At 37.0% G+C, this 72,089-nt stretch overlaps 1 pseudogene; it reads left to right on the top strand.

The window, feature by feature from the left end:
- Positions 1-15,573: 15,573 nt before the first annotated feature.
- Positions 15,574-64,322, top strand: LOC149194945 (uncharacterized; annotated as a pseudogene).
- Positions 64,323-72,089: the final 7,767 nt, after the last annotated feature.

Here is a 72,089-nt window from a genome sequence, read left to right as displayed (position 1 = left end):
ATTTCCATGAGAGGTAGCGTAACTAACTAATTTCTCTTGATTTTTGAATAGTCCACTTAGGTGACCATTTCCATGAGAGGCAGTGACTAATTTCTCATGATTTTTGAATAGTCCACTTAGGTGACTATTTCCATGAGAAGTAGTTTCTCATGTGATTTTTGAATAGTCCACTTAGGTGACCATTTCCATGAGAGGTAGTGACTAATTTCTCATGATTTTTGAATAGTCCACTTAGCTGATGGGGGTGAAGAAGTGGGATTGAAACTAGTGAAATGAATCACATAGAGTTAATCATCACTTTTGGGGCTTGCACCCGGTAACATGACTTCTCGGAGGTCACCCATCTGGGATCGCCTCTGGCTCAAGCGTGCTTAAGTGTGGAGTTTTCCCCACAATCAAACCCACTTAACTATGGAAATTGAAATATTTTATTTAAAACCAACATTGACTTTTTTTTGTTATTACTATTTTTTTTAATTTGTTATTATAAGTATTATTTTATTATTTTTAATATAAAATTACATGACAATATCTCCCTTATTCTGAATGAAAGTGCTTTGATCCAATAAAAATAAAAATTTAACTAAAATTTATTTTATCAAATTCCCACCCAAAATTTCAAAACTTATAATAATTAAAACATATATATTTTAGAACCCGCCGTCGTCCATCAATAAACGTAGGATTTTCCAATATTTATTGGAGGCTAGTGCAAAGCACAGACACGAGAAGCTGTTTTTTTGTTGCGTGTCTGTATAGCAGGCAAATATTAAAAACATCATGCAGTGAGTTGACGATGAGTCCATTTTAAGCTTTGTGCTTAATATTGGTTTACATAGCATCCGCTGTAAAAGCGATATACACTCTGGACCCACAAAATTCTATGACTAATGGAACACACATTTTACCAAAAAGTAATGAATATCTTTAGCTGTAAAAGAAATATATGTCGTAGACTCAACAGTCTGATTATATGCTTTTTTTTATAAAAAGTAATGAGTCTATTTTTAACAGAAAAACATTTCATTTTAGAATGTGAGGCCTTCAAAGACAACAAGGAAAATTATGCAGATACGCTGACAGATAGCTCTTGGGATAATCTATTTAATGAGGGGTTTGTCGAGAAGATGGGAGCATTTATTGTGAAGCTTCACAAAAAAAGGGCAGAATACATCAAGCAAATGAAGAAGCAATCTGTCCCATAGGCTATCTTTAGCCTCGTGGACGTTAAAATAATTTCCTTCCTTCCTTCCTTAATACATGGTATTTAATATTTGTCTCCACAACTTTAGCAGTAAAAGCAATATATACAGTGGACAATTATGACTAATGCAATACACCTTTTACAACACACATGAGTCTAATTATGACTAATGCAATACAGGTTTTACAGTGCTACAAGGCTTTGACATATTGGTTCATGTTGATATTAACTGATAAGTATCACCTTTTATTTATAATATTAAGGCACATCTCATTGTTGTTAGAGTATTGCGATGAGAGAAATGAGGTTAGCTAGAGATGAATAGTTGGGATGGATTGTTTTTTTTTTTTTTTTTTTGACAGAAACGGTTATGCAGTATTTATATTCATCTTGGCTTGAATGCCGAAAATCTGATTACATTGAGGATGTCTATATCCTATTGCATCTCACTGTTAAGAATGAGAATGCAGCTGAAGCTTGAAGACTTCTTCCTTGATAAGGAATCTATAGATTCGATTTCAGAGATTTTTCCCCACTTGAAGATACAAACAAATTTATTTAAGAGCAAGTAGTAAAACATGGCAATAATTAGCTTATGGGATGGGTTCCCATGATTCTTCTTCGTCTTTCATCTTGACCCCGGCAGAGAGGAGGGCAGCTTTGTTGGCTTCAATGTCCGCCTCTTTATTATGAGTTCTCAGCGCATGGTAGTAATTCAACTTCTGAAAAGCGTTTTCCAAGCCCTTAATTCTGGATATCAGCGTTGCTAGTTTTAGATCCAAAGCCGGGGAATTGGAAACCATTGCGTTTATAATGATCTGGGAGTCACCTATAACATTAGCTTCATTTATATTTAAATCTTTGAGGATCTTGAGGCCTTGAAAGAGGGCCAAAGCCTCAGCTTGAATGCTGGATGAGTGTCCAAGCCCCCAAGCAAAGGAATGATTTTTTTCCCCAATTGGATTTACAACAACACCTCCTGCACCAGCTTTGCCCGGATTGCCCTTTGCTGCCCCATCAAAAAAGAGAGAGTGCCTTGAGTGCGATTTGAGCCAGTCTTGAAAGTCAGTTTCAGATTTCCTTATTTGCCAGTCTTTAAGAGGAGGGACGTTTCTAACTGCTGATTGAAATTGCAAGTCAAGGAATGATCCCCAAGCAATGTCCTGTTGGCTAAGATTAGAATCATCTTTTATATCAGTCAAGCACTCCTTTAAATGACATTTAATCTTGATTTCTAAGGCCTTGTGATTCTGATTAGTATTTTTGAAAATTCTTCTGTTTCGTTCTAGCCATATCTGCCAACAAATAACCTTTGGAAGGACAGCCCATGCAGTTTTGATTATCTGATTTTTAGGAGGTGGGCCAGGATATCTGATTGCCCAATTAGAAAAAAGATCAGCAGTGGAACAAGGAAGCAAAAAGTTGGGATCCAAATTGTGAATAAAGGAGAACCAGATCTGCTTAGAGAAGTTGCATTCAAGGATTAAATGGACTGCTGTCTCTGCATTTTCGTTGCACAACGAGCAGATGGAGGGACCATAGAACCCTTTCCTCTGCAATATGTCATACGTTAGGATTTTGCCATGGCAAAGAAGCCAGGCAAAGAAGTCGACTTTGGGCCATGAAGGAAAACGCCAGACACCCTGCCAAGGTGCTGGGTCGGGGGGGACGTATGGCCTCTCATTCAGCTTGGCATATCCCATGGAGACAGCGTAGCCTCTGGCATTCGGCCCCCAGCCTTTCGAATCTCTTTTCCTCATGTGCGTGGGCGCCAAGCCATGAAGGAGGTCAAGCAACGTGGACCATTCGTTGATCAGATGAGTCGGCACCTCAATACGTTTCCAACCTGCCCAAACAGAATCGCTCCAAAGAGAAATATCCCACAACGAACACAACCCCTCTCTATCCATCCAGCATCACAACGCTCTAATGGAGGCTTTGTCTTCAATTGGGTCCATATTCATGATTTTATCAGTCCAGATGTTGATCTTTTTGCCATTTCCTGGGATCCAGTAGGAGTGCGCATTGATTAAAGGAGTAGATTTAACATATAGTTTAAGGAAAGACGAGTTAGGCAAATGAATCACATTGTCTAAACAGCTAGAACGAGGACCTCTGAAATACTTTTTCCAGAGAGCCAATTGGGCCCAGCCAGGCTTGGGCGCAATGATCCTCCAGATAATCTTAGCTGCCATAGCCACATTCTGCTGACAGAGGTTTTTGAAATTCAAACCACCCTCCCACAGTGGCTTGGAGATGGTTTCCCAACTGATAAGGGGAATCTTGTTTTCATTCTGTTTTCCTCCCTTCCAAAAGAACCTCCGCATGAACTCTTCCATTTTTTTTAATATGATTGCCGGAGCGAGAAGCCCAGCAAATTGAAATAGAGGGAGGCTGGTAAGCACAGATTTAATTAGGACAGATTTGCCAGCAGTGTTGAGCCAGGAGTAACCCCAGGCTTGGATCCTAGTCTTGAATTTTTCAAGCTGAGGGAGCCAGTCTTTGCTTGCAGGTCTCTTATGAAAAACAGGAAGGCCCAAGTATTTGAAAGAGGTCCAAGAAGAGGAGGCTGCAAAACCCAAACATCTAGAAATAGCAGAGAGCAATCTAGGCGAAGTGTTCCAGCTGAAGATGTGACATTTGTTCTTATTTACAACGCTACCTGAGGCCTCACTGAATTCATCCAAAACTGCTTTAAATTTAGAGGTAGAGGAAAGAGAGGCAGTACCCAAAAGCAGAGTGTCATCCGCAAATAAGGCGTGATTTATGTTTTTGACCCCTCTTGCAATACACAATCCATTAATATCTTGATCTTGCATCTTTTTGTCTAACAGGAAGCTGAGAACAGAGGCTTGGATGAAAAATAGCAGAGGGGAAAGAGGACACCCCTGCCTAAGCCCTCTCGAAGCTTTGAAAAAATCAGTGGCTCTTCCATTTACAAGAGGAGCAATCCATGGCTCTGAGATGCATGCCCGGATCCATTTAATGAAGTTTGCTCCAAAACCAAACTTGCTCATGACTTTTAAAAGAAAGCTATGATTTACTCGATCAAAGGCATTTGCTAAATCGAGTTTAATCACCATACCTTGTTCTTTTCAAAGAAGACTTGAATGAATTGCCTCTTGAACAAGGGTGAAGTTGTCCACGATCTACCTTCCTTGGATGAAGCCTCCTTGATTCTCCGGAATTATTTTGGGAAGAATGTGCTTCAGTCTATTTGCAATTACTTTGGTGATTAACTTGTACCCAGTATTGCATAAGGAAATCAGACGGAATCTGCTGAAGTTGTTGGCGCCTTTTTCCTTGGGTATGAGGGCTAAGAAAGCGGAGTTTGTGCTGCCTCCTATTTTCTGAGTATTTTGAGACTTTTGAACCATTTTGAGAAGATCCTTTTCAACAATTGGCCAACAAACTTGGAGAAACCTAGCAGAGAAGCCATCCGGCCCAGGGGCCTTATCCGGATCCATATCAAAAAGGGCCTTTTTAACTTCATCTTTAGTGACTTTGGCCTCAAGGATCTCGTTCATACGAGGAGAAATTGCAGAAGGAATAATGTCTAACAGATTTGAGTATTGGTGCGGATCCTTATCTTCACTATACAAGTTTTGAAAGTGAGAAAAGGTTGCTTTCTTAACGTCTTCAAAATCCTTGTGAGTCTCCTTATCCTCCTTAATCTCAGAAATAGTGTTGAAGCATTTCCTGGCCTGGGCTTGTTTGTGGAAAAAAGCAGTGTTCCTGTCCCTTGCTTTGAGCCAGAGATTTCGAGATTTTAATCTCCAGTATTCTTCTTCAGCTAAGCAGGCCTTATGAAAGCACTGTTGCAGATGAGCCTCTTGATCTAACAACTCCTCTGTGACTATAGCATTCTCCATATGAGTTTGATGAGAGGCAAGAGAGGCTTTAATGGCTTTTCTTTCTGTATCAGGGTTGGACAGGGTTTTGACCCATCGTTTTAGAACTCCTTTTACCCTTCTAAGCTTTTCCTCCCAGATAAAGAAAGGAGATCCTTTGACAGGCTGACTCCAACATTCCTTGACTGTTTGCATGAAGTCTGGCTCCTTGACCCAGAGGGGACTAAATCTAAAGGGAATAGGACCCAGATCAAGATGGGCTAGGAGCTCTAGCTTTAAGGGCTTATGGTCCGAGATGCTGCTAGCAAGAATGTGCATTATGGGTTCTAAACCTAGTAACAGATAGGAGCTTTGAATGAAAAATCTATCTAATCTGGCAGCAATATGACCAGGACCCACTCTTTTGTTAGACCAAGAGTACTTACCAGAAGAAGGTTTGATGTCTAGCAAGTCCCAATGCTGCATAAGATCCTCTGCCCATTCCCTTGCCGGATCTCAGACTGCGTTGCCTACCCTTTGTTCAGACGAGTGAAGAGTGAGATTAAGGTCTCCAACAATAATTATATTTTCCAGGTTTATCAAGTCTGCTTGGTGCCTTATAGAATCCCAACAATCCTTTTTTTCCCCGACATTGACTGGAGAGTATACATTGAAAAGGCAAAAGATTTCCTTAGTATCCAGATTCTGCATTTTCAGCAGCAACCAGTGAGTATTACTAGCCTCAAAGATGACTGCAAATTTGCTGGCGTTCCATAGAGTGCCAATCCCTCCCGAGGCGCCCCGGGCAGAGATTGCTCTTGCTTCACTTTTAAACCAAAGTTTCTTGCTTGCTTGTAGGAAGACTATGTCTTCCAGCTTAGTCTCCTGGACGAGAAGTATGTCTGGAGTTTCTGTTCTTATTAAGCTTCTCATGGCTTCTTCCTTAACTTTACTCCCCATACCTCTACAATTCCAGGAGATGACCTTCATTATTTATGTTTCTGGTGGGCTCCCTTGGAGCCTTGGGGCTGATTTTTCAACATCCTAGGCTTTGAGGCTAGCAGTTTTTCCAGAGTTGGCTGGCTGCCCTGTAGCTTGTCTTTGTAAGTCTCCTGCTCTCTTTTTTCCCTGTCAGTTTTACGGCCTCTTGTAGATCTTCTTACCAAGGTTTGGGACTCTCCTATTTCTCCTTCCTCCTCTGACTCGTCCGTTTCCTGCTTTTCTTCCTTATCTTCTAAAGTCATACCTTTGGGATCTTCAGCACTTGTTCCTTTAAGGGAGGCTGAGGGAGTACCTTTGCTTGGAGAAACTGGTTTTTGGTTCTCGATCTCCTGAGTAGCTTCTGTCTCCTTTTGGACCACGACCTCTTGGGTGTCCTTTGGTTGCGAGCTAAGAGGATCGAACTTATTTTCTGGAGTAGGCTTGGGCGGGATCTGCTGAGCAGAGGCCTGGTGAGGTCCTTTGCCATTAGGGCCTCCCGGCTTCTATGTCTTGAGATAAGGTTTGGGGCGCTTGACTTGATTCCATCCGTCCTCCTTCCCCTGCACAACCTCATTGTTGGTCGGGCAGCCTCTGGCGAAGTGACCATAAACATGGCATTTCCGGCATTTGAAGGGCAGCTGCTCATAGTCCAGTTTCTGCAAGTGCGTCCAGCTTCCGACATTTATTTTGATGGCCTCTGGTAGCCCCACCTCCAGATCTACTTCTACACAGATCCTGGTGCAGTCATATTGGTCCTTATTGTTTTCTCGGTCTATAAATTTCCCCAGGGCATTTCCAATGTGCATCAAAGAGTCCCAATTCCAACAATGCACTAGGAGATTTGGAAGTCTAACCCACACCGGGACTGCTTTGGGCACATCTACTGCCGGATCGAAGTCCGGAGTCCATTTATTCAGATACAAACCCTGAGGGCCCATGAAGTAGGGGCCGTTTTGGAAGATCAGATCTTTGTCATCCTTTGAAGTGAATTCGAAGAGGAAGTATCCTCTCCCCAGAAAGTAAGAGGTAACACTTTCTTTGATCAACGGCGCCTAGTTTCTGTTGACCCAGCTCTCAGTGGATTTTGGGGACGGCCATAGCCTAGTGAACTGGCCGATGAGAGCCCGTTCGGCCAAAGACAATGCAATAGTTGGGATGAATTGTTATGTGGTCGGTCAAAATGGAATAATTGAGTTTTATATATAACTGTTATAGTTGCAAATTGTAAATATAGGGATGGTATAAGCTAATAGTTTTTTCTCTAAAGATATCTAGTTCGTTGTGTTCTTGCTATTTATTCTTCTTATTTATTTGTATGTGTGTTTGTTTTAAGTTGTTAAGAACCAAGAATTGGTACCATATTTGAATGGAGAAAGAGATATGTAATCAATCTGAGTTGAAAGAGTATGCAATAAATATTGATTATTGAACTGCTATGTTGAATCAAAATTTAAGCATGGATTCTGCATTTCAAGCCTGTGATGAAGAACTAATGTTGTAGCACCAGAGAGTTATGGGATTTTTTTTAATTTCACTTAAAAAATATTTGTGTTAGCCCTGATAAAAGATGCAATTGCCAAAGCGAGTTGGTGTTGAGAGCCACAGAGCTAAACTGCGTGAAGTTATAGTTGTTGCACGAAATGCAAACCAGGAACAAAAGAAAGGTGCTTTAACTAAAAGCTACAATAGGAATTAATGTAGAGAGTCGAGCATGGTTGCATAGGTTTTCACTGCAAGTTTATGGACAAGCATGAAGAGACATGTTTAACAAATACCGTGTTGCCATTTGAGAAAGAATAGCAACACATAGGAGTAAATTAAAGTTTGGAAAGTTTTAATATGGTTAATGGTAATCATAACACAAAACGATGTCTTCGTACGAGTCCAAAGTCTAGTGGACGAGAAAGGCCGTGATAGGCTGTGCATGGATCAACATCAATGCGGTTTTGATTAAAGGTAATAGTAGGACGAAGGGTGAGAACTTTCATTTTTTTTTAAAATGAGAATGGTATCAACGGTTTTTTATTTAAGAAATAACTAATGAAATGGATTTGATCGAAGTAAATTTGAGTTAGTAAATGCAAAGATTTCCCTTGTTATTGTAAAAGCATTTGAAGAGTTCAGATTAAAAACAAATTGGAAGCAGAAATGCGGTTGCAAGAGAGTTGGTGGAATTACAATCTCAGAAATGGGATGATTTTAGAAGATGAGGACAAAGTTATATTGAAGAGAAAGTTTAAGTTGACAAATCATATAATTGAAAATGATTCCTAGAAGTTACTACTAAGTACAACAAATAGTAATCATGTATTTTGGTAGATGGATTCCTTTTTATTTGGACATCAATAACTAATTAATTGTAGGAAAGATCAAAGTACAAGTACAAGAAGGACAAATAAGATGACTCCATGATAGAATAACGATGCAACATCAAAGTTAAAAAAGATGCAACACCAAATAGAGTGATGAAAGAATTTGATAATAGTGATAAAGATGCAACAACAAAGAACAAAGAGAATGATGAAAAAATATGATAAGAAGAGAATCATCATTAAGGGACTTTTGAGGTAAAAAATGAGCTTCAAAACAAAAAATATACTAACAAAATTAACTTTATAAAAACCAATAGGATTTAAGATAATAACGTCATTTCCGAGGAGTAAATATTTTGGAGGGAAAAGAAGAAAACTATATTTTTTAATTGTATTTTAAGTTTATCTCCTTATAGGTTTACTCAAATGTCAAATGTAGAAACCTGTTAGATGCGAAATTAAATTCCACATTCAACAAGTACCCACTTTGTATACTTATGAGTAGATCCACATCGAAAAAATTGAAAACACGTGAACACATGTTTTCACATATTTTCAATTTTTTTCGATGTGGGTCTAGTCAGAAGTATGTAGAGTGGGTACTTGTCGGATGATTCCACATCCAACAATAAAATTCCACATCCAACAAGTGTCTGCACGTGACATTTGAGTAAACCTATAAAGAGATAATTAAAAAATACAATTAAAAAAATAGTTTTCTTATTTTCTTTAAAAAATCATCTCTTATTTTATTATTTCAACTATTATTTTATTATTTTCCTTAGGAGGCCCATTTTAAACCTGAAAATTCCCCTAATGGCAACAATAAAGAAAGAGAAAATGATGCAGCAACATGGGAAAATAAAAGTGAAAGATGAAGACACAAAGAACAAATAAAGATGGAAAACAAGCAAGGGACAAAGATGGAAACTTGCAAGGGACGAAGAAGCAAAAGAAGCAAGGCAAGAATAATAATATTGTGTAGATGTAGATGAAAACAACATCCCTGAAAAGCGAATGTAGATGCAAATAAAACATCCCATTAAAGTTTAACAATCTTAATTTGAATTGAATTTACTTGGGTAAATGTTAACGTAACCCTAATGAAATATTTATACTCACAAATTCTATTATGTTGAAAAGTTTGTGGTACTCTTAAAACCACTTTGTAAAAACCTCTTTGCAAAGTAAGGTTTGTGGTCAAAATCACTAATTTTTGTGTCAGTGGAAATCACACAGTGTGAAGTGTTGTTAGTGGTAAGCGGAAAGCACCAGTAATGGTTGAGGGTAAGCCTATGCAAAAATAGACGAGTGTCCTGGTTATGGGTCAACCAAAGAAAACCCATGATGCTGATTTTTCATAATGTATGTGGAGTGAAATTATTTGTCTTTGTAGGTACATAAAAATATAAAGCAGTGATCATGGCAGTCAAAGATGAAGACTGAGTATTGACATCATAAGTACTTGTTAAGGGTGAACATGTTGGAGTAACTCCTACTTGTTATTCGAGAAATGTAGTTATAGATGAACCATACAGATGAACCGTTGTGAGGTTGCTTAAAACAAAATAATTGAGTTTGACATAACTATTACAATCACCTACAGTTATATAAAAGGTGAGTTGTAGACAAAATGTAATATAGGGATGGTATAATATAATATTTTCCCCTTTGGGATTTTTAGCTCTTTGTATTCTTATTTCTTAATCTTCATGTCTATTTGTATGTGTGTTTGTTCTAGGTTATTAAAGCCAACAATTGTCATCCATCCATGGCCATCTATCCTAACATAATACTAAGGTGCATTACATGTCAACATCTATGGACATCTTGGTTAACTCGCGCGATTTCCTTTCTCCATTAATTTGCAAAAGAGTCATTTGCATTATTTAAGATAAATCTGAATTGGCAATTCAAATTGCATCATTCAATTCTATGCAGATAGTGCAATTTTGTGCACACTACTTCCAATGTTGCGCTTTTTCATTATTCAAAACTTAAATAATTCATACATTGCCTTTTCATTTCCATTCGATCTTGTTTCAAATGCTTTGTCGAAATTGATGCTCGACAGTGGTAGAGAAGAGAAACTTAATAACTTCAATGGCGTACCATTATTCAACACTTAGTTTCTTTGCCCAAACTCAACGATTGAGGAAAAAGTAAGAAGCCAATGTCACCTCTCCCCAATGTCTTCTCTCTTTATAACTGCCTCTCGCACGATATATTGTGATTACTTTTTGGTTAATTAATATTGACTTTTAATTACAAAGTTGAAATTGTATAAGGATTTCTAAAGTTTATAAAAAAAATTCCACTAATTTTAAATTTTTAAACATTAAGATATAATTACTATTTAGAATTTTTTTTTTTTTTGGTTGTGGATAATGATATGATTATTTCCATCTAAATTTAAAAGTAATAGCCCAATTTTTTTTAGATGCCAATTAACCATTACATTAATTTACTATCTAATGTCGTTGTTCTCAATATAATATAAAAATAAAAACTATAGAAAAATTATCACATATCTCAATCCCTATCTTGACCGGGTTTAATTTTCTAAACCATTAGGTTTTTGTCATTAATTCATCTCAAGACACAAAGAAGTTGCATAATTGAGACACAATTTTATGAACCCTTAGATTATCTTTCATTAATCTATCTCAAGCCATAGGGTTGTTGCATAATCGAGACACAATTTGCTCTCTCCTATAATATACTTGACTGCATTTAATGCTCTAAGCCATTATGTTATGTTTCATTAATTATTTCAAGATTCACATAATTTGGTCTAAGAGAGAAGTGCCATGGAACTTCTTTAGATTAGAATCTTGTGTAAAATATTGAGGAGACATAAGCAGTGCATAGGATACAGGGCTTCAACTATGCATCTAAGACAATTTGTGAAGATGAGCTAGCTTGAGCTAGGACTTGGTTTATACTATCGTAGCCATCATACCAAACAGAGTTCTAACAAACAAGATACAAATATAATAAGTAATGTCGATGGATCAATATGAATTTGGAGCAAAGTTGATTTTCCATAACATATGTGTAGCATTTTCCATACAACTAAGATGACTACATCATCATTATCATCATATTTTGTTCAAGTAGAACTATTGCAACAATTTTCCTTGAATATGTTAGCTTTGAACAATAATAGAATTTATATGAACACTGTCAGCTCTCACCCTTTCCATTAAGACACCATGGGAGACAAGTTCACAAGAAAATACTACTAACTATAAAAAGTTGTTGACATTGAGCCTCTTGCAGCCTTTTCACATGGAAGATCTACATAGATCTCAATATATTGCAAGTTGTTCAATGGTTCCTCCATCTATAAACCAAAACTTTAAGTTAATGCAATGGAAACAAAGGAAACTAGCTTTAACACTCAAAAGAAGCTACATGGTGAGGTTTATATGATTGGATCACAAAAGAAGGAATTATTGACGACATTGATCTATGCTTTGTTGAGCTAAAGATACACCCTTCCTTTAAAGGTAGTCAAAATATTTATGTGGATGGAAAATATTTACATGGAAAAGATTAATCACCTAAAGTGTTGGTCGTTATTGAGATTTTGACATTGATGATTTTGTTAATCTACAAACCTCATAGCAAGTGTTTCCTAAGACATTGATGTCTTGTGAAAAGACATAGTAGACAAAGTCCATAGTATAACATGGTGAAACAACAAAAAATATATGCATTTATGGTCCAAGATAGACAATAATGATGAAGTGTTTATTCAAATATTGCACTTAGAGGTAACTATATGATAAAAATGCAAGGACTAAGCAAAATGTGCCCATTTCCTTCAAGGAACTGGAAAAAGACTCCAAAGGCACTCAAAAAGTTCTTCCAAGCACATGAAAGAATATACAGGTCTTCTTGGGGAACTCAAAAAGGTATATTTCTTATGTTGTTGGCTTTAAAGGACTAGTCCATTGTAAATGCTTCTCCTTAATTTAACTTTTATGTACCCTTTTCTTTTAGGGAACTGCAAAAAAACTCTAGAGTAAGTATCATTCATGGAGAAAGCAATAATCTATATATCTTTCATAGGCACTTAAATAAATGTATCATTTATGTTTTTTTCTTTAAATGGTCATTTCATTTTAAATATTTTTCCTTAATTCAACTTTTATCAAGTACTAACATCACAAGTTTTAGCCTATAAGATTGAATTAATTCATTTCTAGTTGAGTTTGTTAGGCTAGATTTATCTATTTTGTATGGTGTATGTTTTTCATATAATGTCCTTTCAAGGTTGTTGATGTTGTTAGATGGATGTCTTCTTCGTGAAAGGATTTATTAAAAGAAATCTTTACATGGCTTGAGTTAGCGAAGTAAAACAAATAATAACATAATTTAAAAGATGGAGTTGTGTTTGAAACATTCTTATATTACTGATATTTCTCAAGACTTTCATACGTATTTTGCTTTAATATGCAATTGTATCAAATTTTAGGGTGCTTGAAAATGGACTTTGTTAGGTTGTCTTGGGAACACTTTCCACTCCACTTAGCTACTATATCAGATTTTAGGGCCCCTTAAGAGAGTTTCCATACTTTATTTACACACTTCTTACTGTGTCAATTCCATGGGTGAATACTTGAGAATAGAATAATTAACTTCATGTCTAAAACATATTGTAGAGCAATTCTAGGTTGGCCTTGGTTGTAGTACAGAGCTAGGGCTTATCATTTACAAATCAACCTCTTTCCTTGTGTTCTAAATTTATATTTTAGAATCGATTGGCAAACAGAATTGACCTAACACATTGCTTCCTTCATGTGGATGGACTAAGATAAGATACACAAGTCTATTGATTCACTATAGGAGTATGATTTAAGTTGCAGTCAAATACAAATGCCCTCATGAAAAACTTAACGTATTTGGTAGTTGCACTAAGAATGGTTTTTTCATTGTTATTTTATTCAAAAGCCTCTTATAATTAGTCTAGAAAATTCATTCCTAAAGGGAGCTTATTTTTATCTAACCTGTTTCATGTTACAAAATTTGAACATTTGATGTTTTCATTCCCACCCTATCTATTATCCCATTGGGATGCTTCACCAAGTGCTAGGGTTCCTAGAAATTTTAATGAGAATGCATGAATAATCACATTTGGTTTCTCTTTTTGTTTAGGGGACATGGAGGAGGGGATATGTTGTTGATTGCATTGTACACGAGATTTATTGCAACAAAAGTGGGCATAAACTGCGGACTCTCTTATCATTTTTTTTGAAAGTGTTTCCTTTAACTCAAGAAATGAATTATAAATAGCATGAAGAATTTGGGTACTTAAAGAAACTTGCTTGCATAGGTGAAATGACCCTTAAAAGAAGAGCCAATGTGTTGCCTACTGAGATGTTCCCCTTGTAGGAAACAATACTAGGGAATTTATTGGAGGGATGAAACTTCCCTGCCCTATGCTTGGTAGGATGAATCCTCCAATTAAAGGAGGTGACTCTTAAATTTAGGTAGTGCTTGCTACCTATTGTGACCGCAATAGTAGCTCTTTTCTATATCAAATTTGGAATTGAAGGACACATAATTCAGTTCTTCAATGAGCTCGTCAATATATAAAATGGTTGATAGTTGAATAGTAAGTGGACATTAGAGACAAACTTAGGAGAATTAAAATCAAATGGATTGTGGGAAAACTATTGGGCTTTGGAGACAAGTTATTCATGATCACAAGCTAAGATAGGACCTGTAATAATAAAGAAGGCAGTGGCCTTTTCAAAGAATCCTACTTTTTAAATTAGTGATAGTCAGTAGAGAGCATAAACACACAAAATCACCTACACATTGAGCACCTTTCTCCTAGAATAAATGACACATAATATCGAGTATGAAGGTGGAGAAGATATTGAATAACATACATTGATTAGAAAATAATTAGAGGGTGGAAGTCCCATTCATTTTGATGCAGGAACATCACGATCAATAAATTCATTTTGACCGTAATGGTCATAAAATTCGTTTACTACAAGAAGTGGGTTTCCTGAATTATTTTAATTATTTAAAATACTTAGGAAATTTAATATTTAGCTGGAATTGTTATGTATTTGCATAAATTAGGAATTTGTTGTCATTGATATCCGGGAGATATTGTAGACAATTTTATTATTTAAGATATTTTCTAGATTTAGGACTCAAATCCACAATTAATGGATCAGAACTAATTTATCATTTGTATTAAAAAACAAGCTTGTATTTAAAATTCTTAGGGAGAGAGTGCATAGAGTCAAAGAGACACATAAAGGTTTTGTAAGTTTGGTTTGGTGTGTTTTCTAAATGAGGGACTGAATTAATTGAAGAAAATTTCCCCTCTTTTATTGTTATTGGACATTGGTATTATGTTTTGGCTAAGGTTTGCTTTCAATTTATGCTTTTATGGATCAAATGTGAAGCTATTGTTTCACTTTCAATTCCAGGGGCTCAACGAGAGCCACTGTATCCCAATTCCCTCCATAATTAAATCATTTGGCATTGAAAAGTCCTTTACCATATCGAATTCCTCTATGGTGAGGTAGTTCTTCGGCCTCAGGTTCATTCTGGAAATTTTCCAAACAGAAACAAATTTCATAAAGTTAAAATAAAGTTGAAACCTTTTAAAATTTGTTAACAACACACAATTCGAGGTGCAACCAGTAGTTGGCCCATTATGGTGAAGTTTTGTTAAGTTTTTGTTTAAATCGTTGACCCCTAAGTAAGTGACTTGGGTGGGACCCAGTCAGAGAACCCACTTCCATTTAAATTCATGCAACGCAAGTTGGTCTCGATCCTCAGTCGAGCCTTTTTAGTTTGAAATGTTTGTATAACTAGCTAGTCCCACCCCTGACTAGCTAGTAGAGAAGTCAACCTCGACCTAGTTGAGCAAACACAAAAGTTATCATTTCGGGACCTTCCAACCCTGACCTTGCTAAAATGTATAATGGTTAAGTCGATTGTATAAAAATTAATAAACATTGGGTTTTAAATTGTTTTAATTGATTTTTGAAAAGTGGGCTTGTTTATAATTGTGATTTGGAGGAAAATTACTAAGCAAGGGCATTTGGAAAGATAAAATTGACACCAATTGTGGTGTCAAAGTTTTTTTATTCTATTAAAAGGAAGAATGGCAGATTGTCGAGAAGAAAATAGAGGAGAAGCTTGAGGGAGACTAACAACAAATGTGACTTTGAAAGTTGAAGTAAGAAGACTTTGAGAGAGAGTGGTAGATATGGAGACTGCACAGAGGAGAGAAATTGACGCAGGAGATGTCAGTGATGCTGGAGAAGATTCTTCCAATGATAATGAAATAGAAGAATCAACAAATGTAAAGATGATGAAGATGTTTGTTGAAATGACTGCCATGCCAAAGATGGAAGTTCCACCATATGAAGGTAATTTAAATGTTGATGAACTGATAGATCAGATAAATGATCTTGGTAAATACTTTGATTATGAACGTGTTGAAGCAAATAAATGAGTTAAGTATGTCGTAACCATATTGAAATGCAATGCTTCACTCCAGTTGGATGAAGTACAAGTTGAGCGGAAGAGGAAAGGAAAATCTAAAATTAAATATTGCGACAGAATGGTGGCAAAACTCAAAGGTAAATCTTTACCCAAAAAATATCAGATTAATATTTGCAGACAACTACATATCCTTAGATAAAAGTTCATATCAGTTAAAGCATATACAAAGGAGTTTTAGAAATTGAACATTAGATTTGGTCATGGAAGTTGATGATGAGAAAGTTGCTAGATATATTTATGCCTTAAGATTCAATATTCGAGATGAAATTGGCTTATTGTTTTTAAAGATTGTTGAAGATGCATATCAAGCTACCTTGAAGGCAAAAGAAAAACTTACTAGAAAGAAAAATCAGAGAAGTCGAGGAAGGAGTCTTATAAGAGGAAAATGAAAACATATTGGAAGAGGAAGAATTAAATCTGCAAGAGAAGAAGGAGGAAGTTCCAACAGTCAATCACCAAGATAAGGTGACTCGAGAGGGAGAAGATCATTCTCTAGAGGCAGAGGTTGAGGAAGAGACTACTAGCTTAGATGTGGAAAACTGGGCATATGCACCAGTAGATCAAAGAGGTGCTCATGTTGCTGAAGCAGTGGAAGAAAATGAAAATCTAGTTGTTATTGAAGAAGTGCTAGAAGCAGGAGAATCATTATTGATGAAGAGAGTGTTGATCAAAGTTGAAAAGGAAGTCAAAGAGCCATCTAAACGAAGAAGTTTATTTTTAACCATATGTAAGTCAAAGGGTAAATGCTACAAAGTTGTCATTGATAGTGGAAGCACTAATAATTATATATATATATATATATATATATATATATATATTTGTTGTTGTTGTTGAAATGATAGAGAAATTAAATTTAAAAAGAACAATACATCCTCATCCTTATAAAGTATCTTAGCTACAAAAAGGACACCAAGTTCTAGTAGATTTTCAAGTTTAATGAGCAATCTAAAGTAGGTTTTCATATTGGAAAATATAAGGATGAAGTTATTTGTGATGTAATGCCAATGGACATTTTCCATATGTTATTGGGGAGGCTATGGAAATATGACCAGAAGGACATACATGATGGCAAAAAAAATAAATACACTTCTGAAAAGGATGGGGAAAATCATGTGATGTTACCTTTACAAGATGAAGAAATTAAAGATGAAGCAGGTCCAAGTATGCTACTTATGAGTGGAAAGGAATTGTTGCAAGAAGAAAAAAATGAACCGCGTTTTGCTTTAATGGGGAGGCCACAACTAATTCTTATCATCACAAATTTAAATAATTTTTCTAAGGAAATTATAAATCTGTTATATCAATTTGCTGATATTATTGTGGATGAGCTACCAAGAATTTTACCTCATGTTAGAAGCATCAACCATCATATTGATTTAATTCTTGGATCTACTTTACCAAATAAAATAGTTTATCAAATGACACCACAAGAAAATGAAGAAGTAAAAAGACAGGTTCAAGAATTATTGGAAAAAGGTTTGGTTAAAGAAAGGTTGAGTCCTTGTGCCTATAGTGTTAAATTCAAAAAAAGATGGGGGTTGGAGAATGTGTACTAACTACCATCATGTATCAATTTCCACTCCATGAATTGATGATTTAATTGACTGTTTAAGTGAAGCAAAATTCTTTCCAAAAATAGATTAAAAAATAGATATCATAAAATTCGTATTAGAGAGGGAAATAGATGGAAAAATGCATTTAAAACAAATGATGGATTGTATGAATGGCTTGTGATGCCATTCGGTCTAACTGATGCACCCAACACATTCATGAGCTTAATGAATGAAGTTTTAAAAGAATTTACAAGAAAAATTGTCATAGTTTATTTATATGATATTTTAGTGTACAACAAGGCAAAAGAACATCTACAACATCTAAAATCACTTTTGGGCATGCTGCACAAAGAAATATTGCTGTTAAATTTAAAGAAATGTAGTTTTATGAAAGATGGGTTGGTTTATTTCGGTTTTGTAATTTCAAAAGATGGGTTGATGATGGATCTAGATAAAGTGTTGGAAATTATAAATTAGCTAGTCCCATGAAATGTATATGAGGTAAGAAGTTTATGTGGGCTTGCTAGTTTTTATAGAAATTTTTAATAAAAATTTCAGCAATTTGTGTGCGCCAATTATTGGAACTATTAAAAAAATAAATCAACCATTTAAGTGGACTATAATAGCCGGAAAAAAAGAAATAAAAAAATTGAAGTGCTGAAGTAGAAGATCACTAAGCAATCAATTTTAGCACTGCATGATTTTCGAAAATCATGTCAAGTGGAAACAAATGCTAGTGGTGTTTCCATTGGAGCAATGTTAAGCCACGAGGGACACCCAATTGCTTATTTTAGTGAGAAATCAAATGAAGCTAAGCAAAAATATACATCATATGATAAGGAATTTTATGCTGTTATGCAGGATTTGAAGAAATGGCGACAATATTTAATGCCTAAGGAGTTTGTTTTATTTACTGACAATCAAGCATTGCAATTTATAAACAGTCAACCTAAGCTCAGTCAGAGACATGCTAAATGGGTGGAGTTTTTGCAAAATTTTACTTTTGTAATTAAGCACAACAGTGGGTCATCGAACAAAGTAGTAGACACTTTAAGTAGAAATAATTTAATTCTAAAAGAATTCCAGTTTCATGCTACAGGGTTTGATGAGCTCTTAGAAACATATGAAAATGATGTTGATTTCAGGGAAGCATATGCAACATGTAAAAATACCGTGAGCGCAAATACAACACAATGGTCCAGTTATATGATTCAAGATGGGTTACTATTTAAAGACAACAAACTTTGTATTCCAAAATGTTCCATGAGAAATAATTTAATACAGGAAAAACATAGTGGAGGATTAGCTAGACATTTTCGGAGATGTCAAAACTTTTGCCGTGTCAAATTAATTTCATTATTGGCCAGACATGCAAGCTAATGTGAAGAGATTTGTGGAGAGATGCAAGATTTGTTAGCCGAAAAAAAGAAGAAGTCAAAACCCTGGGTTATATAAGTCATTGCCCATTCCCAACACACCTTGGGATTCGATCAACATGGAATTTATTCTTGGGTTACCTTGAACTCAGCGAGATAATGACTTTATTTTTTTATTGTGGATATATTTGTTAATTTTTGATAGGGTTATATTGTTCTTTTCTTTGATGATTGCATTTATTCATTAATACATTAAGTTCACCCCATAACATCATAACGTTATTCAAATTTACACCATTATTCAACAACATATGCAACTATGTAGAAAGAATAATATCATCATCATCAACAATGCAACGAAACATAAAGGAACAATAGAAGAAAATAACACACACATAGAGACACCAAGATTGGTCGGAGACCAGGGAAAAACCACTGTGGGGAAAACCCTTGCAAATTCTTCTTCTTATATTATCATCAAATGATTCAACAAAAGAGAGTACAATGATCCATATCTTAATTTATGCAAATAACCAACAAAACAACTACAACATCCATGAAATGAACCCAACAATGTATATACTCAAAACCCTGATTCTGAAGTCTGTAATGAACTGTCACTGTCTGTAGTCAACTGCTAAACCCTGCGGTCATTGAGTGAACTATTCACAAGGTTGAGATTTGATATTTAAGGTCCTAGTCACAGGGAGGAGGTTACATGTGAGCAACTATAGTTGTCCTAGTCGCTCCCTTAAGCCTGACATGCAAGCAACTGGGGTTAGATGTAGACCGTGGAAACCCTAAACCCCTAGTTGCATGGATGGAGAGTTGTTTGTGCAACTAGAAGGCTCTAATCGCACAGATGAGCTTCTGTGCGTGCAGCTACAATCAAATCCTTCATGTTCCTTTCCTGCGACTGGGGCCTAAAACCCTAAATCAGATATGCGAGCCTTTGACCCTGCAATTTAACCTCAGGACGAACTTGATCCTCTGTGGACGAGCCTTAGACCTGTGCGAGCCAAAAACCAAGATAGAAGAGTGTCTCATAATTGTGTCTAAATGAGGTAGAGGGCACTTGTATTTATTGATAAATTGGAAGAGTGCCTAAATCTGTAAGGCGGGGATGGTGCTTCGTTGGGGGAGTTTGTGATAAAGCTTCTTTTATACGCTGATGACCTTGTATTGATTGCTAAATCGGCCCAAGGATTACAAATGCACTATATTCCCTTGAACATTTTTGTAAAGAAATGGGGATGCAAGTCAATACGAGCAAGACCAAAATAATGATTTTCTCAAATAAAAAGAAGCAGAGCCAGGATACGTTCTTCTTTGAAGGCAACATTCTTGAAGGAGTAAATGAATACAAGTACCTCATGATTGATTTCAACAACAAGCTTAATTGGGAGCATTGCTGAAAGAAGAGAATTTTAGGAGGGTGGAAAGCACTATATGCTCTTTAAAACATATGTAGAGAGGTAGAGTTATGGGATTGGAAAACAATTAAAGTGATTTTTGGGCTCCTAGTTTGTCCACTGATATTATATGGGTGTGAAGTGTGGGCTAGCAACATCCTTGTCTCAAAATGGAAGCAAGTTGAGAAAATACAAAAACGCCTGATCATGAGCAAGTTTAAAATAAAAAGTTCAGTTTCTTATGAGGAAATGCTGAGTGAAACATGAGCAACTTCCATCGAAGTAATTGCTATGGTGCGTCTCATAAGGTATTTACAAATAATTGAGCAAATGGGAGAAGGTAGATGGCATAAAGTTATCTTCAATGAAGGAATGAGTGAAAGAAAGAAATCATGGATGAGACAAAACAACAAATGGATGCAAAACTGGAATATTTACCTCAATGCATGTCCCACAAATAGCAAGGATTTAAAGAGTTTTGTTATGGAGAAGTTTTGTAAGCGTATATGGGGAAAAGAGTTGGGTAGAAAGAAGAAGTAATATGTTCAAGAATTCAACCCCACTTGTGATCTCCAACAAAAAGAATATATTGGAGCTATCATTCCATGGAGAGCAAAGATTCTTATTGCTCAATTAAGAACTAACTCACATCAACTATGGTGCGAAATAGGTCGGTGGAAAAGACCTAAAGAAGCTTGGGAAGAACGAGTGTGTAATTTTTGCACTTCTGGGGCGGTGGAATTGGAAAAATATTTCATTTTGTAATGTGATGCTTTCAGAGACATCAGAGACAATTACAACAGTATATTAACATTAGTTCCTTGGCATTGTATTTTCAGTGAAGGGACTGTTAGAAGGTTGGGTCAGCTCATCATTAATTTGAATAATAAGAGGATTGAATTGCAAAAGGCAAAAAGCAAGGGCGCTAATGGTCCCATAGACTATATCTAGTCTCATGTACATTAAAATTTCATTTCATTTATAGCCTTTCAAGGTGGTCCACTTTGCTTTAGGGCCGACCTTATCAAATATGCACATGCACGCTTTTCTTCATAAGTACACTTTCCCTTATCTGATTTGAGTGATCTTTAGGTCGATTTTGGTCCTCTCGAAAAGATGAATTCAATGAAATCATTATCTCCATAAGGTGAGATGTCCAAAGTGGAATTTTACTGTAGTTTCATATTTTAACACTCTCTCTCAACTATGGATAATTCCACCTGCATCATGTCATGTTTATCCTGTCATCAAATCATATCCAATCTCAAGTATTTCATATCATCATTGATATTCTAAATTCATCTCTTGATCATTCCTTCTTATCTCTTGATTGTCCCTGCTCATATACTGAACATTCTCGAATCTAGAAGAATAATTTGTCATCGGAGGGGAGCCCAAGCTACCACCCTCTATTCATCGAGCTACTACCTGGAATCTCTGTCAGCAGGCTACTACCTGGAATATATGCTAGCGAGCTACTACCCAGAATATCTATCATCGGGCTACTACCCAAGAATATCAGCAGGGAGTTAGATCTACGACCCATAACATCATCGGAGAGCATATCATCTGGGAGCATGTCTCAACCTGGAACCACATCGGGGAGCTCAATCTTAACCTATAATCTCATGGGGGAGATACTACTATGACCCCATGTCGAGCAATAGGTGATATAGGGGAGCTACTACTCAACCCATCCTATTGCCTACTGATCTTCCCAACAATGAATCCTAAGAGTCATGTGGTAGAACACCTACATCATAATCTAAGCTTGGATGAGATACCCTGTTGGGTCCCTATAATACTAGTGATTACCCCATTACTATTGTAGTTATACCCCTTATTTATATTGTTGTGCCCCTATTACCCCCATGTTGTTATTTCTGTGCCCCATAGAATCCCTCTATTGTTATTTTTGTGGCTTTATATTATTATTGTTAGGTCAGCTGGATTATATTGTGACTCCTTAGACTCCTATATATAGAAAGGAGGTTTTGTCATTTGTATCATCCAAGAATTGTTCATTTATGTAATGTAAAGGAGGTTGCCCCCTCGAAGAGGCTGAATTCTAAAGCGTTGATCTATCTTTTCTATCTTTTCTTGAGCTGGTTTCATAACATACCCAACTTACCAAGAGGTAAGGATCACATGCCTCCAAACCTCCTCAACCCATTGGCCAAACAGGGAGGGATAATCCCAACAAGCCTTGCTTGTGGGTATGATGCCAACTGGGGTATACTCTGCAAATACCAAGATAAGGTGAGCTACTACTCCAACTCTATGGGTAACAGATAGGGGTGATACCTTATTGTCCAGAGTTCCCTCAACTCCAGGAGCCCTTTATCTCAATTCCTCACCCTGGGAGCTCAGATAGGGGGTGGGGGGAGAGTTGGCTCAGTGTCCTCAATCAACGATGTTCTCTGTTATATCATTATGTTCATATCAGGTACTAGCTTGATCATCATGTAGAAATAGCAACAATCTCATGTTCATGCAGGACATCAAATCAAATATCATATGAGAACATAAACAATCATATATATATATATATATATATATATATCACAAAAATGATATCATATTCATCCTCCCTCTCAAGGAGGTTCCAACCACAATCCTGAGCTTGTCTCGTACAACGACACTGTCTCAATATATGAAGGTATCTCAGTCCAAACTATATGTGGGATTCTATGCCAATCATAATGTATCTATGTCATATCCAAGTCCTGCTCAAACGACTCTCTAATGAGCTTCTTCATCCCGCCTCACAGCTAGCCATGTTAGCAACATCGTACTCAACCTTAGTCGTGCTACGAACCTCTCATCTAAGATATCATGGCAGATCTCATACTAAGGCAACATCCAAATTTTCTCATCTCATTAATAACGATCCTAATCATCATTTGTACATGCAAGAAATCACATATCACATGAAGATCATCCATGCAAATATTTTTAAGGATGCTAGGCATCAACTCAATGAGAATGAAGCGACTTGATCATGAATTGACTCAGGTTCTATGCACATCATGTAATATACAAATGAATGTTCTAATGCTTCAATAAAATGTCGGTTTCCAAGTTGATTTTAACAATATTTCTTCACAACTTCTTGAAATTCAATCAGAGTGTCCAATGATTTGCATTTTCAAATAGCTTCGCAATATAGATTATCTTTTCCCATCTTCAGAAATTGATTCATCATGCCACGATCATCATTTCGAGCTTCAAAAGCCATCTCCTTCTTAGTTAGATCATGAGAGACTCATTACTTGTCAATAGTAGACTGTCAGCATAAAAACCCAAAACCAAAATAAAAGTCATACCTTGGAACACTTCTGAAGTAGAGGTTTGGATCAACACATCTTCTTGGCTTCACCAAATAACTATCAATGCGTAAATATATGGATCGGGGAGCTTGCTTTACACAAATCTTTATGCAAACATAACACTTTACCAAAGAAATATTCTTAGCCTTACATAAATCAATATCAATCAAATCAACTAAGTCAACTTATCAAATTTTAGATGCCAGATCAAAACCAATATCAAAATCATCACAGTATCACAATATCAGGTTCTTTAGACCAGGTGATAGGTAGAGCTCTCATCAAGTAATGACTTCATGCCAACAAGTTGTCCTAAGCAATATCAAACCAAACTTCATCAATTCATCCTTATGATCATAATATAAGTCACTAAATGCAAATGCATACACCAAGAATAAATTATGAAGGTTCCATCCATTCATTGTCAAATTACTTCACACTGAATTACAATTGTCAATACTTCAACCAATGTGCTAAGAATGAGGAGGCCAATACAAAACCATTATCGAATACCAATATTTGTCACTGAAAGTCACCATGCCCACATAGCATTATCATCACGACAAATAATCAATCATCAAGTCAAATCATTAGTCATCAGGTCAAATACCAAATTCGCTATCATAGAGATACCTATAGTCCAGAACATATCTCAACATCAAGCATCATGTCAAAACTCCAAATATTGTTTATATTAAACAACCAAATCATGTCAAACTCTTGCAACACAAACTTTAAACATAATGACATATCTATATGCATGTCCTGGTCACCTACAAACACAAGTTCAGTCTATATATTCATATTATAGTAAATATTCAAAAAATTTTGCTCATAGATCTTTTTGTTCTCTGCTCCACATCTGTAATACTGTTATCCTTCAGGCGAACATTTGATTTCATGCATAAAACTTCATTTTTGTGTCGAACAAGCATAGTCACACCCATAGGCATTCCTGTGTGTGGTTGGAAGACTACAATCACACCCTTAACCTTGCTTCCATGCGAATGAAAGGCTATAGTCACATCTGTAAACCTTCTTTTGTGCGACTGAGGCTTAGTGTAAGGGAAAACTCTCTCTTCTCATATTAGAACTTTACTGCAGATCAAAAATGTCCGTTTTTTTCTATTCATGCCCATAAATCATACTTCAACAATAAAGTATCTACATATAATGCAAATAATAATAGGATAAGGGATCTTATGGAGAGATTCTCCCTCTGAATGGGAATCCACTTCATTCATCTTCATTCATGCCATCAACCTGTCTATAATGCTATCATGCATCAACAAATTTTTTAGATCATAAAGCTAGACCATATCACATATTCATCATGATTATATATGTTAGCATCAATTATGACATCATGACATCAATCTTTCGTCAAGTGTTAGTGTCAAATAGCTAATAGGAGCATGATCAAAACATTACTTCTTTGTCACATAATTCAATCCATCAAGTCAAGGCATTCACTTTTATCATATGCCATAATTACTAATCAAAACATAACCATGGCCAACAAGAGATCCTGAATATCAATCTCATTGTTAGACTTCTATCATCATGAATACCATGCATTTTATGAACAAATAGTTTCAAGTTACCATCTACTAGAATCAAGGGGCTAACCTTCTTTATGGGATCTAGATATCCCAAATGGTAGATGTTAGCCAAACCTCAAGTATGCCACTATATCAAAGATCAACATTAAGTAGCCTCATAGAATCAAGAAGTTCATCGTGTTTAAGAAGTAAAATACTTGTTCAATACCAAGTGCACCATTTTATCATAAGAACCAAGAATCCAAATCACTTTCATATGCATGCATGAACTATTTGAGAAGGATATATTCTCAACAAACCTTAGGGCTTACCTTGCCATCCAATATTGAAATAATATACCATGCATACCTTTTAGTATTCAAATACCCATGCATCTTTTCATTTGACTTAAGCAGCTTGTAGCACTTTGTCCTCTTTTCATCAGGTGCCTCCTTACCTTTTTCCAGCTCTAGATTTTCTTTCCTGCATCTCAAATGATCCTCAAGAAGGATCCACCTATCACATCTCATTAAGGAGGTTAGAAACATTCATATACTCAAATACCAACACAAGAAGTATAAGTAATGATAAAAACAATAATCAGATCTATAAGTCTAAACAAAAGTAAAGACATAAAGTAGCATCCTAAGTCAAGAGATACTTATCTTCAATGAGAGGTGATTCTCTCCCTCTTGAACCAACCTTCACTATTTCAATCAACTTTATCAACAATTAGGCCTACTAGAGACTATCCCATCTAGGGCTTCATCATATATGTCACAAGTGCTTGAGCATCTTCACATTGATCATGCTAGGTTTCGTATCTCATATCTTTGCCACAAAATAGGGTTTCTCAAAACCTAACCTCATAATATACATTAAACCCTAATACACAAATTTCCTAAGGTTTTCTTCAAACCCTAGAATTCTTTTAGGTCTCCTCCATCTTTTATTGCTTCCATCAAAGGTGTCTCCATGGCGGTGATCTCTATGGATTTTCTTCAACCCAACTTTTATACCATGTTAATTTTTCATAGGGATATATTGTTCTTTGCTTTGATAATTGCATTTCTTCATTAATACATTAAGTTCACCCCATAACATCATAACATTATTCAGATTTACACCATTATTCAGTAGCATATGCAACTATTTAGAAAGAACAATATCATCATCATCAACACATCAGAACATAAAGGAACAATAGAAGAAAAGCATGCACACATAGAGACACCAAGATTGGTCGGAGACCAAGGCAAAACCCACTATGAAGAAAACCCTTGCAAATTCTTCTTCTTAGATTGTCATCAAATGATTTAGCAAAAGAGAGTACAATGATCCATATCTTCATTTATGCAACTAACCAACAAAACAACTACAACATCCATGAAATGAACCCAACAATGTATATACTCAAAACCCTGATTCTGAAGTCTGTAATGAACTGTCATTGTTTGTAGTCAACAGCCAAACCCTGCGGTCCCTGAGTGAAATCTTCAAAATGCTAATATCTCATAATTAAGGTCTCAGTCTCACGAAGGAGGTTACATGCGAGTGACTATAGCTACCCCAGTCACTCCCTTAAGCATGGCATGTGAGCGACTAGGGTCATATATGGACTGCGGAAACCCTAAACCCCTAGTTGCATGGATGAAGAGTTGTTCGTAAGACTGGAAGACCTAGTCGCACAAATGAGCTTTTGTGCATGCGACTATAGTCGAATCCTTCCTGTTCTGTGCCTGCGACTGGGGCCCAAAACCCTAAATTAGAGATGCGAGCCTTAGACCTTGCAATTTCACCTCAGAACGAACTTGATCCTCCACAGATGAGCCTCAGACTTGTGCGAGCCAAAAACCAAGATAGAAGAGTGTCTCATCATTGTGTCTAAATGAGGTAGAGGGCACTTGTATTTATAACCTTTCAAGGTGGTCCACTTTGCTTTAGGGCTGAACTTATCAAATATGCACATGTGGGCTTTTCTTCATAAGTACACTTTCCCTTATCCGATTTGAGTGATCTTTAGGTCGATTTTGGTCCTCTCGAAAAGAGGAATTCAATGCAATCATTATCCTCATCAGGTACATTTTAACAATATATTAAAAACTGGTATATTTTATTCTATATACCAAAACTGTTGATGCAACTAATGTGGAAAAATTATCTTTTAAAGAAATTGTAAGATTACATGGATTTCCTCATAGTATTATGTCAGAAAAGGATACCAAATTTGTGGGCCATTTTTGGAGGAAGCTAGGCACCAATTTAAATTTCAGTCCACCATATCATTCGCAGACCGATGGTCAAACAAAAGTGGTAAATGGAAGTATGAGAAATATTCGAAGGAGTTTGGTAAGTGATCATCCCAAACAATGGGAACAAGTGCTTTCCCAAGCCAAATTTGTTTATAATGATTCACCCAACATGAGTATAGGTATGAGTCCATTTCAAATTTTATATGGAATGCATCGAAGAGGTGTATATGAATTAAGAAATTTGGGTAATCAAGAACTCAAAAGTGTAGTAGGAGAAGATTTTGCAGTTAGTATGCAGGAATTGTAGGAAAGGGTGAAACAATAACTACGGGAAAGTAGTTGCAAATACAAATAGCGGGTGGACATGAAGAGGAGACAACAAGACTTTTGGTACATTTAAGAAAAAGAGATTCCCAGTAGGAACATAGAATAAGCTCAAAATGAAGAAGATTGGTCCTTGTAATTCTGAGGAAATTTTCCTCCAATGCATATGAAATAGAACTCCCTTTAGATATTGGCATCTTCAATGTAGCTGATTTATATCCTTTAAAAGAAGCATACAACTTCAATTGATGCAATTGTTAATGATGAAAATCAAACCGGTGGATGGAAGATCCAAATACCAAAAGTTCCAAAGGAGATTTAAGCAGTGTTAGACCAGATATTAATGAAATGAACTAGAGACAAGGAATATTATCAATATTTAATCAAGTGGAAGAATCAACTAGTTGAAGACTCTACTCAGAAGATAGAAGTATATATTTCAAAGTATGGTACCACTGTGGAAAATCTTATGAAGACTTTATTTCCCCACGAGTCTTGTGCAAGAGCATCACCATCAATAAATTCATTTTGAACGTAATCGCCATGAACTTCATTTACTACAAGAAGTGGGTTTCCTAAATTATTTTAATTATTTGAAATACTTAGGAAAAAATTAGTATTTAGTTGGAATTATTATGTATTTGCATAAATTAGGAATTTGTTGTAGTTGATATCCAAGAGGTATTGTAGACAATTTATTTTATATATTTTCTAGATTTAGGACTCAAATCCACAACTAATAGATCTGAACTAATTTATCATTTGCATTAAAAAAATAACTATATTTAAAAGTTTGAGGGAGAGAAAGTATAGAGAGTTAGAGAGAGACAAAGAGGCTCTGTAAGTTTGGTTTAGTGTATTTTTTGAACGAGGGAATGAATTAACTGAAGAAAATTTCCCCTATTTTATTGTTACTAGACAATGATATTATGTTATGGATAAGTTTTTCTTTAAATTTATGCTTGTATGAAAAAATTGTGAAGTTTCTATCTTTGTTTCTGTTTCACGGCTCAACGAGAGCCATTGTATCTCAATTCCCTCTGCAATTAATTCATTTAGCTTCGATGAGTCCTTTATAAAATTGAATTCTTTTGTGATGAGGCAGTTCTTCGACGTCGAGTTCATTATGCGAATTGTCTAAACATAGACAAATTTCATAACGTTAAAACAAGGCTGAAACCTTTTAAATTTTTTTAACAACACACAATTCAAGATGTGGTCCGTAGTCGTCTTGTCAGGGTGAAGTTTTGTTAAGTTTCTGCTTGAAGCCTCGATCCCCCGAGTAGGCAACTTGGGTGGGACCCAGTCGGGGACCTGATTTCCATTTGAATTCGTGCAACGCAGGTTGGTCCTGACCCTCAATCAAGCCTTCTTAGTCTCAAATGTTTCTATAGCTAGTCAGTCCGACCCCTGACTAGCCTGCAGAGAGGTTGGCACCAACCCAGTCGGCCTTCCTGATGACCTTCCTTAAATTTGTAATTTAAGGACCTTCCAACGCCGACCTTCCTGAAATATATAATGGTTAAGTCAATTTGTATAACAATTAATAAATAGTAGGTTTTAAATGGTTTTAATTGATTTTTCAAAAGTGGGTTTGTTTATACTGGTGATTTAGAGTTAAATTGCTAAGTAGGGGCAATTGGAAAGATCAGATCGACATCACATTCACAGGTTTCCGCAATGAAAATGTGTTGGGAATTGCACGTATAGAGTCCAACAATTCAATCAAATTACACAAAGCAAAAGAAACATATGAAACAAGATAGTGCAACATATCCCATTATATTGATAGTAGGGTGAATATTAGGAATGTGTACAAAAGAAGTCAAAAAATTGTCTAACTTGTATTGTCTAAACAATAATCCAAATACAAAATGGCTAGGGTAGAGCCATAAAATTCCAAGCATGTGCATAAATATACAAAATGTTTGATTAAATCTTGGTAAAATATGCAAAGAAGAATACAAGATGAGTAACAAAGGGAGTAGCATAAGAACTAAGAAATAATATAGATAGCTTGAGTGGTGAATCCTCTGTAGCTTAGGGATTTTGTGAAAGCTACTCTATATCTCTCTCTCTTTGACTTATTTCCTTATAGGAAGAAAAAACACCACACCAATCAAGCCTCCCATAATCCAACCTTTGTTTCCTTTATTGTTGGTGTATAATTCATTCAATACTAGTGGCCATTCCCATTCAAATCCGATATCCATTCTTTTTAATTGTTGTCCCTCCCACCTCAATTCCATCCAAAACCTATGAAATTGATTGTTCCAAATTTGTTTCAACCACACCCCATTTTTTTGAAAATATGTAATTAGATGGTCCACATTGATACATGCCATTCAAAACATTTTATGCCTCGGAGCCTTGCCCAATTATCCTAGAGCCAATAAAATCCATTTCTGTGCCCAAGGAAAAATGAAAAACACTTATGAGCCTTTTTTGGGAGTTGTGGTTTTCCTCGTACTATGTAAATTTAATCATGGCTTTCCATTATTGAGACCTTTTATTTCCTTGAAGAAAATCTAGAACAATTGACCAGAAACAAATAATTTCCTTGGTCAATTGTATTTCATTTCTACATGTAAAAATGAAGACATAGTTTTCCCATGTCGATACTAGTTTTTTCATATTGGTGTTTCAACCTAAGAGCTTTGAGAAATTCTTCCTACCAATAGACTCTTGGTTTCAGGCCACAAAAACTTGTTTATAATTTCCTCCTACTAAGGCCTCCCATGGTTTAAAACAACTTTTCCATTGGTAACCCGATTCACAAATTATTAGCAAGTGAAGATTACAAAACAAACTTAAAATGTCAATGAAACCAACATGTGTAGCCCATTAAGGATCTTTGGACAAAATTATGCAATAACCCAAGCATTTAAACCCTGAATTTGAATCCATCGGGTGTAATACACTACAAACTTAGAGGGATTTCTAATGATTGGTTGCATGCTACACTTTGACTATGTCTACATATCTTACTCATGTGTGCCATTCCATTACACTTTTCACCTCTCGTCAGAATTCATAGTCCCATGTTCTTCCTTGGCATGTTCCCCTATTGGACTCTTAAGCTTTTCTAGCAAGGAAGACATTTTCAAATTGATTTTTAGGGGAAAATTAAATCCATCATACACTTTAATTAGAAATCTATTTCCAGTATTTGAGGCTTGATGAGGGGTAATGGTTGTAGTAGGTGCCATTGGAGGAGCATTGAAGCTAGGCCACTCTCTAAAACTAATAAACTTGGTAAGAACCCGAATGTGGAAATCAAATGGTTGATGAAGTGGTGAGGGTTGTCACGTGCTAGGAATGTGGTGTTACATGTAGGTGACGGATGCCACATGTATGCCACATGGAAACTGTACAAGTTCCACGTGGCATTTGAAGGACAAATTTCAAGTGGGAATAACTTTCTATCCAAAGCTCGGATTTGGATGAAAGTTCCCCCATTTTACCTAAGTTTAAGAATCCATCAGTTCATTCTCCATAACTCCATGCTTGACTCTGGAGCCTCCCATAATTTAATGCCCAAGGCCATCATGGAAAGGTTGGGTCTAGATATAACTCGGGAGTATCATGACTTGTACTCTTTTGATTCTAGTAAGGTCCATTGTCTTGGTCTAATCAAGGATTTGGTAGTATCCCTGGACCAAATCCCAACAAAGAATGTTTTAATGGATGTGGTGGTAACTGATATACCACCACGGTTTGGGATGTTATTGTGAAGATCCTGGGGAGCTAAATTAAGAGGAATATTGCAGTTAGACTTCTCCTATGTCACCATCCTGATTTTCGGGCAATTGAGGAAGTTTTACTGAGAAACCAAAATGAAATTCATGATAACTAGCAAGGAGAAGCCCAATAATCATCCTATAAATGTTGTACATACAGATTTAGAGTCATTTATTTTATATAATGATAGTGGACAGAATGATGTAGATAGTCAGCTTATGGAAATTAAAGATGTACAAGAAATTTTCAATTGTATAAAGACAGTTTCAGATCAGGAAAAAGAAAAGCTGCCAAGTTCATCAGAACAACCATTGGAAAAGGTAGAGAAAGGCTTAGAACAACCACCAGAGAAGGTAATGGAAAATTCAGAACACTCTGAAGAGAAAGTTCAAAAAATTGACCCAAAACAGAACCAAGATGTACAACCCTTGGAAGAGGAACATGGCCTTTGGACCATGGACTTTGATGGTGCTCTTGGGAAATATGGAGTAGGTATTGGCATTTGGATTTGAAGTCCACATCATCAGCAAGGTAAGCTCCCTCAGAATGTTAGATTATGCTCATACAAGTTAGCTTTTGATTTCACTAACAATGAGGTGGAGTATGAAGCATTGATCACAGGTTTAAAGATCTTGAAAAGGTTAGGTGCACGAAAAATTTCAGTGTATGGTGATTCAGAACTTGTGATCAAGCAAGTCAAAGGTGAATATCAAGCTCATCATCCACGAATGAAACAATATAGAAATGTGGTTTTAGACATTCTTAGGATGTTTCCTGAATATACACTTTCAGTTGTACCAAGGAGTCAGAACCTTATGGTGGATTCATTAGCTACAATTGCAAGTAATTTCAAAATCCCCATCTTTTCAAACAAGAAATTTGAGATTCATGTGAAGCATCAGCCCTCTATTCCTGACAACTTGCGATATTGGCAAGTATTCTAGGATGACAAACAAGTGAATAAATTTCTTCAGAGTGAAGGAGAGTTTGAAAACTATTCTATGGATGAAGTTTATGACAAGGATGATCAAGTCATTGAGGCGACCTAAGTAGATATATTACAGCTGAAGGACAAAAATATTCCGAAAGGTCTCGTACCTTTGGAAGACTTGTTTGATCAAGATGATGTAGCAAGGAAGCCTACATTAGTACCTACAGAGAAAGGTGTTGAAGACGTGAACATTAGAACAACACACAAACCAAAACTGATCAAGCTGTCCAAAACATTGTCTCCTGAGGTAAAAGAGAAATACATTCATTTATTGTCTGAATTTTCTGATGTTTTTGCTTGGGATTATGCAAACTTGAAGGAGTATGATAAGAAAATAATTCAGCATACCATCCTGATTAAGCCCAATCAAAAGCCCTTTAGAAAAAAGCTAAGAAGGATTAACCCAAGACTGTTGTCATCCATAGAGAAAGAAGTTAACAAACTTTACAAGGTGGGCATCATTGTTCCTATCAGATTTCCGATTCGATATCAAATCTAGTCCCGATGAGAAATAATACCGAAGAAATTAGGTTCTGTGTAGAGTTCAGAAACTTGAACAAGGTATCTATAAAAGATAATTATCCGATTCCCAAAATGGACCATATCCTTCAGAGAGTTTTGGGCACTTCCCAGCTGTCACTTTTGGGTGGTTCCTCCAGTTACAATCAATTTTTAGTGCATGAAGATGATCAGGACAAGACATCATTCACCACACCTTGGGGTACATTCAAATATGCAAACATGCCATTTGGTCTAAAAAATGCAAGGGCCACTTTTCAGTGTGCCATGGACATATCATTTTTAGATGAAAAAGATGTTTTCTTAGTTGTATACTTAGATGATGTAATCGTATTTTCACATTTAGATGATGAACATTTGCATAATTTAAGAGTCATTTTTCAGAAATGTAGAGAGTTCGAGATCTCTCTCAATCTGAAGAAAAGTTTGTTTGCTATGGAGGAAGGCAAACTTCTTGGTCACATAATTTCAAAGGATGGAATCTGGATTGACCTTTCACAAGTAGAAGCCATTCAGTAAATTGACTTCCCTCACAACAAGAAAGAAATCCAAGCATTCAATGGTAAGATGAATTTCTTACGCAGATTTATTCCTAATTTGGCTGAACATCTTAGAGAAATGACCACTTTGTTGAAAAAGGATAATGAGGTAAAATGGTTCGAAGAAGCCTGCAAGTCCTTTCATGCAGTAAAACTTGCCTTAACCACAACCCCTGTTTTAATTAGTCTGGATTACTCCGATGATTTTATTATATTTTCCTTTGCTTCTGAGCATACCATGGCAGCAATACTAATGCAAAAAAGGGATAAAACCGAGCTGCCAATAGCATTTTTCAGTCGCAACATTAGGGATGCAGCCCTAAAGTACAACATAATTGAGAATTAGGCCTTGGATTTGGTAAATTCGATCAAAGATTTTAGAGTTTACATTTTACATTCCCATACTCTAGCTTATGTCCCTAATGCAGCGGTAAAAGAAGTTCTTGTGCAAAATGACCCGAAAGGTAGAAGAGGTAGATGGATAGCAGCATTATTAGCATATGATCTTGAGATCAAGCCTACCAAGCTAATCAAGGGTCAAGGCTTAGGCAAACTCATGTCCAATTCAAACCTTCATGATCTATATATCAACCTTGTGGCAGCATTGTCCGACAATCAAGAAGAAGTGGATCTCATTCAGGTATCTGAAATCTTTCTATCATCCCCATGATATTCTGAGATTATTTATGTGTTTCAACATTTAAATCCCCCTCCAGGCATGTCTAAGGCTAAGAGCAGGTCATTGAAGTTGAAGGCTTCCAATTATTGTATCATGGACAACGCACTTTATTGGAAAGATCCTGGAGGTGTGTTGCTGAAATGTTTGACTGAAGATGAGTCTAAAGAGGTAGTAAATGATTTCCACATAGGAGATTGTGGGGCCCACTTGTACTAGAAGACCACGAAAAACAAAGTACTGAGACCAAGTTACTATTGGCCTACACTTTTTGCAGATATCTACAAGGAAGTGATGAGTTGTCGCGAGTGTCAAGTTTTCCAAGGTAAAAGAAAGCTTCTTCCTTTGCCTTTACAACCTATATCAGTTAGTGCACCTTTTCAGCAGTGAGGCCTAGATTTCATAGGTGAGATCAATCCATCATCATCCGCACAACAAAAGTGGATACTGACAACTACAGACTACTTTACTAAGTGGATCGAAGCGATCCCAACCAAGCAAGCAACAGATTCAGTTATCATTCAGTTTTTAGAAACTAATATCTTGTCCTGTTTTGGTTGTTCTAATAAGATTATCACAGACAACGTGGTGGCATTCAAGTCCAAAAAGATGAATGAGTTTTGTGACAAATACAACATTAAGTTGGGACATTATACAACATAATATCTACAAGGAAATGGTCTCGCAGAGTCCTCCAATAAAACCTTAATCAATATCATCAAGAAAATGTTGGAGGCCAACAAAAAGAATTGACACAAAAACCTAATCAATGCATTATGGGTAGATCGGGTGAGTAGTAAGGAATCTCTTGGTCTTTCTCCTTTTCAGATTGTGTATGGAGTAGACATTGTTTTTCCTTCATCATTAGCAGTACCTGTCATGAAATTGTTACAAGAAGCGGGAAGTGAAGAGAATGATATTCAATGCTGGATTATTTAAATGATTCACCTACAACAGACACTGGATGAGGTATTTCAGAACACCTCTAAGCTTCATGAGAGGATAAAGAGAATCTATGACTGGAAAACAAAGGAAGATGACTTCAAAATTGGATATGTGGTGCTTCGTTGGGATGCCGGAAACAAAGACAAGGGTAAGCACAATAAATTTGAAAAACTATGGAAAGGTTCTTATCAGATTTCAGCTTTCCGAAGACAAAATGCTTTCTTGTTGAATGAGATGAATGGAGAACCATGCTTAGGAGGACCAGTCAATGGTAGGCTCCTGAAGCACTATCTTTTCTGAATTGTCCTGGTTTCATTGTACATACAATTTAATTTTCTGCAAGTGTGAAGTAGAAGATCACTGGAGATCAGAGCCCAAAGTGAAGGCCATGGAGCTTCACTGATTTTCTGCCATTTTTAGTATTCAATCCTTAGTCATGTAAGTCAGTCTTTGAGTCAGTTTGAGTTATTTGAGTTTTCAACATTTACTCATGTAATTCAGTTTGAATTTTTGACCGTATTGGCCCATATGGTTAGGCACTTGGTCTACGGTGTTCTTGACACCTCCAAGGCGCTGCCATCCCCGAATAAGGCCGATGTTAGAGCTAGTATTTGCATACTACCATTAGTGATCAAAACTCCTCTTTTATACCATATTAGTGTCCCATGTAATTTTTTATCATTCCACCTAGGTTTTCATTGAAAACATTTACTCACTGATGGTAGTCCGAGTCAACATCCCACTCTCCCTCAAAAAATCGATATTTGCTGGCCCACCTTCCGATGTCTTACTGAGCATACATTCATTTTAAAAGCTCATTTCATCATGTGTTATGTCAGTCAAGTCAACATGAAGTCCCCTCACTCAAAGTTTTCATTAGGTCTCTAAGTTTCATTTTTTCAAGGTCCAATAAAACACCATCTCACTGTATAAAGCCAGCAAAAGCATGAGAGTGAAAGAAATAATGTCATTTATCATTCAAAAAAGGGTTTGCAACATGTAACTACGGTTGCTAGATCTCTAATTTCCATTCCAAAAGCAAAATTTTTGTTTCAAATTGTAATTTGTTTTCAAAAAAAGAGATGTAATAATTTTATTCATTTATGTAATTTTATGTTTATCATAAGTCACTATTCCTAGCTGTTTACTCAAACTCTATTGACAATATCATCCAAGCAAAAGTCAAAAGTGAAGATTGCCAAAACTTCAGCATCATCCACCTGCAAAGGAAAAAGTTAGAAAGCAAATTAGTAAAGAGGTCAAAAAAGGTGAATGGAAACATTAGAAGTGGGTTTTCGATCTAAAATATCAAATTCACTCAGCTATAAAGGACTTCTTGGCTTCAAACTATGCCTCATTTGCCTCCTACCACTAATTGAGCAAACCCCAAGAGACCCTTTCCATAGTTCAAGGCGAAAATCAGTAGAATAGAGCCAGCGCTGCGTGTTTCCTTATCGCGTTGCGCGTTTACCCGACGTTGCGCATTTCTTTAAGGCGTTGCGTGCTTGCTTGAGGCACTGCGCACTTTGCATTGGTGCTGCGCGTTTGTCGAGGAACGCTTCAGTCAGCTCCTCAACTCCTCCAAAGCACTTCCAACCTCCAAACAAGTAAGTAGTAGCTAAGGGATGTGCTTTTCTTCTTCCTCTAGTCAATCCCTAAGTGTTTGAAAGGTTTAACTGAATATTTGGTTCAATTTTATATCTAAAACCCAGATCTTCCCCAATAACTACCTTCCACTCTCATTCCATTTTATACACTCCCCTCCACCCTCCTTCCCTTTCCCTAAACCTTTTTATCCCATATACCCTCTAACCCTTTGTCCCAAAACCCTAAGTCCTAGGTGATACAACTACCTAGGCTCCCAAACCCCCTATATTGCAAACAATTTCCCCCATCCCCAAGCTATCATACTACTACCCTATATCCCCCTCCAATACATATATCCCTTCACCCATCATCTTCATATTTACCCTTCCCCATTTACTATTTCCAAAAAACTACATTCCCACTACCTTACACATCCCTAGGGTTTGATACTAAACACCATGGAAGATGAGGAATACAAACCACACAATGAGGAAGAGGAAACTGATAGAGAAGAAACAAAGGTAAAGAAAGCTCACAAAGGAGGCCAGATACACAGATTTGAGCCCACAGATCTCAGGGAACTCTTAGCATCCCTTATGACTGTGACATCCTTCAAATGGCTAGGCTATTATGATTTCTGTGAGCAAGTTCAGGCAGTCCAACACCATCCTAAGTTGACTAGGCTCTTCATATCTAAACTCCAAGACAACCAGGTCACTCTAGTAGGTATCACATTTACTCTATCTACTGCCATTATATCAGCTGCCACCGGGATCCCAGATGTTGGGGAGAAATGGTTTAAACAAGGTGATTTGGAGAGGCATTATTATGAGCCTTACATGAAACCAAGGTACCGAAATGAAAGAAGGGGCTATTTTCCTTTTTCACACCTCCTTGACAGATATGCCCCAATGATGAAGATTATTATGAAATATTTTTCATGTGAAGGTAGATTTTACAGGGTCTCTTCTTATCATATCCGGATTTTAATGCATTTCACTAGGGTAAAAATGCTCGATATACCCTACTATATTTTCCGGAGTATTGAGAAGATGGCCTACATTGCCCAAAAGAGGGAGTACAAAGATCAAATGAAGAGCCTATTTCATCATTCCCTCATTAAAATTATAGTCTTTTATCATCTCAAGGAACTCAACATTGCTTGGATCACCTACATAGCTAATCCCATATTCACTCACGCATCTGCTCAGAATGTTCAAAGCATCCCTTCATCATCTCATCCTTCCACTTCCATTCCTCCATCTTAGCCCATAGATCATTCATCCTCATCTGATGAGTCAGCCACACCATCACCTCCATCATCACCATTCCATGAGCATATCCATTCACCTAATAGAGATGAATTCAGAGAGCAAGAGCATATTGAACTGGTTGAGGTCAGTAAACCTAAAGGGGTTGATTTGGGGATTTTGACACATAATTATCAGAGGGGACATAGGCAAGGGTTTTCCCCACAGATTGTGGGAGGGGCCTTGCCTTCTTCATCAGCAAAGCAGGTATAGAAGGGAAAGGAGAATATGACAGAGACAAAGATGCAGCAGCAGGAGGAGGACCTCCATGAGCAAGTGCAGGATTTTCACTTAGTTGACCTAAGTGAACATGATGTCAGAGAAAAAAAAGCATTGTCATTAAAGAAAAGGATGCACTCATAGGGGAGCTCCAGGTCAACTTGTAAAGTGAAGAATACATCATTTCATACTATGAGCAGGAAAACAAGCAGTTTGAGACCAAACATGAGCTCATGGAGATTCAGCTCATCAAGGAAAAGAGGGAGGCTGAAAAAGATAAGGCTTTACTTGATGAAGCATATGGAGAATATAGTGACCAACTGGAGGAAGAGGTACCAATAAGAAGGCCAAGGACCAGAGGCCTAAAAAGAGCATTGGAGCTAGAAAAACAGAGAGACGCTGAACTAGCTAATGAGCTCACCCTAAATGAACAATTTGCCAAAATGGTCAATGTGAACCGGGAGCATTGGCTTGAGAGGGTGCAACCATATTGAAAACCTCCTAGACAAGGCCAAAAGGGACAATAACATTAAGAGAAATATGGCAAAGTATTATTGTCGAAGAAACCAAATAACAAGGGCAAAGCTCAAGGCTGCCAATGTAGGAATTGAAGCCCTAATTCATCAAGGAGAGAAGAAGAAGCTTGATATAATTGCAGAGCTTCAATCCATTCCTAGCAAAATCAAACATCAACTTCTTGCCCAATTTTGAAGACTTTTGGCTCATTTTTGGTAAAGTTGTCTTTCCTATCTTTTTTTTTTGCAGGTAATTTCATATCATCAGTTTGGTCAAACGCGGAGCACCTCTTTTTTGAGGAATTTTTTGGAGGAATGGAAACCACTAGTGGATTAAAAAGGACCAAGACATCTAGGAAAACCATGTTTCCACTCCTGGAAAGAAAAACTGGTAGGTGAAAAAGGCAAAAAACCACCTAAAAATCATGTTTCTGCCTCTTTTCTGGACGAGGCGCTACACATTTTGAGTAGTCTTGGGAGAAATGGAATTTTGGAGGGTCAAATCAAGTCCATTTTGAAAACCAAGGGAATTTTTGGAAATTAGACAGGATAAGCTTTCCCATGAGCTATCCTGGGCTAAATTTGGACATCAGGAAGGCAGGTAAAAGTCAGCTTGAAGATGGCACTACACGTTTGACACTGGCGTTGTGTGTTTGACAGTTGGCTCAGTTTTTCACAGTTTCTCTCCAAAATTGATTTTTACCTATGGTAAATCATTGTTTTACTGATGTAATTGATGTAATTATTATGTTTTTACTGTTACCTAGGGTAAATACATTAGCTAAATGGCCTCCATGACTTGTAATGAATCCGTTTGCTTAAGTTAGGGCTGAGTCACTTTGACCACCCTACACTCTAGCTATTAGTTCAGTTTTTGTTGTAACTACTCCTCCTCTCATGGATTTGACCCCTGAGGCTAGGATGATTTGGTTTGAGGCCTATATCATGTAATTTCTCAGTGATTCTACGGGTTGGACTCTATTGGATGTTGTACTAGTGTTTCAAACTTTCGCATGAAATATATTGGATGAGTTGTAGCTATTTTGGTGGGATTCCTATGGCATGGTATTTTGACATTGTTTCCTCTTCAGTTACATATGTATAAATTTTTTTACCTTTCATGATCCATTTCACTTTAAATATGTTTTATTTTCAAGGTGTGGTAAGCAGAATTCATCTTCTATGCTCTGTTTTTCGAAAATCATCATAATTTTTTTTATTTCTTCAGTTTAAAAAGAATTCATGATTTTCATGCTCTTTTTAGCATCTCACCAGCCTGAACCATTTCATCACTATACTACAAAGTGTTAAAGTAATTTTCCTTCCTTGCCCCATCAGATGTTTGCCCTAACCTTTCTGACTCTCTTTTGCCCTAACCTTTCTGACTCTCTTTTGCCCTAACCTAGTTCACTCTATGACCTAATTCACTCATCCAGTGACTACCCCAATCAAATCAACTCAAACAACCCCCTGAGTTTTTATATCTAGCCTAGAACCCTAATCTATCTAGCCCTCCTGGTTGTGATCCTTTGGAGAGAGCCCTCTCCAGCTTGGTAGGGCTAGCTACCAAGTCAAAATATTGGTCTGTGGTTACCTCAGCTAGACTCTTCCTTAGCCTTGGAGATCCGGATGAGTGATAACATCATGATTTTACAAGTCGGCGAGTGAAAATGGTTTTAGAATCAAGACATGATGGGGTAGACCCTATGGCAAAAATATTGCAGTATGGAGGCTAGTATGCAAAATGCAGCGAAAATGATATCCATAACCTATATGCCAGTGAAAAAATGATACCTGCCATGACGGGTCTGCAGTCATGGAACTGAAGCAATCTCTCAAAAAATCCCACAAAAAAGGAAAATAAACTTTAGAAAAAGTAATTTTCATATGTCAACTTATACAAGGACTTTTTGACTCACAATTATTCATTTGTGTTTTGAGCAATTAGGTGAAGGAGTTGTCGAGAAAAAACCAAGCAAGCTTACTCCATCAAATTCATTCGTTCAAACAACCTCCAATCTTCCAAGTAACCTTCTAACTGAGATTTTAATCAGTTCTAATGCTTTTTAAATGTTTTTGTCAAAAATTTTACGTGGGAATTTAGTTTAAAATATTCGCTTTGCATACACGTGGGTTGGACTCATGTGAACAACATATAGGAAAGCCCTATATGCGACTGTGAATACCGAACCTGCGTGTGCGCGAATTCAAAATTTGAAACACGGTTTTAATGACTCGAAACATCTTTTTTTTGCAGAATGTCGATTACTTGGCATGAAGAGCATATTGTGATTGATAATGAAGTAATGGAAGATCCAAATGCATTATATGCCTTACAAGGATGCAGATTATTGAAAATTTTCAAAATGTTGAATATGAAGGCAAATACCAGGTTCCTTGAGATGTTAATCCACTATTGGGATCCAGAAGAAGATTCTTTTGTTATTGATTAGATTCCTCTGAGGATTGAAATAGAGGATATCTATTTCATCACAGGTCTTTCCTAGAGAGGAGAGAGAGTCAACTCAATAGGAAGAACAAGAGGTAGCCTTAGTGTGGAAGACTACGTACACATCTATTGTCCAAGAAACACAGAGAAGATTGGAACCCAGATTCCAAGCAAACATGTAGAGAGTATATCCCTTAGAATCCTTATTTTTACCATTTCCAGAGTAAATGGTTCAGCTTCTCTACATGAGGTCTCTCGTGTTTCAATGATTCTTGCAGTGGAGTGTCTCATGACAGTATTTGAGTAGTGCACACCCCTCTTAGCCAATATGAAAAAACAACTTACCTCTATCCAAAAGGGTCAGACCAAGAACTTTGGATATGGAACCATCTTGTGTTTCTTCTTCTTTGAGAGAGTACCTGGGCTTCGTCCCAAGATATTATCCACCATCAACAACCCAAGGGATCCACAGATGGCCAGGTGGGATGAATTAATGAAAAGACTAGGGGTCCCTAGAAATACATTTGATGACGAGTTTTTCCTTTGCTGGGAACAACAGGTCATTATGGTTAAAGACTACCCTTATGTCGGAATGGACTTCAAAGGAGATCCAGATCTGGTGTTGCCACCAGATACAACGTGGGGTGCCATAGGTATAATTTTTTTTTTTGAATTTTAATATTTTTTGGATTTTAAGTATAAATGAACTAAAATATTTTTGATGAGACAAATACTTACAAAATTATTGATCATGACACAGATGTTGGACCAGTGAGACCTAATGGTCTACTCGACACAAAAGTCACGGAAGAGATGCAGAAGGAGCCACAACAAAGACTATGAGGACCCTCCACGTAATCTAGAGAAACTTGGTGAGGTTAACTCACCAAGTACCTATGGTGGCTATAGAGGACCTACCAAAGGAGATGCAAAGACGTGTGGTAGGAGTACCACGGGATTCTGTGCGCAATTTTGGCGGGTGGAAAATGCCATCATTTTCTTCTTTGTTTATCATCCTAAGAAGGATCCCTAGATGGATGATCATATCTTTTTTTTATTAGATATGATGATGGGCATAAGCCCTAATTTTGTAGGACATTTTGTCCCGATTTTGTATATTATTTTGGACACAAAACTCTATCTATGTACAAACGGTTTATCATGATGATCATATATATATAGATGATACTTCGATTATTTTTTATTTTTTAATGTGATGAATGATTTATATGCCAATCTAATGCTTGATTAGTGATAGAATCTGCCAATGAATTTTCTAATCGTGGAATATGAACAAATGTGATATAAACAAATGATCTTTGTAATAAACACACTCTCAAAAATTGGCGATATAAATAAGGATCTCTCACACGATAGATGTTATTCAATTGAGATACCACCAATTGTGAATCCAAGTAAACTACTAATGAATCAATACCAAGAGATATTGCCTCAGATAGTAAATTAATGACAACAGTATATTCGACGACATTATTTGAAGCAGGATCGATACATACGCCTCTTGGAACCAGCAACTAGCCAGATGGATAATAAATCACCCAAGCCGCGGAAGCAAGGTTCCGGGTGTGTCTACTAGAACCATAGGAGAACCCTAGATATATCAAATCGTCAATCAATACTTGCCAAATCAGATAAAAAATATCGACATCACTATGAAGCGATAGATAGATATGCACAAAGATACAATATTTACAATCAAGCAAATGCTAGGCCGAAGCTTAAGAAAAATACTTTTTAAGATAGAGCCCATTTCTGGGCTCCGCCAACTTGTTTCCCTTGAAATAAATCAACTCATAAGCTCCCTTTTTCAAAACTTTTTTGACAATGAAGGGACCGTACCACATAGATTTAAACTTGCCTACCCCCAAGGCATCTTTGTCTTGGTCATAGACCAGGACAAGGTCGCCTTCAGAAAAAAATCTAGGACGAACAACTTTATCATATTGAGTTTTTACTCTCTTTTTATGAGCTTCGTTGATTATGGCCGCATCTCGACGCTGCTCATCAAAATGTTTCAAATGAACGAGGCGTTCTTTGATACTAGAAGTATCAGGAAGAAATTCAACAACTAATTTAAGGGAATGAATTTCACATTCCATAGGAAAAATGGATTCCAACCCATAAACTAGTTGAAAGGGGGTAAAACCAGTGGCAGTTTTGACTGAAATTAGGTATGTCCAAAGTGTCGGATATAACATAATGTGTCAATTGGATCGAGCTTTGTTAATCATCCATTGCAGGATGATTTTTAGGGATTTATTCACAGCTTCAACCTGCCCATTGTCCTAAGGATAATACAGAGATGAATGTTCCTGTTGGAAACCCAACTTCAGAGCCGATTTTGACATCATTTGATTTTGGAAATGATTGCCATGGTCAATGGAAATCTCTTTAGGAATATCGAACCGGTAAATAACTTGATTGAAGAGAAACAAGGCTGTTGTTTCACCATCATTCTTGAAAGTAGGCATAACCTTGGCCCACTTAGTAAAGTAGTGCCCACTTAGTAAAGTAGTCTATGGCTACGATGATATACTTGTGATTTCCTGCCAAAGGCTGATTACAAGTAGTAAAATCAATACCCCACTTTGTGAAAGGACCAGTGGTGATCACATGAAAAAGCGAATCTGGATGTGTGCACATTTTCCGAGTATAAACTTGACAAGGGTGGCATTTCTTGACGGCTTCAATACAATCATTGAAGATCGAAGGCAAAAAGTAGCCTGCACGCATGTTGTGTTGCTGCAAGCCCAAATAGATGACCACCACAAGCTCCACTGTGGAAATCATTAAGCAGAGACTCAACTTCTTATAAGGTTAAACACGTCTAAGGATTGAATCAACCTCGCGATGATATAAAGTGTCACCTATAATAATATATCTTTTAGTGAGGTGACATAATTTTCTACATTCATCCTTCGAAAAAGTGAAGGGAAACTTTGAAGTTTGGAGATATATAATAATATCTCCATACCAAGGATCTTGTGAGGAAATAAGAAAAAGATGTTCATTAGGAAAATTTTCCTCATAAATGATTTCTTCCTCACAAGGAAACTCTGAGATCAACTCTGCAGATGCTAAAGATTTCTTAGACTTAGCTGACATGAACTCAAGATCAAATTCATGTAAAATGAGAATCCATTTATTGTATTTCCCCCCAATCACTCGCCTGTTGAGAACAAATTGAAATGCATTGATGGCTGCTAAGACGAAAGTTTTTCGAAGAAAAATATAATGTCTAAGTCACTCAACAACATGGAAAGCTGCCAAACCTAATTTCTCGATGGGAGAATAGCGCAGTTCAGGACCCACTAAGCCTCGGCTCAGATAGTAGATTACATGCTCACATAAAGCATCATCCTCCTGAACCAGAACCATACCAACAGTTGATTATGTTATAGTGAGATATAAAAGGAAGTCTCTGCTATAATCAAATGGAATCAACAAAGGAGAAGAGGTTAATGCTTTTTTCAAAGAATCAAATGAGTGTCACGCGAAATCATCCCATAGAAATGGGACCCTTTCTTAAGAAATCTCATAAATCCTTTTGTAATCTCGGCGTAATTAGTTATAAATCTCCTTAAGAAATTGGATTTTCCTTGGCAACTCTGAAGTTGTCAAACGAAGGACGGGGGAGGAAACTGAAATATTTCCTCAACCTTGAAGGGATCTACATGAATCCCTTCAGTCGACACGATGAATCCCAACAACCGACCCGATGTGACGACGAAAACACACTTATTCGGGTTCAACCGGATTTTATAAAAATGACATCGTTCAAAAATCAATCGAATATGTTTAGGATGATCCATTCTCTTTCGAGTACGAGCAGTTAAATCGTCCAAATAAGCTTCGATAACATGTTTAATGTCATTAAAAGCATATGACATGGTCCACTGAAAAGTAGCTCCAACATTTTTAAGGCTAAAAGGCATCTTTTTATATCAAAATGTACCCCAGGGGAAAATAAAAGTTGTCTTATTTTGATATTTTGGATGGATAGTGATTTGATTATAACCAAAAAATCCATCCATAAATGAGAAAATTTCATTACCCGCACATTCATCGATAATTTGATCAAAAAAGGGCGTGGGGAAATTATCCTTAGGATAGGCCTTATTTAGGTCCCTAAAGTCAATGCATACACGGATCGTTCCTTGCTTCTTGTATAGGGGGATTGGATTCGAGACCTACTCAGTTAAACGAAGGGGGTATATGAAATCTTCCTTAAGTAACTTCTCAACCATAGCTTTGCTAGCTGCTGCTTTTCTAGGGTTTACCGGTCGAAGCTTCTGGCGAACATGTTTTTCATTTTCATACATATTGATCTCATGCTAGACTATAGATCGATATATCCTAGGCATTTCCTCATAAGTCCAAGAGAACACATCTCGAAACTCTGTAAAGAGATTGGTATAAGTTTGAATTTCTTCAGGGGAAAAATTAGCTCCAATGAATACATTTTCAATAATGTTGGATTCCTAGAGATGTCACTAGAATAGTTTGTGAAATTACAGACATGTTACCTTTGGCAGAAAATTGTGCTGGGGCCAAAGGATTTAAAACTTCATGAACATCACTAGTATATGAAGAATTGGATAGGCTTGATTCTACTTCTCGTAAATAAGGGAGAAAATATGATCGATGATGCAAATTGTTCCACGGTCTTTCAACACCCATCATTGCTTCTTCAGATGGAAAGACAATATCTAAGCAATCCATAGCAGAAGTCAAATCTAGAGTCTAGGCTGGAGCCACATCCCCATCCATCTCCTCTGGTGAAAAAGGAGTAGGATCGGAATCTGCAGCGTTAACAATAGACTGATAAGCAATTTCAGCTGTAGACATAGGACATGCCATTCCACCTACCTACCCCTCATCTAATGTGGTGGTAGAAGAGGGTAAGGGCCAAGGATCCGAAAAATAATGAGTTCTAAAGAACTCTCTTTGATATGGTGTCTTGGAGGATGGAATAGCATTAATTCTAGCAATAGGAGCAGGAAAATCAAAGGTACCCATTAAGGAAGAGTACATTCCAACTCTTATATTCTCTATAGGCTGTTTGGGATTGTTCACTAACGGAGCAGTAGATTCAGAAGATGCATGGGACTCACCCGAAGAATAATCCAACCGATCAACCTTTACAATTCTCCCTTCATGAGGAAAAAAAATGATGCAAAATAACAACGATACAATAGCATCCACTTCATAAATCCAATTTCTACCTAAAAGGAGATTGTAATAGATATTTGCATCAACTATTTCTACTTCAATATTTACAACCTTACCGCCAACACAGACGGGAAAGGCTGGAATAATCCCATGCGGTCTATGAGAACCACCATCAAATGTTTTTAATAGAGTAGGTGAAGGAACAACTTGAGGCGATCCAATAGCCTTCCAACATGATATAGACATTACACATGTGGAAGCTCCCTCATCAACTACAGTTCGAAAGATATTGGTCTTTTGATATGTAGACTTGATTTGAAAATCCATATGATGTGGGAGTCTCTTCCTGATGTTTGACACATCGAGTGTAAGAACAAGAGAGTTTTTTGGATCAACCACTCTAATCGCAGTGAGCAATGCACTCCTTTGTGCTGGGCACAACTGGAGTACCTCTAACACCGACATAGCACAAGGAATCTGAGCCAGATCTTCTACAATAGAGTAGTTCTGGGTTTCCTTAGCATTGGGGTTAATGGTCGAGCATTTTACGGAGCCTTTCGGCATCCGAGGTATAAACTCAACTATGGGCCTCTCGATATGGAGTGGCTCTGAAACATCAGGAGTAGACTTAGCCTTAGATGATTCTGATTCACCATAATCACGTGACCATGTAGCAACGTCAATATGTGAACTCATCATATAAACATTTGATGTATTTTCCCCTTCTTGGTTGCCCCCAGCGAGGGTACTGGTACTAGAATTCCCGCCAACAAGCAACTGCTGCCCTTGGGGAAAAGGGATAGTTAGCACAACCTGGGAGTTGTAAGACCCTTGTTGAAACAACAAGTGCTGAGCATCTTGAATCTTAGGGAAAGGATGATTCAAATGGTCACCATTGCACAACTTGCATGGAAACTTTACTTTCTTCTTAGACTCTTTTTTACCCCCTCTAGCATCATTATTGGGTTTGTTTACATTACCCTTCCCATCCTAATTCTTTTTCCTACCCCATCCTTTCTTCCTACCGTTGGATTGTTGGTTTCGTTTGGGGTTATAATTTTGAATGACATTTATAAATGAAGGTTGAGAAGGCATAGGCACAGATGGCGATGCTTGTATAGAAGAAGCAGTTTGTAAAGACCACTGCTGCAATTTATTTACTAAATCAACCTTGGATCTAGAAGCATCATGCAAAATTTTATGAAGAACCCCAGATAGAGAATATATAAGTTCTAGACATTGGGCTCTAAAAATAGCTTGTTCTTCAGTGAATACCCCTGAGAGTGATACATCCTTAGGAATCTTAGGTTGCAAATATTTGAGAAACCATTCAAGAAGGAATTCTCGCGGAATGTCAACTTTAATGATCCTCTTCTTTCTCCTCCATTCCTAGATATGATCCGAAATGTGGATTTCATGGTCCTAGTGGAAATTAGCTAATAGCTTAGTTCCAACATCATAACGAATGGGCAACTGAAAATGGTTTAAAAATATGGTAGCTAAATCACCGAACAAAGCGAAGGTGACCCCTGGGAGTTCAATGTATCATTTAGATGCATTCCCGGTTAGGGTGCATTGAAATAATCTCAACCTGATTGAATCATCTATCAGTAAGTTCGACGAACACCATAAGTGGAAAGTGTTTATATGGTCGCTCGGATCTTCACCAGTCTTTCCTTTGAATTTGGTTATATCCAACGAAAGTTTGGTTGGAACCGGAGAACAAGCTAGGTTTTATTGGATTAGATTGTTAGTCAATTTGGATAGATCTGGAAAGTTTAACGTTTCCAGGAAAGGTAAGCATGGAGGACCCTGAGGATTCCACCCGGTCTGGGTAGAATTTCCAACGTTCTGAAAAGAATACCTTGGATTTTTGAAGGCACTAGGTTGCTTAAAGTATTTCGTAGAAAAACCTAAACCATAAGGAGAACCTTATGGCGTAGAAAAAATCAGAGTTTGTCAAACCCCTGCCGAAAAATTTCCATATCCAGTGAAATTTCCCCCTAGAGAGGTATTGAATGGAGCAGAGAGCCCTTGGTAAGGGTTCCACGCATGAGCATAGGGAGAAAAACTTTGGAATGAACTAAACGGAGGAATATGGCATATTCCCCTGTTGGCCAAAAGAGAACTGATTCTCGGCTCCAAGTTTGCTAACAGCTGGGTTAGTCCATCCTTGGAAAGGATTATAACTTTGACCCATGGAGGGAAAATGTATTGATCCTAAAGATGGGTTAGAATGTGGTATATGACTACTCCCAAAAGGGAAACCCTGAAAAGAAGTTGACCCACTTGCCATGGAAGTCATAGACATGGAGGCAACTGATGGAAAACTTAATGGAACTGAAGGAATTGTGCTAGTAGGCATTCCAAAGGGGAAATAAACAGTGCCAGAGGCAAAAGCTTGGGTGCCCCCACTTGAAGATGGAATGGAGGTAGAGCCAAAAATTACAGTGCTAGGAGTGATTGAAGGTATGGAAATTGTACCTCCTCCTTGTACTGATAAAGGAGTTTGCATACTAGTAGCACTCATAGTTGAAACCATGCTCCTAGCAGTGGCCATCGAAGGAATAGATTGATATAGACTAGGGCTCGAAGGCCTGTGGGTCAGAGTCCTGACGTATAGTAAAACATCCAAATGATCGGGAGGAAGAGGAGAATTAGGAGTCAAAGGAGACTCAGGAAGTTCTTCAACCTCTTTAATGTCTTCTGACTGGGAGAGGGCTCTAGCAAGGTCTGGAATGTTCCTCTCCAACTCTCTACTTATACCAGGTCTATTCTGTAAATCAATAGCTTCAACTGAAGGATCAATCTTCGTTGCGTATGTTGCCACTGATTGAAAATCACCAGCAAAATTGCTTCTACGCCTTCTAGAACAAGGCTCAACACTTGCAGGTGAAATCCCACGAAACCTCCTAGACCGACGAACTGTTCGATCAACAAATTTTAATTATTTTTAAGAGAACTAATTAAAGACTCAAAAAAATTATAAATCTAGGCCAACTAGGAGCAAAGAGCACTCTCTAACAAAGTCCCTAAAATATACAGTCAATCAAGATACTTCCAAGTATTTCCACTCCGGGTGATGAGGACCGGACACCAAAATACAAGAAAATGAAATCAAGGACCTTCAAATATAGTCTAGGATAATGATGGCCCAAGCCTACTAGAGAAGGTAATAGAAATAGTTACGTTGACCTCCAGACAAAAGCCTTTGCCGGTGCAAGCACCTAAGCTTCGCAAGGGTACCCTCTAGAAGTACTAAAGAATGTGATGCAACGTCTGCCTCAGGTGCCACGGATTCCCCTCCGTAGCCACCTATGTGATTCTTAGGAATAACAACTAAGGGCACTAGTTCGTATCAAAAGCCAGGCAGAACAGTCTCGGGGCGGGATCCAACAAGTAGGAGAGGGGGTATCTCTCTTCCTCGTCTTCACTCTCCCTCGTGCTTAACTCCTAGTCATGGAGCTTTCTCGGTCTTTCTAATGACATTGGATTTCACTCATTATTCAACATCTATGTTTGATAGTTTGAGTGGCCTTGGAGAGTTAACTCTCCACTCACCTATTCCAAGGCCCTAAAGAACTAAATTTGTTGGTTTTGTTAATGAAAAATTAAAAAAAAGTTCTAGTTCTTTTTATTAAAGCGCTTGATTTTAGAGGGTTGTTCTTTAAGTCAAAGGTACAACGAGAGTGAAACTTATGGTGTTTTCGGCGCAAAATAAATCAATAGAAACTTAACTATATGCATGCAGTTATTTTCTTCGATGAAAAATGATTTCTACTTGGTTCTACGAAAAACTTTTATAAGCAAAATATTTCTTTTTCTTTTTCAGAAGTACACTCCACACGCACTCAAAATCTAACAAAAAGGACTGAAAATGTTTATTGTGCAAACTAACCTAATGCAAATTCAAATGATGATGCAAGATCCTAAGAATATTCATATAATGAGCAAATGTGTTTCTTTACAAGATCAATAAGCCAACTTGAAAATAAAGAGGGCAAAAATTCAATAACAAATTTCCATTAAACCAAGAAAAACCAATTGAAAAAGTTCACAATTGCTCAAAAACAAAACAAAAGAAACCAAAAAAAAACTTGAAAAGAAAAAGAAAGAAAAAAGCTAGTTTTTTGTCTTTTTCTTTTGAAAAACCCAAATAAATTTTTGAGGTCACAAAATATTACTAAACTTCAATTATCAAAAAACAAGCATAAAGAGTCCCTGAACTTCACAAGTTATGCAACTCATCAATAAAATGAAACTTGAAATGAGAAAGGGCTACAAACATGTATTAACTGATCTGAATAGCCGTATAAAAGACTTTAGCAAACCAACATAATGTCAAGAAAGACTCTCAATATTGCCAAAGAGACACTAAAAAACCATGAAAAACAAAATACATCAACCAAAAAGGAAACCAAAGCAAAGCAATCTGAAAGTTGGGTTATAAACGAAACTGAAACCAATTTCTTGTTCTGGAAAGCCAAAACAACCAAGAACTTCTGATAGAAGCCTTGAACCCAAAACACAAACTAAAACCTTACTCAAAAAGCAATCCTGGGTCAACTAGGTTTTTAACCGAGAAGAAGATTCGAAATTGAAAACTTGCAAGAAAGCAGAGTTTTAATGACAGTGAATGACCAGAAAATAGCAAAAGCCACCAGGCAACAGACTTAACTGAGCAAAATATTTTTAAAAATTAATTCAAAATTAGGTATACGTGACTGTGTAAAAGCACAGAGGCATGTACATGCGTTTCAAACACAGGAAACTCATGTATACGCGAGTATATTTGAGGAAACAAGCGTGTATACGCTACAATATCCCTAAAAAAACGCGTATAAAAAGATTAATTAAGAAAAATAAAAAATCAAGTCCTAGTCCAAAAGATCAGACTTGATTCCTGGGAAGCCAATAAGTCACTGACATTGTAAAAACAAGAAATCAAGAAAACAAACCCTGATCAAGAACAAACAACCCAAACTAGGAAAAAGAAAAATATTTTCCCCAGTGGAGTCGCCAATTCTGTTCCAGGTGGAAACACCCTAGGGTCTTGGGTTGAAAACCCCAATAGAGTGGAGGGTATACAACATAAAGAAACACACATACAAGCAATATAAATGCTTAAACTACTGAAGTAGGAAGAATAGGTATTACCCAGAGGTCCTATATTTGAGGTCGATCCCGTAGGTTCCAAACCCTCTGCTCCTTCCAATGCCTTTAGAACCTGTAACTTATCCAAGCAACGCATATACAATAGAAGTAATAGAAAGCATGTTCATGAAATAGGTGTTAAATCATATAATCATGAAATGAGCATTAACATAATATTTCATATGTAAATCATAACATAGATTAATGCATAAACACAATAAATATCAGGAACAAAACAACATTTCTTTATTGATGTAAGCTAAATGAAATGTGGAAACTACAACCTGAGTCCTCCTCCAGCAACAAGCAGATCCGTCCTCCAGATCTGTCTTGCCCAGGCCTCAGCAATCCTCCTCCGTAAAGGTACACCTGGATGTCATACAAAGATGATGGACACCTCAAAGAAGGAAACAAAGGTTTCCTATAACTTGGGAGTGTAGAAGGCATAGGGATTTCTTTAAACTTGATCGGGGATGTAATCAACTATAATATCAATATTTCATCTCTCTCCCCTTTAGGCCTTCCCATGGAGGTTTATTTATACTTCTCCAAATTAGTTTTTTTCAGTTGGGAAATAGTTGGGCCACGGGCTATAGTAGGTGAGTAATAGGTAAAACCCATAAAATCCGCCTGAAATTAAGGAGATTATATATTTTTTAGTGTTTTAACACATATACGCGGGTTGGGTATACACTGACCCATGTGTACATGCTTTTTATACATGGCAAAATAGCGTATGGGAATTAAAACACTATTTTTTAGAATTTGGACCAAGTCCGGAAAGGAAGGGTTGCCCTAGGCCATAACTAGAGCATCAAATCTACCAAGAGTGGTAAATGGTGCTATAGCAACTAATATGCTGGACCTCCAACATTCTACTTTCTAATATGCCGATATTCCTTCCTTCCTAAGGCTTCAAATCCCTGAACTTTAGCAGACCATATATTTTGATCCAGGAGTCCACTTTTGGACTTCCACATATCGTTGAAAATATTGTTCATAACACTTTCCAATGGAGAGGGTTTGATGTAGGCTTTGAGTCCTTGTGTTGCTTGGAAGATGACTGCAAACTTCTCTGTTGATTGACTATTTGGACTGTTGAACTCATATATGCCATGATGATCATTTTATGGCTTCTTCAGTAAGCCTAATACTGTGATGATTCTCTACAAGAAGCCTACAGGTACCATGTAGTTCCATTTGGCCCATCACTATAATCATCATTTTCTAGCTTCTTCAGTGAGCCTTCTATTGTGATGATTTTCTACAAGCATCCTGTAGCTACTATGGGATTCCTCCCAAACACTCAATCATCATGCTGACCCTTATTTGACATCAATGACAAAACTTACACAACACTTACTACAAGAAGCTTGTATCTACCATGGGATTCCTCCCAAACACCCAATCATCATGTTGACCCTTGTTTGACATCAATGTTAACACTTACACAACACTTACACATCCACCCAGACACCATAAAATGTCCAACAGTATCCCCCTTGATGGAAACACCATAAGCTTCCCCTTAGGCTAAGCATGGTCTACTTTGATGCCAATCTTCTCCCCCTTTGACATCAGTGGCAAAGAAAACTTCTCATGCATTCCCCTTGAACCATTACAGTCTACTCTCCCATGAGTTCCACATGTTGAGTAGTTGCCACCACCTTCCAAAATGAAGTCATTTGGAGGGAGGAGTCACAACTCCTATCTGCTACCTGAGATATTCAAATGGTTCCCTTTCTAGTGGCTTGGTAAAGATATCTTCCAGTTGCTCTTTAGTGGGTACATATTCAAGTCTGACAGTGTTGGCTGCAACCTGTTCCCTCAAGAAATGGTACTTGATAGGAATATGCTTAGTATTTGAATGCATGACTGGATTTTTGGAGATGCTGATGGCACTTGTGTTGTCACACATTATTGGAATGGGATCAGACAGCTCTACCTATATATCTTTCAAGGTTTTCTTCATCCATAGAATCTATGTACAGCAGGTAGCAGCAACAATATACTCTACTTCAGCAGTCGATAGAGAGATAGAGCCTTGTTTCTTGCTAACCCACGAAACCAAGCATTTACCCAGGAAGAAAGTTGCACCAAAAGTACTCTTCCTATCATCAAGACTTCCATCACAATATGCATCTATTTAGGCCTTTAATTTGAAATATTCAATCTTAGCATACCACAGTCCATATTCCATTGTACCTTGAAGATATTTGAAAATTCGGTTGACAACAACAACATGACTCTCCCATGGAAAGGCCTAAAATCTGGCCACAATCCCCACTACTTGCATCATGTATAGCCTTGAAGTTGTCAGATACAGTAAGCTTCCAATCATTGACATGTATTCAGTCTAATTTACCAGTGGTGTTTCATCTTCTTTGCACAATTTACAACCTGTAGTCATGGGCATGTTGATTGGTTTGCAATCTTCCAACCCAAATTTCTTTAGGGTTTCCTTGATATATTTGGATTTGGATATAAACACTCCTTGTGGATACTGAGTAATTTTCAGACCTAGGAAGAAGGATAGTTCTCCGATCTGTTAGAAATGCTGAGAGGGGGGGTGGGGGTGAATCAATATTTATTTTTTTGAAAAGTTTTACTAGTTATATCACTCATATGTAGAACAAAAAAGGAACAATAATAATAAATGATTTTATTAATTTTTTCTTTACAATAAATCAAGTAAAATATATGTAGGGCTCCAACCCTAGATGAAGACACAAATCTTTAATCTCTTAGGCTCCAACCTGTATTTTGCAAGCACCAACTTGGACTTCCAAGGCTTCTACCTTGTCAATTTTGAGGCACCAACCTCAAAGGCTCCAACCCTATATCTAGTTCAAGCTCCAACCTGGTTTCTTGAGGACTCCAATCCTCTAGGGCTCCAACCCTATCCTCCAAGGCACCAACCTTATCTTTTTGAGGCTCTAACCTCTTGCGCTCCAACCCTTAGCTTTACTTCATCAAGATATATTTGGTTATACTTCCCGACTCCTAATATCTTCTTCAACAAGCCCTATCAATCTCTTCAACAATGCCTTCTCCAAATCACTTCGTCAATGATAACCTTGTATTCTCAAAAAGGTGTCACCACTTCTCTTCATGTTACCCAAACAAAACTTCTTCAAGGTCACCTCATGATGGCTTCAATGCATCATGGTCTTCAATGATCTACAAAAATCTTCAATATGCTACTTCACAAAGTTCTCCAACTTTGACCTATTCTGTTCTCAAGAGAAGACTTCAACAAGCTCTATTTTTCCAATCCCGATAAATCAACACTTCGAACATGACAACTACGACAAATTTGACCACGACAGCTTCAGCCATGGAAACTATGGTAGCTTTGACCACAAAAACTACGGAAAATTCAACCACGGAAACTTTGACCATGGTAGCCACAATAGCTTCGACCACGGAAACTACGGAAAATTTGACCACGGTAGCTTCAACCATGACAACTACAACAGTTTCAACTACGACATTTGTGACTACGGCAGCTTCGACCATGGAAACTACGACATCTTTGACCACGGAAACTACGTCAACTTAGACCATGGAAACTATGGAAAGTTCGACCATGGAAACTACGAAAACTTCTCTACTCCTAGCTTGACCCTATGGGAGACTATTTAACCCAAGAACAATTCCACAAACTTGTCTTCCTTGCTTTTTTAGGCTGTGGTTTCTTCTCTACCTCTTGTCTTGTCTCCATCGAAAAACTTGAGCTTGAATGGAAAAATTTATGTTTATATTTATAGTGTTTTTTTCCGTTTTTTGAAGGGATACGTCTCTTTTCCAAGGGTTATGAGCCTACTCAAGTCGGCTTGGATAGTTTGACAATTTTTGACATATGTTGATTTCAAAAATTGATTTCTCTTCAACAATAAGGAATTAGGAGGCAAGTGAGTACTCATTGGAAATCTTATGACCTCCTCTATAAGTGTATATAGTATTCCCTTTAATATATGACCTCTAATGATGGAACTTTAATTGTTCTTTCATCATATGCATATTTTTCCATAACAACACTATTAAAGAATTTCTTTTACGGAATTAGAGAATCAAGTGGATTATAATTTTTTCACTATTTTGACATGCTAGCGCATGTGATTTTCATCCATTAGGATTGCATAAAAGGACTAGGGTTTCTTCGACATATTCATACATCTAGGGTTACTATATTAAGGATTCATCACGTGGGAATTATGAGCATCATTCAACAAGGCTAGGGTGCCTTTTCAATATGTCTTCATGGGCATCTTAAACAAAGTAACTTCTTTCTTAGGGCATCTCCAACAAAGCTTGGGAAATGCATATAAGGGCAAGGTATTGGATTGCCATCATTAATGACCGACATGGCTAGATTCAACAATGAAAACATGATATCATAATGACATCATTGCTAGCGCTTCGTTATGGCAAGTGCATCTAGAATTTCATTAATATACACATGCACATAGGGTCTAGTCAAATAGTTAGGGTTTAGGTATCATAGGGTTTTCACAATATCTAGGGTTTGTTTCAACAATTCAACTATGATTCCATCAATGAAAACTTTATTCAACAATCTCCCCCTTTTTCCTTGATGGAGATACTCTCCCCCTTTCAATATTCACCCCCCTTTGACATCAATGGAAAATGGGGTGCCCAAGTACTCCCCCTATCATGTTTCTCCATCATATTTCCTTCATCAATGATAGTACTCCATGATATATATGTTTCTCTCCCTATCATGGTTCTCCTTCTTGTTATGTTTCTCTTTGCAGCTCCATTTTTCATTATGCCTTTCTTTATTGGACTTTCTCCCCCTAAGCCTTTTCATGCTTTCATGGAAATGGATGAGGTAGATGATGTTTGCATTTATTCATGTGATCAACCAACTCCCCCTGCCTGCATAAACTCCTTTAGCTCTTGTTTTTGCTCAAGATAAGAAAGATTGTTTCCTTGTGATCAAGTGGAAGACATCTTCAACAATGGATGTGTAGTGAAGACACAATATCATGATTTTCTTCAATGGAATCAATCCCGAGAGATGATCTATCAAGAGATGATTATCCATGTGTGGCTCATCAAGGGTTTCATAGGGCTCTTCACGGATAGCTTCCACAGGAAAAGTCAAGAATCACAAGCTCCCCCTATTAGTATCCTTTTTGGAAGAATTTTATCATCAAGACTTGAATATAATATCTACCAAAGATGTACTCATTAGATCAACAACATGAGTTGATGTCTTGAGTGTTCAAAAGGCTTTTGGATCCAATTTGCTTCCTTCTCCACACTTGTGTAACTTTCTTCTTTGGCTTCGTTTTCATAGTTCTAGCTTGTGTAGGGACCGAAGTAAAGTTACAATCACATGCCATATGTCCAATGTTATGGCAATTGAAGCACTCCATCTTGTTTATGAATGAGTGATCATGACTTCTTCTTGAAAAATTGCTTCTAGGAGATTGACGGGGACCATTATATTTGTCTTTGTGATATGCCCTACAATATTTTGCCATGTGCGCAAAGTTTGTACAAGAATAGCAATAACCAAGAAATATACTTTGGTACTTGGGAGATGAATATTTCCTTGATGTACTTCTGAAGTGTTTTTTCGTTGGGATTTTATAATGATATTCATTTCCTTTTGTATTCTTGACACCATTTGCAAGTCTCCTTGGGGTAGGATTTCTTCCATTATTGCCTTGAATCTTCTTCTTTCCTTTGCTGCAATTGGGATCATCAACATTTCTTCCAGGCTTCCTCACATCCTTGTTGTTTGAAACATTAGGGTTTGCATCATTCTTTCTTGAGGATTCTACTGCATAGCTGAGACCTGATTTATCAAGGGGAGACCTTTGATGACTTAGGATGTCATCTAGGGTTTGAGAACTTTTCAAGTTCTTATTCGGCAAGTTAACTTCATTTTTAAGAAAGACAATTTCTTCCTTCATTTTCTTGCATTCTTCATCCCTCTTTGATGGAATAATCTCCATTTCTTCCTTCATTTTGGTTAATTCACATGATTGGGCCTTAACAGAAGTGATTTCTGATCTTAACTTGGTGATTTCATCATCCTTTTCTTCTAGTTGGCATATCATGGTGTTTCTCTCCTTTTCTTCTTCATCAACTTGTCCTTCTATGAATGCCAAAGCTTCCATCATCTTCTCAGCTCCTTGTGCTTGTTTCCTTACTTCTTCTAGTTACACCGTAAGGCGTTCCCTCTGAGATGAAATTTCCTGTGGTCTTTGCTGTCATCGTTATCGTCCGTCTGATCTGATGTTAGACGATTCGAATAATTGCTACTGTTGGATCAAATAGCCGGTTTCCATAATAACTTTTCAAACTACCTAGCGCTTGCCATACTCAAGGAACCATTGTTTCTCTCTCATCTTCGGCAACTGCAGAAACATGCCAGAGATTGAGGTGAAGGTGGAGCGTTATGGGTTGTGGAATTGAAGAGTTTTATTTTTTCAGTATTTCTAAACGCTGCCATCTTGATTTATGCAGGTTTATGGTTGAAAATTCTTTAAAATTGTCGAAGGCTTTATAGTGGAAATTATGTTTTTGAGGATTTTGAGCTGAAGCCCTAAGGAACTCTTCAAATTTGAAAATAGAGCTTGAAATACTACTGATCTGAAGCCAGGCGTGCTAATTTGGTGTAAAATTGTGTATATTTTGAATTCAGACCTTAAATAATGTTTATTCGGACGGACATTTTTCTCAGCAATCGTTTTAAAAGTTATGCATTGCTGATATTTAAATTTCTGTGCAGGCATGTGACCGCCTTAGTGAAACAAGTCTCGGGAAATTCAGCAGGTACTTTTGTTAAATAAATTATTTGAATTCGGACCGAAGTATGAAAAAGAAATGACTAATCGGCCAAATCCGGACGAAATTTTAAAGGAATCTGCGTCTATTTCTTTTCTTCGCGGTTCACAGACTGAAAGTTCTTTGGTAGGCTTATTTTCTTTTCATTTTCGTCTAATCGAGCTTAAATATGAAATAGCAGGACAGCTCCGATACATCGCTCAGCAGAATGCTTTCTTAAGATCTTTAGTTGCGAAGCAAACTGCACCTCACCCGACTAGATTTTATTCCGGGATGTTGATGTCTACGACGAAGTGCTCGCAGAGAAGGTATACACAGGTTCACAGTTTGATTCTCGTAAGGAGGGCCGAAAATTTTCAAAGATATGCTTAAAATTTTAAAGTTCAATATGCGCGGCCACGCGCAGTAATAATATTGACCGTGACCGGAAATTGACGGGGACACGTCAGAAGAAAGGGAACACAGTACCTGTTGGCGTATCCATTAAAACCTACGATTATGCCATCCACTTACGGAATGGCTTGAGACGAAATTTCCTGTGGTCTTTGATGTCATCGTTATCGTCCGTCTGATTTGATGTTAGACAATTCGAATAATTGCTACCGTTGGATCAAATAGCCGGTTTCCATAATAACTTTTCAAACTACCTAGTTACGCTGTAAGGTGTTCCCTCTGAGACGAAATTTCCTGTGGTCTTTGCTGTCATCGTTATCGTCCGTTTGATTTGATGTTAGACGATTCGAATAATTGCTACCGTTGGATCAAATAGCCGATTTCCATAATAACTTTTCAAACTACCTAGCGCTTGCCATACTCAAGGAACCATTGTTTCTCTCTCATCTTCGGCAACTGCAGAAACATGCCAGAGATTGAGGTGAAGGTGGAGCATTATGGGTTGTGGAATTGAAGAGTTTTATTTTTTCAGTATTTCTGAACGCTGCCATCTTGATTTATGCGGGTTTATGGTTGAAAATTCTTTAAAATTGTCGAAGGCTTTGTAGTGGAAATTATGATTTTGAGGATTTTGAGCTGAAGCCCTAAGGAACTCTTCAAATTTGAAAATAGAGCTTGAAATACTACTGATCTGAAGCCAGGCGTGCTAATTTGGTGTAAAATTGTGTATATTTTGAATTCAGACCTTAAATAATGTTTATTCAGACGAACATTTTTCTCAGCAATCGTCTTAAAAGTTATGCATTGCTGATATTTAAATTTCTGTGCAGGCATGTGCCTGCCTTAGTGAAACAAGTCTCGGGCAATTCAGCAGGTACTTTTGTTAAATAAATTTTTTGAATTCGGACCGAAGTATGAAAAAGAAACGACTAATCGGCCAAATCCGGATGAAATTTTAAAGGAATCTGCGTCTATTTCTTTGCTTCGCGGTTCACAGACTGAAAGTTCTTTGGTAGGCTTATTTTCTTTTCATTTTCATCTAATTGAGGTTAAATCTGAAATAGCAGGACAACTCCGATACATCGCTCAGCAGAATGCTTTCTTAAGCTCTTTAGCTGCGAAGCAAACTGCACCTCACCCGACCAGATTTTATTCCGGGGATGTTGATGTCTACGACGAAGTGCTCGCAGAGAAGGTATACACAGGTTCACAGTTCGATTCTCGTAAGGAGGGCCGAAAATTTTCAAAGATATGCTTAAAATTTTAAAGTTCAATATGCGCGGGCACGCGCAGTAATAATATTGACCGTGACCGGAAATTGACGGGGACGCGTCACAAGAAAGGGAACACAGTACCTGTTGGCGTATCCATTAAATCCTACGATTATGCCATCCACTTACGGAATGGCGCCGCCTATCACGAGTCTCATCTGTTTGAGGTCTTTCCTTCCGATCTGGCTGAGAACCATGAGGTATGGCCCATTATCTATCCCAATGCGGCATGAAACAAAGTCAAAAATTGATCCGAAACTAGATCAAGTTTGGGGCATCAGAACATGACTTTGTTGTTTCTGATGCGAAGATCCGATCACTTTGTTGTTTCTGATGCGAAGATCTGATCACAAAAAAGTGTTTGATACGGAGCAAACAATAAGCACATGACGAGTGCAGTAATAATTCGACTGCCTGTGCAGTACCCGTGGAACCTGTAGTTTGTATTATTGAAATAGTTATTTTTACGCCGTAAGGCGTTCCCTCTGAGATGAAATTTCCTGTGGTCTTTGCTGTCATCGTTATCGTCCATCTAATTTGATGTTAGATGATTCGAATAATTGCTACCGTTGGATCAAATAGCCAGTTTCCATAATAACTTTTCAAACTACCTAGCGCTTGCCATACTCAAGGAACCATTGTTTCTCTCTCATCTTCGGCAACTGCAAAAACATGTCAGAGATTGAGGTGAAGGTGGAGCGTTATGGGTTGTGGAATTGAAGAGTTTTATTTTTTCAGTATTTCTGTGGGTAAATTAGCTGCAACTCCATTCGCTTCTAAACGTTGCCATCTTGATTTATGCAGGTTTATGGTTGAATTTTTTTTAAAATTGTCGAAGGCTTTGTAGTGGAAATTATGATTTTGAGGATTGTGAGCTGAAGCCCTAAGGATCCATTGATTTTTGCGATGGTAAGATTCGCTTGAATTTCTATTTCATGTTATAGTCTTCCATTTGTGACGTCTTTTGTTTGTTTGTTTGTTTGGTTAAATTCCCTTTTGTGCAAGACCCTTATGGGACAAGAACTTGGCCTCCTCTGCATCGTACCTATGATAAACCGTCTAGACACAGTTAACAATGAAATGTCACAACAGAGTACAATTTACCTGCACAATGTTCTTCGGGTGAATACAACCAAAGCCAATATAATGAAAATTCGGTTTATCATAGTAACGGCACGGGAAACACCGTTTTCTACGGCCGTTTTTGTTAACCTGTATTTTTTCAGAGCTCAGTTCGTTGTAATTTGTTTCTTTAGAGTTCGTTCTCAGCTCTGGTTTTTTGCTCTTTGCATATATTTATTTAAAAATTTCAGGTACCAAATTCCCTTCCTGTGTGTTCATAGATTCCTGCAATGAAGCATATGTTTACCAATGAAGTACCAAATGCACCAAATTTTAATAGAATCCACAGGGACGAGAATTTCTGCAAGAGCTGTGCTGAATTTCAAACGCTCTGATTCGACTGTCTTTGGGCCTTCGGATCCTTCACCATGCATCTCATCTAAGGATTTTTCTATCATATTCTGAATTGCCTCTACTTTTTCTTAATGTCTTGGAGTTTGGAAAAGAGTTCTATAGATGTAACATTTGGATATTCTTTATGAATGTAAAAGTGTTTGCAATTGTTTGCATCATTCACAAAGAAACCTGAAGAGTAGAGTTTCACTAAGCTCATCAAACTGAGAACTACTAGCACTCCTAATAGCAATTGAAGACCAGATACCACCTAGGTCGATTTCCCTTTTTGAAAACAAGTTAATCTCTGCATTAATTTTAAGTTAATCTCTGCATTAATATATATGGGTAAAACTCATAGCTTAAACATAATTCCTGTCATCGTTATCGTCCGTCTGATTTGATGTTAGACGATTCGAATAATTGCTACCGTTGGATCAAATAGCTGGTTTCCATAATAACTTTTCAAACTACCTAGCTCTTGCCATACTCAAGGAACCATTGTTTCTCTCTCATCTTCGGCAACTGCAGAAACATGTCAGAGATTGAGGTGAAGGTGGAGTGTTATGGGTTGTGGAATTGAAGAGTTTTATTTTTTCAGTATTTCTGTGGGTAAATTAGCTGCAACTCCATTCGCTTCTGAACGCTGCCATCTTGATTTATGCAGGTTTATGGTTGAAATTTTTTTAAAATTGTCGAAGGCTTTGTAGTGGAAATTATGATTTTGAGGATTTTGAGCTGAAGCCCTAAGGATCCATTGATTTTTGCGATGGTAAGATTCGCTTGAATTTCTATTTCATGTTATAGTCTTCCATTTGCGACGTCTTTTGTTTGTTTGTTTGTTTGGTTAAATTCCCTTTTGTGCAAGACCCTTATGGGACAGGAACTTGGCCTCCTCTGCATCGTACCTATGATAAACCGTCTAGACACAGTTAACAATGAAATGTCACAACAGAGTACAATTTACCTGCACAATGTTCTTCGGGTGAATACAACCAAAGCCAATATAATGAAAATTCGGTTTATCATAGTAACGGCATGGAGAGCTCAGTTCGTTGTAATTTGTTTCTTTAGAGTTCGTTCTCAGCTCTGTTTTTTTTCTCTTTGCATATATTTATTTAAAAATTTCAGGTACCAAATTCCCTTCCTGTGTGTTCATAGATTCCTGCAATGAAGCATATGTTTACCAATGAAGTACCAAATGCACCAAATTTTAATAGAATCCACAGGGACGAGAATTTCTGCAAGAGCTGTGCTGAATTTCAAACGCTCTGATTCGACTGTCTTTGGGCCTTCGGATCCTTCGCCATGCATCTCATCTAAGGATTTTTCTATCATATTCTGAATTGCCTCTACTTTTTCTTAATGTCTTGGAGTTTGGAAAAGAGTTCTATAGATGTAACATTTGGATATTCTTTATGAATGTAAAAGTGTTTGCAGTTGTTTGCATCATTCACAAAGAAACCTGAAGAGTAGAGTTTCACTAAGCTCATCAAACTGAGAACTACTAGCACTCCTAATAGCAATTGAAGACCAGATACCACCTAGGTCGATTTCCCTTTTTGAAAACAAGTTAATCTCTGCATTAATTTTAAGTTAATCTCTGCATTAATATATATGGGTAAAACTCATAGCTTAAACATAATTCCATATATGGTTTAAGAAGTGTACATTCAATTGTAGATTTTACTTATTGTTTCTCTCCGAATGGTATATTTTGGTCTTGGGTGACATATATATACAATTTTTTGAAATTTCCACACATAAACAATAATTAGCAGAAGGCATAAGAAACAAAAGACATATATTTTTTGAAATTTCCACACATAAACAATAATTAGCAGAAGGCATAAGAAACAAAAGACATATATTTAATGGTCAATTTGTTAAGCATTAGTATGTGAGATAAACCGTATTCAATTTATTTAATTTTTTATTCCAATCTGGCCGTAAATCTAGTTGAAACTATATTGAAAATTGAAATTAAATCTGTGTTTTTCATATTTTTGTTGTTTTTTCTCTCTCCTCGTTTCTTGAATGCGAAACCTCCAAACTACGTTTCTCGAACCGTTGTCGTTTCTCGTTTCATTTCCCGTTTCTCGTTTCTGGTAACATAGCTGCACGGGCTTATTGTAAAACAACTTTCCTGAACAACAACCTTTATGTGGTAGGTGGAGTGAATAGGGGCAGAGGTGGATTGACTCCACTTCAGTAGGCAGAGGTTTATGATCCTGTTACAAATACCTGGACCCAAATTCCAAACATGCCATTTGCACGAGCTCAAGTTCTACCCACAGCTTTTTTGGCAGATATGCTAAAACCAATTGCTACTGGAATGATATCATTTAGAGGAAAACTATGTGTACCACAGAGCTTATATTCGTGGCCTTTCTTTGTAGATGTTGGTGGTGAAGCCTATGATCCTGCTACTGATTCTTGGCTGGAGATGCCAAACGGTATGGGAGATGGTTGGCCTGCAAGGCAGGCAGGGACAAAATTAAGCGTTGTGGTGGATGGTAACTTGTATGTGTTGGATCCTTCTAGTTCATTAGACAGCGGTAAGATTAAAATGTATGATCCCCAGGAAGATACATGGAAAGTCATTTTGAGGAAAGTACCTGTTGTAGATCACACAGATTCAGAGTCACCTTACCTACTAGCTGGATTCTTGGGAAAGCTTCATGTTATTACGAAAGACATTAGTGACAATGTCGCTGTTTTGCAGGCTGACACAAGCGAAGGTGCAGTTACATCATCTTCATCGTCATCGACCTTCGATCCTTCTACTAGTATTTCTGATTCTGAGGTTGATAGGAAGAGCATTGCTAGTCGACATTTTGGCTTTATTGAGCTAGTTAGCTGTCAGGTCCTTCAGATCTAAGACCAAGGTTAACATTTATTTTTCTTCCATGCTGTGATTACTTTGTAAATATTATGAAAGGAGAGCTGCTCAGGGTAGCACGATTCACTGTATGGGGCTATTTTTTAACTCGAAACCCCGTTTTTCACAACCACTCATTGCTTTGTCTCTCTAAGAGTTTACATCTCTTACTGAAACAATTGATTAATATTGTACAACTCTTCTGCCAACACCTTATATGGATATCTTAATATATTATTTTCAGAGATGATGGTCAACGGTAGTTTTTGCTGGCAATAATGTTATGCATAATATGAAAATTCTATGCAGACATAGCACCTAAGCATGGGTAAGGTCTGGAAGGGAAGTTTCCTTGTGCCATAAATAACAACAGAATGTATATATAACACATTTTCCATTTTGATCTGGTAGTTGATGCTGGAATTTGATGGGACCGATAAAAATGTCCCTTATAACAGTTCTATTGACATTGTGAATCAACGATCTTTGTATTACATGCTCTGTAGATATGTCTGATAGTAAAGTAATCATGCGGTATTGCATTGTATTTGTTTTACCTTTTCTTTGGCTAGTTTTGTATGGTTTGTTTGTAAGAATAAATTTATCTTAGCCCAAAATACCAACTTTTCACCACTTAAAACGTCCATAGTAAAAGTAAGTTTTATGCATAAAAGGTTATGTGTTTGGTTTTCCTGCTTTCAGCTTTAAATGTTGGACATTTATTTTTTCGTTTTCATTCAATTTTGCTAACAATTCTGTAAGTAGACCTTGCTTGTCTTTATGAAATGAAAAGGGTAAAGAAAAGTGACTTCATATATGGTTTTAGGAGTGGTGCTGTTGTTATACATTAAGTAATAGTGTATATAAATATTATCAACTCCATGTTGAGCACCAAAGGAATTAACAGCCCCCTCATTGCATTCACTGTGTTAAGTTCCTTTCACTAAAGAATCCCTTTCAAACCCACCAAGGCTAAAGAATGCACTTATTTCAAGTAACCATACATTCATCAAATTGTTCGTTATGCAAATGGATCAATGTATTTTTTGAAAGGCATAATTTCATACTAATTTGTTGTGTAAGGTGTTTTCCAAATTCATTGGCAAGGGTATCATATGTAAAGATGCAATAATTTATCCAAAACATAAAGTGATTTTAAAACTAATATGAAGTCTGATGAGACTAATAGAGATTAATGATCAAAATTGAATCCTTCCTAGCTCTTTCAAAGGGTTTAAACTTGTTCTAAAAAGGTAATTCAAAAACACCTTGAAAAAAAGTCAAATTTTTACATCACTTATCATTTGTAAAGGAAAACAAATATTATATATTTCAAAAGAAGAATTACAATTTTAATGACCCATCCAAGCTCTAAAAGCTTCATTGCTTAGTGACAATTGTACCTTAAATATTATGTCAGGACAGATGTAAATCATAAGATTCAAGTTTTAGCACCCAATACTTCACTTTGGCATTTAAACAAGTGATGAACTATATAATTGTAATGGAGTGATGGGTGATAAGATGATAGGTCTGTGGAAGAAACAAGCTACTAGAAGGTTACAAACAAGGGGAAAGAGAAACAAATTTAGAACAACAACTTTACAGGGTTGACACTAGGTTACTCTTGTTGAGATAAGGTGGCAAAAAGGGCTATAACAAGCTTAATAAGAGGTTTTATGCTTAGCATGGGGATTTGCCTTACAACTCAACATGTCACTCCCATCAAACAATCAACACATGAATAACTTTTGTTTTTTATGCATGAATAGTTGATTTTCCCATATCACATCTTCTACTGGTAGGTTATTCCATTTGATGAGGTACTCAATAATTGCTTAATTTTATAGCTACTTAATCCTTGTTTCAAGGATATTTTTTGGTTCAAGTATGATTTTTTTCCTTCTTCATCTCTGCTAAAATAGTTGGGATTGTGATCTTGTTACCAATTACCCTTGTTAACCAATAAGTTGTTAGATTATGGTAGCAATGGACATGTGTTCTAGTCTCTATAATGTCTAAGAGGCTAAGGAACACAAGATCTCCAAAACCCAGAAAAGGCTAAGGAACATAAGATCTCCAAAACCTAGAAAAAGTTTCATGAGAAAAGACTTGGAGACGTCTCAATTAAATTAATTAGCCATAATTGGGGAAGTTCAATTTTTCTCTGGAGGCTTCTATGATGAATTCAAATTGATTTTAGCATTAATTGAGATGTAATCATGGCAGTTGAGACTCCAACAAGAGATTATAAGAGTGGGTCTAGGGGATTGGGGAGTGCATAGAGTATTTGGTGAGCAGTTTGGCTACCCAATTGCAGTTATTCACCAAGGGCACAATTGAAGCTAGGGAAGCATCAGAGACAGAGGGATAAACAAAGATTTGAGAGCAAGAGTTTGGAGGAATTTTCCTCAGTGTTTTCTAGTGTCTGGGAGACAGGAAGAGGAGGTCAAATTCATCTATAAAGGAGGCCGCTACAACTAGTGCGAGTAGCCAAATTTCCCAGTGCGAGTTGCTGGAGAATCAATGTTTCAATTGCTAGTTTCCATATCAGTATCCCATAGGCAAAGCGAATGGGTTTCAGAAGCAGAAGGAGGCAAAAAAATTTGCTGGAAGGTGATTATGGGGTTGTACGAATTTTCCTCAGCCAGATCTGCGCATTCCAGGAGGAAGTGTGAGTTCCAAAAAGGGAGTGCGAGTGGCTAGTAGGAGGGTAAGTTGATTGCAGAGGGAGACAATTTATCTCCAGTTTATTTTTCCAGTATTAAATGGATCTTTGTCAGTGAGAGGTAAGCATATCATTGTACTCTTGAATTGTTGAAGAATTTATAATAATATAACCATCATCTATTGCACTAGTTTTCCCTTCACAGTTTTTCCAGGGACATTTGTCCAAAAACAACGATGTCAATTTTTGTTGTGTGTGTGCATATTTCTAAGTTCCAATTTTTATATTTAGCAACATTTTTGCTTTGGAGATTGCAATCAGTGAATTTACAGTTATTTTCCATTAATAATTAACAAAAGACAAATAAAATACAATTTGTTAGGAGATAAATATCCAGTAACTGCAATTGTGGAAACATAGAAACATGGAAGATAATACATACATGTGAATATGGAGTAAACTCCAATCTGTAAGCCATACTTCTCATCCTTTGCAACACCTTATAGGGGACATGACACCTAAATGTTAATTTATTGTCCTTCTTTTGTTGCTTGAGGGACATTTGTTTATATGGTTGTAGCATCAAAAATACCCAATCCCCTACTTCAAATTCTCTTTCATTGCAATATTGATATATTTGTTGTTTCATCCTATTTTGTGCTATAACTAAGTTGTCCTTCAATATTTTGAGAACCTCTTGTCGGTGCCCTATTTGGTCATGCACTTATAGAACCTTTAGAGTCCCTTTCTAGGGTGATGTGATGGATGAAGGATGATATCCATAAAGTGACATAAATGAAGACATTTTTATGAAGTTTGTAAGGATGTGTTGTAACACCATTCTGCCAAAGGAAACCACTTGACCCATTGTGTTTATTTATCAGATGCAAAGAAATGAAGATAACATTCTAAACATTTATTCACAACCTTAGTTTTCCCATTGGATTAAGGATGATACGATGAGTTGAGCCAATTGAACACCCAAACAAGAAAATATTTTGGACCAAAAGTTTCCAATGAAAAATGAATCCCCATCACTTACAATATAGTCTCAAGGATTCCATGTAGTTTTTGAACTATTTTCATTAATCCCACAGGTATTTGCTTTAAAAAGATGTGAAAGATAGTATAAATAGAAATACTTTGTTAGTTCTTCCACTACTACCATGATAACATTATTTCCTTCAAATTTGGTAAACATGAAATAAAATCCATTGAAACTTCTTCCTAGAAATTTAGTGTGGATAATGGTTATAGGAGACTTGGTGACTTGATTGTATCTCTCTTATTATGTTGTAAAACCAAAAAATTAAGCACAAACTTTTGAACATCACTTTTAAAACCTTCCCAGAAAATCCTTCTTGATCTTGTAGTAAGTTTTCAAGAACCTTGAATCTCCTATATGAAAAGTGTACCTTTGTTTGAGTTGGAAACTCTTACATAAATATAGGTGATCTCGATACTACAATAGATCATTTTTCCACAAAAATTTATCTAATGCACTTGGGTCCTCTTGTAGTTGTTGATTGGTCTTGTATACTTTTTTTAATCTTGCTTCCATTGTACTCTTTCGTCTTCCACTCAAGCAGATTGTTTAATGGAAATAACACATATTAAACCATATATAAAAATATATAAGCCCTATTCAGGAAAGTTGTTTTGCAATAAGCCCTTGTAGTGGTCATAGGTGCGACTTCTTTCCATGCATTTATTCGAGGATCATAACACCAGACAGATTTGAGAGCAGATGCTTTAGCAAACCCTCCCAAAACATAGAGGCATCCATTAATGGCCCCTACGACACAACCACAAAAAGTTGTTCTATCTAGAGAATCTTTCCGTCCAAACGAGCCCCTCACAAAACCTGTTAGCCTGTAACTCGATGCTCCCATTGCATTCCATAAACTCCATCTCGTAGCTTCATTGAATTCCTCCTCATATGTAAAAGTCGGCATAGGTGGCAAACTGTGCCATTTACCTGATAACAGATCCAAAGCATTCTAGATGAGCTTTTCCTCTTCGTCTTTCATCAAAATGTATAGCCATTCTTCAGAGAAACCGATCTCTTTTCTTAATTCGAATATCTCTGAATCCCTTAATACGTGATTCCACGTTTTACAGACCAACTTCAAGTTGGAATAGCATCCACGAGGTACCCTGGAAAGAATCCTAATGGAGAGCTCATCAGTAAGAGCAGAAATTATCCTTGGTCTTTCATTCCCATCGACAACTAATAGTCTCTTCCTTTTACTACACTCAACTTGGGTTCTTGTTTGCTCATCTGAACCCTCTTTCTTGGAGTGGCTCCAAAAGTTCCCCATAAAAGCTTGCAAGTCAAGGACCTTTGATGCTTTGAATCATATAAGGTCTCAACCAATGATTTAAAATTTGTGTTGGTTCCCTTACACTGCCCACTCAATCCGCTGGTTGAAATTCAATCTTTATTTCCTTCAAGTGGGCCAGAACCACTGCATTTTCAATGATGGATCGTGGGATGGTAAATTGAAAATTAAAGAAAATTCTGAAAATTAAATAAAATTCTGCAACCTTGTAGCAAATTCATTCGACTATAGAATAATCTGCCTTAGTGCTAGTTCAACATTACATCTGTCCTTGAAGATTTTATCACATTTAGATAATTTTGATATTCGAGATGAATTAAATGCTTGCTACAATAAAGTACATTGAAACACTTCTTTAACGACCAACAATATCATCATTTTATGAGATTAATTTGACAATCCATCCAAAATTTAAGAGCCAGGGCATTTCAAATCCAAAGCGAAGGCTCCATCAAATGAATTTGAAAACCACCCTGTCTAACACAAATTATCCACCAAATGAAATTGGGAACAACACTATATAGAAGGTTGTCAGGGAAAAATCTTTGTCATCATCAACTGAATAAGTAGGTAACAAATTTTAGCCGCAAGGAGCTTTACCAAAAAGAAATTAATTATAAGGATAAACTGTACTTGATGGTTTGAAATATTGACAAAGAATTTCAATGCGATGATACCAGAAAATAAAGCTCAACTCAATTCAAATCACAAAAGCCTCCATCTTGAAAAAAAATTAATCCATTAAGTTGAAAGATACAAATCTAACACAAGAAAGCCAAAAACCAAAAATATCGGAAACTATATGGTTTAAGATAACCGGGAAAAATGAAAGCAATTTTAAGCAAAGTTCACAAATACAAACAGTCAAGTGGGTTACTATGATAAACTGAATTTTCATTATATTGGCTTTGGTTCTATTCACCCGAAGAACATTGTGCAGGTAAATTGTACTCTGTTGTGACATTTCATTGTTAACTGTGTCTAGACGGTTTATCATAGGTACGAGGCAGAGGAGGCCAAGTTCCTGTCCCATAAGGGTCTTGCACAAAAGGGAATTTAACCAACCAAACAAACAAAAGACGTCGCAAATGGAAGACTATAACATGAAATAGAAATTCAAGCGAATCTTACCATCGCAAAAATCAACGGATCCTTAGGTCTTCAGCTCAAAATCCTCAAAATCATAATTTCCACTACGAAGCCTTCGACAATTTTAAATAATTTTCAACCATAAACTTGCATAAATCAAAATGGCAGCATTCAGAAGCGAACGGACTTGCAGCTAATTTACCCACAGAAATAATGAAAAAATAAAACCCTTCAATTCCACAACCCTAAGTCACAGTTTAACGTAAGATAACAAATCCCTAAGCCTTTAGCCAAAACATAGCGGAGACGTAATTCAAACGTAAATGAAGCACACCAAAAAAACCTAATCTTTTAAAGCCAGCGAGAAACTTGAAATTTCAATTGCTTATTAAGTAAGAAATTTCTCCCCTGCCCATACCTCCAGAATTCTTCAATTTCAGCCCGAATTTTCCCAAAAACAATAGAAACCCCAATGCTTAAACAAGAAACCAATCCAAAACACAATTCCAGCAGTGGAAATTTAAAGCCCCCATTAATTTTAGCAATTGATCTTTAAACTTTGTAGGTAAACTCACGGAAATTCAACTCACCTGATGGAATTTGGGTCTGAAACTATTGAAATTTAACAACCATATTCTCCACCTTCACCTCGATCTCTGACATGTTTCCCTGGATCAAACCCTCTCTGAAGTTAATATTTTCCTATTATGTATGGGACAGATCCTCCCCATTTTGTCGAAACAATGATGGCACAGATTTTAGATTGTGTTTCTAGCAAACAACTTCAATCAAAATTCCTACAGGTGAGGTGCGCCGAGTCGAGGAGGAAAGTGAGTGAGCTACAGAGGCCGCCTCGAGTTGGTTGGGCGAGCAACCCGCGGTTTCCAAATTCGAATTGGAAATTGCATTAACTCTGCGCGGCGGCGATTCTGTCAGGAAATTAATGTGGAGTAGTGGACGGAGGGTGGCAGAGCTAGGGGAGCGTGGCAGAGGGATTGCTGACGGCCGGAGCTGGATGTTTTTCTGGGCAGCGATGGAAACCTGGCAATTCCTCTACGTAGGTAGACTACTCCGTTGGTAATTATATGGCACTTTTTTCGTAGGTGAGAAAACATGTAAAGGTTTCTATTTGTATGATGATAGATGGAAGGCCCCTCTAGACCCTAAAATCAAGAAATATATCAAGAAGTTGAGGAGCATGGATGGTTTGATTGTTGATAACAAAGTAAATTTTACTTTTGTTGCAGTACATTATTATTTGGAAATATTTTCTTCATTTCTGTTTTATTTCATACCACTTTTTTAGGACTGAACTAATTGTTATAGTATGTTTTCTCACTTTTGGCAGCCAATTTCCTTGATGGATAAGGATATAGTTGAGATGGTATTCTTTCCAGATGTGAATGAAGCTTGTCGAGTTTTAGGTGAGGAAATCATGGTTCAAGATTCAGACCTTGATATTTTCGTTGTAATCGGCATACCTTACAGGTAAGTTGAAAAGTTAATTTTTCCCCATATCTGTTGCGTCCTATATCCTATATTATAGTTCTTTCTTTCTCAAGCAAATGTATTTTTCATTCTAGAATTAAAATCAAATATATATTGTCGCTGCTAGCTTCATTCTGTGATTTTTGTTGTGTGCAATACTCTGTTTTATTCTTTAGTTGG

The sequence above is a fragment of the Pinus tabuliformis genome, chromosome 2_2, assembly GCF_031772625.1.
Source record: "Pinus tabuliformis cultivar Carrire ecotype Pingquan chromosome 2_2, CPIR1, whole genome shotgun sequence".
Classification (NCBI taxonomy): Eukaryota; Viridiplantae; Streptophyta; class Pinopsida; order Pinales; family Pinaceae; genus Pinus; species Pinus tabuliformis.
The sequence above is the reverse complement of the archived record's forward strand: the minus strand, read 5'-3'. Positions and strand labels throughout refer to the sequence as shown.